This window comes from Giraffa tippelskirchi, chromosome 11 (assembly GCF_054371585.1).
Source record: "Giraffa tippelskirchi isolate mGirTip1 chromosome 11, T2T-mGirTip1v1.2.pri, whole genome shotgun sequence".
Classification (NCBI taxonomy): domain Eukaryota; kingdom Metazoa; phylum Chordata; class Mammalia; order Artiodactyla; family Giraffidae; genus Giraffa; species Giraffa tippelskirchi.
This window is the reverse complement of record NC_137285.1, coordinates 87,585,204-87,657,292: the sequence shown is the minus strand read 5'-3', so window position 1 is coordinate 87,657,292 and position 72,089 is coordinate 87,585,204. Positions and strand designations below refer to the sequence as shown.

Here is a 72,089-nt window from a genome sequence, read left to right as displayed (position 1 = left end):
CCTCTACTGAGAAGTATATTCCATATTTCTTATTCTTGACTTTACTCTTCATGATTCAAATAACCAGCACAATACAGCAAATATGATGCTTTGTCTGCCAAAGCTGAATCAGAAAAAGCTATTGAGTTACTTGATTATTTCTGTTTGCTCTGGTGAAAGTCAGAACGCATGTACAAAATGCAACTGCCCTATGATCCACATGTATTTATTTCAGTCAACAACTCCAGCTGATCTCCCAGCCAATAACCAGAAACGATTTCCAGCTGTATAAAAGAGCCACATTAAAAATACAGTCAGTTCAGGTATCTAATAAGAAAGACTGCAAGGAAGAACTATCCTGGTGAGCCCTTGTTGCTTAGTTGCTAAGTCGTGTCCAATTCTTGTGTGACCCCATGACTTGTAGCCTGCCAGGCTCCTCTGTCCATGGGATTTCCCAGGCAAGAATACTGGAGTGGGTCGACTCCAGTGGGTCCTTTTCCAGGGAACTTTCCCAACTCAGGGATCAAACCAGTGTCTCCTGCATTGACAGGTGGATTCTTTACCACTGAGCCACCAGGGAAGCCCTTAGCAAATTCCTAATCCACAAGATGTGAACAAAATAAAATAAAATGTTGTTTTACATTGTTTTTGGAGAAATATTCTATGCAACAGCAGAAAACAGAAGAGAAATCATGAAAATTATACTTCCTCCATATCTTGACTACTGCAAATAATGCCACTATGATCATTGGGGGTGGATCTATCTTTTTGAATTAGCTTTTTTGTTTTCTTCAGATATAACTCAGATATATACAACCAGCAATTTATGGTTCCTATGGTAGTTTAATTTTTAATTTTTTGAGGAATCCTCATTGTTTTACAGATACAGATGACAAACCAGTGGCAAACAGTGGGAAGAGGAATGAGAAAAGCGGCAAGACCGGTGAAAGGGATTAAGAGGTACAAATAACTAAACAGCAAGTAAGACATGAGAATGCAATGTACTACAGGGAATAGAACCAACATTTTATAATAACTTTATATGGAATATAACCTATAAAATTACTGAGTCACTATGTTGTGGACCTGAAAATAATATAATACTTTGTCAACTACTCAATTAAAATTTTAACAAGTAATACTTCTATTATGCTTGTTATAAAAATTAAATGAACTTACATGTGTAAACATATTTGGAAAAATGTTTGAGTGAGTATTGTACAGAATAAGTACAAGTGGAAAAAATGCTAGCTATTATTAATAACCCTGTCAATTTCAGCTTCCTAACAGAATGGAAAGAAGTAAATCTTAAGGATGAAATTTGAAATAAATAAAAACACTAAACTAATTAATGAAAGTATTTCTATGAGGTAGAGTGACTTATCCATCCGTCACAGTGCAACAGGCCCTTGCATATCTCAGGGATATACAGAATGTTTTAATTTTCACTTTTTTTTAAGGAAGGAAAATATATCTAATAATAGTGAATGTATGATAGTACATACAGTCTGGTTATATTCCTTCTTATACTAAGATACTCATCAGTTCAGTTCAGTCACTCAGTCATGTCAGACTCTTTGTGAACTGATGGACAGCAGCACACCAGGCTCGCTGTCCATCACCAACACCCAGAGTTTGCTCAAACTCATGTCCATCGAGTCAGTGATGCCATTCAACAAACTCATCCTCTGTCATCCCCTTCTTCTCCCGCCTTCAATCTTTCCCAGAATCAAGGTATTTTCCAATGAGTCAGTTCATCATGTCAGGTGGCCAAAGTATTGGAGCTTCAGCATCAGTCTTGCCAATGAATATTCAAGACTGATTTCCTTTAGGATGGACTGGTTTGATCTCCTTGCAGTCCAAGGGACTCTCAAGAGTCTTCTCCAACACCACAGTTTAAAAGCATCAGTTCTTTGGTGCTCAGCTTTCCTTATGGTCCAAGTCTCACATCCATACGTGACTAGTGGAAAAACTATAGCTTTGACTAGTTGAACTTTGTTGGCAAAGTAATGTCTCTGCTTTTTAATATGCTGTCTAGGTTGGTCATAGCCTTTCTTCCAAGGAGCAAGTGTCTTTTAATATCATGGCTACAGTGATTTTCGAGCCCAAGAAAAGAGAGTCTGTCACTGTTTCTATTGTTTCCGCATTTATTGGCCATGAAGTGATGGGACCGGATGCCACAATCTTAGTTTTCTGAATGTTGAGTTTTAAGCCAGCTTTTTCACTCTCCTCTTTCATTTTCATCAAGAAGTTCTTTATTTCCTCTTTGCTTTCTGTCATAAAGGTGGTGTCATCTGCATATCCGAGGTAACTGATATTTCTCTTGACAATCTTGATTCCAGCTTATGCTTCATCCAGCATGGCATTTTGTAAGATGTGCTCTGCATATAAGTTAAATAAGCAGGGTGACAATATACAGCCTTGACGTACTTCTCTCCCAGTTTGGAACCAGTCCAAATTGGGGATGTACTCATAGCATATTTAAATATAAATGTACTCATAGCGTATTTAAAGTATTTTTTATATAGAGGAAGGAGCTAACAAAGGCAAGAATTCACAAAAGTCATATATGTCTCCAAATAAGCATATATAAACCTTGATTTATATTCTCCTTTTAGAGTTTCTAATTGATGTTACTCTAAAATTCTTGGCTTTAAACTTGCAATTAAAAGAAAAAAAATACTCATCTGCTTATTTAAGTCATTATTCTGCTCCCCATTAAGCTAATATTTTGTCACAGCAATTTATATATGCAAGTTAAACTGAAATTCCTATTGTTTTAAAGTCAAGTGCTGGTGACGTCAGAAAATATAACAATGGAACTTGAGAAGCATTTAGGGTATATGATTGCCAAAGAGATGCTAGAATTCTTAGAATCTCATCCAAAATCTTCTCAATTTTGTGTTTAGTGTCAGCTCCACCAAAAATAGTTTCATCTCTAAGATTTCAAAGTAGAATGATCTTGAAGAACTGTTAGAATTTTAAATATTTCATTGGCTCAGATTCATCTGGATATGAGGTGTTTGGGGATTTTGAAAATATTTTTGAATCTGTCCTGTGGAAAACAATAAGATAAGCTACAGCTTGGGAGAAAATATTTACAAAATACCTATCTGATAAATGACTGTTATCAAAATACAAAAGTAACTCTTAAAACTTAATAAGAACCCAATTTTTAAAATGAGCAAAAGATTTTAACACGTACCTCATCTAAGACAATATACAAATGGCAAATACACATATGAAAAGATGCTCAATATCATGTCATCACAGAACTGCAAATTAAAACAACAGTGAGATACCACTACCCACCTATTAGAAAATCTGGAATGCTGACATCACCAAGTTCTGACAAGGATTTAGAGCAACAAGAACCCTCATTCAGTGCTGGTGGGGATACAGAATGGTGCAGCCATTTCAGAAGACAGTTTGACAGATTTTTACAGAACAAAACATGCTTTATTCACACAAAGGAGTTGAAAATTTATGTCCACTCAAAAATCTGTACATGGATGTTCATAGAAGCTTTACTTATAATTGCCAAAATTTGAAAGCAATCTTCAGTAGACTAGGGTTCAATTCCTGGATTGGAAAAACCCCAGAAAGGAATGGCTACCGACTCAAGTATTCTTGAGTGGAGAATTCCATGGACAGAGGAGCCTGGAAGGCTACAGTTCATGGGTCATGAAGAGTCAGACATGACTGAGTGACTATCACTTTCACAGGTGAGTTGAGGCTATATATGAGTGAGAGCAGGGGGTATATGGGCTACCTCTGCATGTTTCCCTCAATTTTGCTGTGAACCTTAAACAGCTCTAAAAAATAAAGTCTTTATTTTAAAAATTATTTTAAGATGGTAAAATACATATAGACCATTGTTTGTATGTTCAGTCTCCAATTTACACAAAAACATATTCTTCTGTGATTTTCTTGGCATTGTACTTTAATGCCTTTGGATTTTAAGTGAGATCCATGATTTCCTGTAGCAGAACAAAGTATGGCCAATCATTTTTCTTTTCTTCTTAGTTGATCTTAAATTAGCTCTAAAAAGAAAGATGGTTAAGAGATCTGAAACCAAGCAGCATGTTCATGCATTAAGCATGGGTAATGATGAAAGATAGCTCAAAAATTGTATACCTAAATCAAATTATTCTAGTGATTTGATATAATATTGACCAAAGTAAGTTATTCGACAAGTCTGAAAGAGTATCCTGATTCGATTGCTGTTGTTTAGTCGTGTCTGGCTCTTTTGCAGCCACGGACTGAGCCTGCCAGGCTCTTACGTCCATGGAATTTCCCAAGCAGGAATGCTAGAGTGGATTGCCATTTCCTTCTCCAGGGTATATTCCTGACCCAGGGATCGAACCCATGTCTCCTGCAGTGGCAAACATATTCTTTACCACTGAACCACCAGCGAAGCCCCATCCTGATTTAGGACTCTCCAAATATTAACTACAATCTTTTTAAATTGACTCTCTTTGATTGTGTTATATTAAATTTTATTAGAATATGGTTGCTTCACACTGCTGTGTCAGTTTCTACTGTATAGTAAAGTGAATCAGCTACACGTGTACATATATCCCCTCTTTTCTGGATTTCTTTCCCATTTAGGTCACCATAGAGCATTGAGTAGAGTCCCCTCAGCTATACAGCAGGTTCTCATCTATTTTATACACAGTATCAATATACCCTGTTGATTGATACTGTGTACAAAAGATTATTATTACTTTTTAAATCTTCATATGTCGGGCACTAGTACTACCTCTGTGAGAAAATACTCAATAGTTCTTAACAATGTGGGGCTTATAAACTAGTTTGAGATGGAGGAACCTGAATATGACATGGCGCTGTGTGCATGAAAGTTCACTAGGCTGACGAAAGAATCAGGTTCTGATTCCAACTCTATAACTTAATAATTGAAGAATTGTTACCAAATATTTTATCTCTCTGAGCTTTAATTTCTTCTCCTGCTAAATTAAAATAACTAGATGTGCCCCATCTGCTGCAACACGTGTTTATGAGGAAAAAGGGTGGGGGATAATACACATGAAGTATTTAAATGGTAATGTAAGAGCAGGTTTGTCATTGTAGCAATAATAGCAGCAGTGTTGACAGCAAGAAAAAAGGTATAAATTTTGGACTGACAGCATGTTACAGAAAATTTGGATTTAGAAAGAAACCTTCACAAGTATGTCTCTACATTCAAAAGCAACATTAAGCCTGCACTACAAACAGAAAGTATAATGGCCCCAATAATGTGAAGTTAAATAGAAAATGACTAATCCTTAAAGAGTTTTTACAGTGTAGAAGAAAATCTGTGCATAAACAAATATAGGGTCCCATAAGACTTCAGTGTAGACCATGACTTTTAAGATTATGAGATTTCATAATTTATTAACATCTTAAATAGAGGGCTCATACTGGTTTTATTTTTAAAGCATATTTAAAAGTGTACTCTCTTTTCATATGAAAAACAAAATTTTGATATTTCAAAGGGAGGACCAATATTTTCTTTAGCAAAGTATCTTTGCTGTGATAAACTATTTCCAATTTAGCAACTTAATGTATACTCCATCACTGATTTTATTCATTCTCTTTTACAATAGAATTTTAAAATGTAATGCATCAGAAAGCACAGCTCATAAACTGAAGTTTTACAAACCAAAAGGAGCTTAAAATACAGTGAGATTATATTTTTAAAAAGTGTGGTTAGCTTATTTGATAAAGTCAGTATAGGTATATTTTAGGAGAGTTCCATGAAAGAGGCTACTCACAAACTGAATCCTGAATTATGAAAAATAATAGAGGATGAAGCAAAGGTGAAAAATTTAAATTGTGTAGTATAGTCATTAAGAGTTTGCCTCTGTGCCAGGAATCATTAAATACTGCCTCTGCTCTGTAACTTTGAGCAAGTAATTAGATATATTAAACATACCTTTCTTGGTCTATGAAATGGAATTTTAAAATATGGATTTCTTAGAGAATTGTAATAACATAAGAAAATTATCTTAAAAAGCTTAGCATATCTGCTATATACTAAGTACTAAATAAATATTGTTAATAGCTCTTATTATTTTTTTATTACTATTATCTTTATACAGTGGAAGTGACAAATAGATTCAAGGGACTAGATCTAATAGAATGCCTGAAGAACTACGGTAGGAGGTTCATGACATTGTACAGGAGGTGGTGATCAAAACCATCTTCAAGAAAAGAAAATGCAAACATCACTCTTGAATATTCACTGGGAGGACTGATGCTGAAGCTGAAGTTCCAATACACTGGCCACTTGATGCGAAGAGCTGACTCACTGGAAAAGACCCTGATGCTTGGAGAGACTAAAAGTAAGAGGAGAAAGGCACAACAGAGGATGAGATTATTGGATGGCATCACGGACTCAATGGACAATCGTTTGTGCAAGCTCTGGGAGATGGTGAAGAATAGACGTGTTGCAGTCCATGGGATCTCAGAGAGTCAGACATGACTTAGTGACTGAACAACAAATATTATATGAGTTTCATTTATATTATCCTATTTCATTATATTTTAGTATTAGTAGTAGTATTAAATGTATTACTTTTATTATTTTATACAATTAAACTGAAAAGTTCAGCAAGGTGTGTTAAAAGTCAAGTGAATGACATGTTTCAGAACAAACAGCATAATTTATGTTATGTGAAGGTCCTGGGTCTTTGGGAGAACTAAACTCTATTTTGTTCTTAGAAAATCATTTTTTATTATTACTGTGTTTGTGTTTGTCACTAAGGCATGTCCAAATATTTGCAATCCCATGGACTGTAGCCCAGCAGACTCTTCTGTTCAAGGAATTCTCCAGGCAAGAAGACTGGAATGGGTTGTCATTCCTTTCTCCAGGGGATCTTTCCGATCCAGGGATTGAACCTGGGTCTCCTATATTGCAGGCAGATTCTTTACTGACTGAGCCACCAGGGATATTACTGTATAAAACCAAATGGATGAGGCAAGAATTTGAAGCACATATACTTGATTGGAGTCTGTTCTAATAGTCCAGGTGACATGGCATGATGGTATACTACAGTCAACTACAGTGAACATGGCTATGAGAAGGAAGGTAATAATAAGGATTGTAGAATTTTGTTGTTTTCTCTCAAACCTCAACATGAATCAGCCATAGGTATACATATATCCCCTCTCTTGTGAAGCTCCCTCCCATCTCCCTCCCCATCCCAACCCTCTAGATTGATACAGAGCCCCTTTTTGAGTTTCCTGAGCCATACAGCAAATTCCTGTTGGCTATCTATTTTACATTTGGTGATGTAAGTCTCCATGTTACTCTCTCCATACATCTCACCTTCTCTTTCCCTCTCACCATGTCCATAAGTCTATTCTCTCTGTCTGTTTCTCCATTGCCACCTTGTAAATAAACTTCAGGGCCATGTTTCTAGATTTTGTTTATATATATTTGAATACAATATTTATATTTCTCTTTCTGACTTACTTCACTCTGTATAACAGGTTCTAGTTTCGTCCACTTCATTACAACTGACTCAAACTCAAAATGTTACTTTCTATGGCTGAGTAATATTCCATTGTGTATATGTACAACTTCCTTATCCATTCATCTGTCAAAGGATGTCTACGTTGCTTCCATGTTCTAGGTATTGTAAATAGTGCTGCAATGAACAATGGGATACATGTATCTTTTTCAATTTTGGTTTCCTCAGGATATTTGCCTAGGAGTGGGATTACTGGGTCATATGGTGGTTTTATTCCTAATTTTTTAAGGAATCTCCATACCATCTTCTGTAGTGGTTGTAGCAATTTACATTCCCACCAACAAGGCAAGACCATTCCCTTTTCTCCACACTCTCTCCAACACTTATTGTTTGTAGACTTTTTGATGATGGCCATTCTGACTAGTGTGAGGTGATATCTCATTGAAGTTTTGATTTACATTTCTCTAATAATGAGTGATGTTAAGCATCTTTTCATGTCTTTGTTAGCCATCTGTATGTCTTCTTTGGAGAAATGTCTTTTCCCACTTTTTGATTGGGTTGTTTGTTTTTCTGGTATTGAGTTGTATGAGCTGCTTATATATTTTGGAAATTAATCCTTTGTCAGTTGTTTCATTTACTATTATTTTCTCCCATTTTGAGGGTTGATTTTTTCACCTTGCTTATAATTTCCTTTGCTGTACAAAAGTTTTTAAGTTTAATCAGGTCCCACTTGCTTACTTTGGTTTTTATTTCCATTACTCTAGGAGCTGGGTCATAGAGGACCTTGCTTTGATTTATGTCATGGAGTGTTCTGCCTATGTTTTCCTCTAAGAGTTTTATAGTTTCTGTTCTTACATCTAGGTCTTTAATCCATTCTGAGTTTATCTTTGTGTATGGTATTAGGAAGTGTTCTAATGTCACTCTTTTACATGTAGCTGTCCAGTTTTCCCAGCACCATTTATTGAAGAGGTTGACTTTGCCCCATTGTATATTCTTGCATCCTTTGTCAAAAATAAGGAACTTGGACACGACTGAACGACTTCACTTTCACTTTTCTGTTTCATGCATTGGAGAAGGAAATGGCAATCCACTCTTGTGTTCTTGCCTGGGGAATCCCAGGGACGGGGGAGCCTGGTAGGCTGCTGTCTGTGGGGTCGCACAGAGTCAGACGTAACTGAAGCGACTTAGCAGCAGCAGCAGCAGCAGCATAGGTGTATGGGTTTATTTCTGGGCTGTCTGTCTCGTTCCATTGGTCTATATTTCTGATTTTGTGCCAGTACCATACTATCTTGATGACTGTAGCTTTGGAGTATAACCCAAAGTCAGGAAAGTTGATTCCTCCAGCTCAATTCTTCTTTCTCAAGACTGCTTAGGCTATTCAGGATCTTTTGTGTTTCTATATGAGTTGTGAAATTTTTTGTTATAGTTCTGTGAAAACTGCCATTGGTAAACAGATCACATTGAATCTGTAGATTGCATTTGGTAGTATAGTCATTTTCACAATATTAATTCTCCTACCCAGGAACATGGAATATCTCTCCATTTGTTCATGGCATCTTTGATTTCTTTCATTGGTGTCTTATAATTTTCTGTGTACAGTTCTTTGTCTCCTTGCATAAGTTTATTCCTAGATATTTAATTCTTTTTGTTGCAATGGTGAATGGGAGTGATTCTTTAATTTCTCTTTCTGATTTTCATTGTTAGTATATAGAAATACAAGTTATTTCTGTGTATTGAGTTTGTGTCCTGCAACTTTGCTACATTCACTGATTAGCTCTAGTAATTTTTGATACTATCTTTAGGGTTTTCTATGTACAGTATCATGCCATCTGCAAACAGTGAGAGCTTTACATCTTCTTTTCTGGTCTGGATTCCTTTTATTTCTTTTTCTTCTCTGATTGCTATAGCTAGGATTTCCAGAACTATGTTGAATAATAGTGGTGGGAGTGGACACACTTGTCTTATTCCTGATCTTAGGGGGAATGCTTTGAGTTTTTCACCATTGAGAATAATGTTTTCTGTAGGCTTATCACCTATGGCCTTTACCATGTTGAGGTAGGTTCCTTCTATGCTCATTTTTTGAAGAGTTTTAATAATGAATGGGTGCTGAATTTTATCGAAGGCTTTTTCTGCATCTATTGAGATTATCATATGATTTTTATCTTTCAATTTGTTAATATGGTGTATTACATTGATTGATTTGCATATATTGAAGGTTCCTTGCATCCCTGGAATAAACCCAACTTGATCACGGTGTTTGAGCTTTTGACATGTTGCTGAATTCTGTTTGCTAAAATTTTTTGAGGATTTTTGCATCTATGTTCATCAGTGATACTGGCCTATAGTTTTCTTTTATTGTGTTGTCTCTGTCTGGTTTTGGTACCAGGGTGATGGTGACCTTGTAGAATGAGTTTGGAAGTGTTCTTTTCTCTGCAATTTTTTGAAAGAGTTTTAGAAGGATAGGCATGAGCTCTTCTCTAAATGCTCAATAGAATTCTCCTGTGAAGCCATCTGGTCCAGGGCTTTTGTTTTTTGGGAGATTTTTGATCATAGCTTCAAATGTATTTTATTTATAAATAAATTTTAAATTTATATTTTTTATTTATTTATAAATATAAATATGTTTTATTTTAAAAAATAAATATATTTATTTTTACAGAGGATAGTTACTTTACAATATTGTGTTGATTTCTGCCATACATCAACCCGAATCAGTTATAGGTATATATATATGTCCCCCCCTTCAATCTACCTCCTACCTCCCACCCTATCCCACCCGTCCCACCCATCCCAATCCTCTTGATTGTCACAAAGCCCTGAGTTTGAACTCTCTGCATGTATGCATGCTAAGTCACTTCAGTCGTGTCCATGGACTGTAGCCAGCCAGGCTCCTCCATCTACAGGATTCTTCAGGCAAGAATACTAGGGTGAGTTTCCATGCCTTCCTTTAGGGCATCTTCCTGACCCAGGGCTCAAATCGGTGTCTCTTACAGCCCCTGCATTGACAGGTGGCTTTTTTTTTTTTTTTATCACTAGTACCACCTGGGAAGCCCTGAGCTCCCTATATCACACAGCAAATTCCCACTGGCTATCCATTTTACAAATGGTAACACACATGTCTCAATGCTATTTTCTCAATTTGTTCCACTATCTCCTTCCCCTACTGTGTCCACAAGTCTGTTCTCAACATCTGCATCTTCAATGCTGCCCTGCAAATAGGTTCATCAGTACCATCTTTCTAGATTCCATATATATGTGTTAATATACTATATCTGTTTTTCTCTTTCTGGCTTTTTCACTCCGTATTATAGGCTCTAGGTTCATTCACTTCATTGGAACTAACTCATATGTGTTCCTTTTTATGGCTGAATGACATACCACTGTATATATGTACCACAACTTCTTCATCCTTCATCAGTTGATGGGCATCTAGATTGCTTCCAATCCTAGCTATTGTAAATATTGCCGCAATAAACATTGGAGTACATGTGCCTTTTCCAATTACAATTTCCTCAGGGTATATGCCCAGAAGTGGGATGTTGGGTCATACAGTAGTTTTATACCTAGTGTTTTAGGGAATCTCCATACTGTTCTCCATAGTCACTGTGTCAATTTACATTTGCACCAGTTGTGTAAGAGGGTTCCTTTTTCTCCACACCCTCTCCAGCATTTATTGTTTGCAGATTTTTTTTTTCTTTATAATGGCCATTCTGAGTGATGTGAGTTGACACCTCATTGTGGTTTTGATTTGCATTTCTCTAATAATTAGCAATGTTGAGCATATTTTTATTTGTTTATTAGCCATTTGTTTGTCTTCTTTGGAGAAACATCTATTTAGGTCTTCTGTCCACTGAGTGGACAATGGGACATTCTGCTTTCTTATGATCAAGTAATGAGAAAAGTTATTAAATTTGTATTGAAGTAGGAATATTAATTGTCACTTAGACATAAGTGATCATGTAATAACATAAGCTACTGGTTTCAAGTTCTTCTCCCATTTTTTAATCAGGTTGTTTTTGTTGTTGTCATTGAGTTGTAGGAGTCCTATTCAAATTCCAAATAATAACCCCTTGTCAGATATATGATTTGTAAGTAATTTCTTCCATTGGCCATGGAATTTTCAAGCAGTATGAAATCTAGACGCTATCTATCATTTTCATCACTTTATAAATATCCAATGGCTGGCACATGTGTGCGTGCTTGTGCTCAGTGAAATCCAAAGCTTTGCAACCCCATGGACAGTAGCCCACCAGGCTCCTCTGTCCATGGAATTTTCTAGGCAAGATTACTGGAGTGTGTTGCCATTTCCTACTCCAAAAGTGGCTGGCATACATTATGTCATTTATTTGTATGCTTTCAATTGTATTGTCAGGCGAGTGTACACTCCTTGGTTCTGTCTCATCACAACAAAGATTTGGAGTGACGGACATTAGAGCACTCAGCGGGTCACAGCTCTTGGGTCTTGGACAGACGGTGTTACAGCTCTTAGATGAGTCAGTGTTACAGCTCAGTGTTACAGCTCTTTTAGTTAGATGATAGCAGGAAAATCCATCCTCAAAGCATGGGGGCATACCGACCGTCGACCCAAAGACGTGAAGAGAATGCCCCAGCACAGGGGGGAGGGGAGAGAGAAAGAGCGCATACAAGTGGGAGGAGGAGGGGGAGAGAGCAAGAGAAAGAGAGAGAGAGCTTTGGCTCCTATTTTTATGTTTTTTTCTCCCCCTGGGTCTGCACTATGCAAATTGGGCTTAGCCAGGAGTGCTGTTCTACCTGAAGTTCTCACTCTGGTCCTTGGACCTTCCTTTGACCTTCCTTTGTTCTATTTTCATGGGCTTTTCCCTTCCTTGTCTTTTAGCCACCGCCATTTTGGACTCCTGTTTCCTATTCTAACTACCTAACAATATTATCTCATATTTTAATTTATATAAGAAAGAAAACTGAAAGCAAACTATCCAATATTAACTGATTATCTCTGAGTGGTGAAAATAATTATTTTTAATTACAGCTTTTTTCTATATGTTTTTCTTATTTTATTTGTTGAAATATACATTTTTATAGCAGATAAAGTTATTAATGCTGCACACAAAATGTTCAATTTCTAGAAGAAATTTCATTATATATATATATATAAACAAAATTTGAGGTAACACTGAGACCTCACCTAGGTATTCTTTCTGGAAAATTTGTAAGATCTTCTGAGAAAAGATATATATATATATATATATATATATATATGCAAATAATATATATATTATTAATATATATATATAATATATATATATTAATATATATATGTAAATAAAATTTGAGGTAACACTGAGACCTCACTTAGGTATTCTTTCTGGAAAATTTGTAAGATCTTCTGAGAAAACATGCTAGACTCAGTCGTACATATATTTATAGTTACCTTCACAGCAGCCTTTAGTGGCAGATGCTATTATTACATTACCACTGGAAAAACTGAGGCTTAAAGATATTACATAACACACACACACACACACACAATTATTGGAGCTAGACTCAAATGCAAATATTCTTAATAGGAAAACTGCCTCCTACTACTACACTAAATTTTATTGTCTTAACCAAACTAAATTTGCTCTGAATTATCACTGGTGATCATTACTCTTTTTTTATTTTCGTTGAAACATCTCTGAGCCAACACTCAGATTAACTACTTTTCATCATGAAGCACAATGTTCCAGTTAAAACAAAATGACTGTTTCCTTCAAAGGCCATACATAAATTAGAATTAATCAAAATATAAATGATAGCTCAACTGCATGTACTTAAAAAATGATTCAATTACCACTTATTTAAAATAAAATAATTTACATTAAGCATACAAATTTTGATGACTTATCATGTTGAAATAAATATTAAATAAAAGTAAAAATAAGATATTCAATTATTTGCAATGAAAGCAAATAAATATCAACAATCAATATTTTGGTTAACACTTTAGTCCTGTTAAATAAAATAGAAAAGGAAACAGAATTATATATTGTTATCATTGTTTAAACAACAAAGCATACTAGTTATTTCTGAAAGGATATTCTTTACTCAGACACCAATTGCAGCATATTTTGACTATACAGATTTTTTTAATAAGGAATATTAAGTAACATAATGAGCAACTGCTCCAATTTTGACTTTGCAGAGGATAGATGTCATTTGCAGATATCATTAAGGCGTGCGTGATTTAGAGTTAGTTTTCTCCTAACTAGACTGCACTTGTTTTCCTACATAGTAAAATGCTTTGCACATTATATATAGCACAAGTCCTCATTCTACCTCATATTAATCAAAGCTTTAGCTTAAAATGCCAACAGTAATGGGGGATTTATTTATAAGGGATCTAGAATATAATAAAAGTTATTCGCGCCATTCATTTGCAGAGTTAACACAGCAAGGCTATCTTGGCAAGAAGCAAGCTCAAATCTCTTTGCAGGGAACTTCAGCGTCACAATAAGACGTTAAAGGAAGAAAATATGCAGCAGGCCCGAGAGGAGGAAGAAGGCCGGAAAGAAGCCACTGCACACTTTCAAATTACTTTGAATGAAATCCAGGCACAGCTGGAGCAACATGATATACACAACGCCAAGCTCCGCCAGGAGAACATGGAGCTGGCCGAAAAGCTGAAGAGGCTCACTGAGCAGTAAGCGCTGCGGGAGGAGGTAGGGGCGATCAGGTGTTTAGTCGACGTTAGCGGGGACTGTCGCCTGTCACGACGAATCAAAACCATTCACTGAAACACTCATTCTGGGGTGTTTTAGAACCTTTGTGTATGTGTAGTGGAATTCTTTCCTCGCAGGATTCTGAGGGATGGCCCAGAAGTCACTGGATTTGGGTCTGTGAAGCCGTTTCTTAGAGACAGTGTTAAGCACAACTTGTCTTCCATGTGATTCTGGAAGATTTATGACTTTGGCATAGATTCCCCCCCCCCATCTAGACTAAAAATGAGTAAATACCTGGCCCCCAAATATGCTGTATTTTAGACATCTGTAATAATCTATATGGTCTACACTACCATTGCATCCTAGAGAAGGAAATGGCAACCCACTCCAATTTTCTTGCCTGGAGAATCCCCATGGACAGTGGAGCTGGTGGGCCACAGTCCATGGGGTCACAAAGAGTCGGACACGACTGAGTGACTAGGCATTCGCACCAGTACCATCTGTAACTATATGGTAGTTTCTGCAGCTTTTATTTGTGTTGCGCTTGCTCTCATAACTAGGTTGTACATCTTATTATGGACCACAAGAACAGAAAATAATAATATCCTTCCTCCTCTCTTTGATTCATGACTTAGATTCCAAACTGGGATAGTCACTGCACTGTAATTGGAAATTAAAAAAAAAATTATAGTGCAGAAAATATCAAGTTCTTTCACATTTATTAACGTTATGTACCATTTGTGAAACTTTTTATTCTACTAAGTGTGTCTGGAATGGGTGAATTTAATTCAGATGACCATTATTTCCACTACTGTGGGCAGGAATCACTTAGAAGAAATTGAGTAGCCGTCATAGTCAACAAGAGTCCAAAATGCAGCACTTGTATGCAATCTCAAAAATGACTGAATGATCTCTGTTCGTTTCCAAGGCAAACCATTCAATATCACAGTAATCCAAGTCTATGCCCCGCCCAGTAACACTGAAGGAGCAGAAGTTGAATGGTCTATGAGACCTACAAGATCTTTTAGAACTAACACCCCCAAAAGATGTCCTTTTCATTATAGGAAACTGGAATACAAAAGTAGGAAGTGAAGAAACACCTGGAGTAGCAAGCAAATATGACCCTGCAGTACAGAATGAATTAGGGCAAAGGCTAATAGAGTTTTGCCAAGAGAATGCACTGGTCATAGAAAACACCCTCATCAAACAACACAATAGAAGACTCTGTACATGGACATTACAACATGGTCAACACCGAAATCAGATTGATTATATTCTTTGCAGCCAAAGATGGAGAAGCTCTATACAGTCAGCAAAAACAAGACAGGGAGCTGACTGTGTCTCAGATCATGAACTCCTTATTGCCAAATTCAGACTTAAATTGAAGAAAGTAGGGGAAACCACTGAAACGTTCAGGTATGACCTATATCAAATACCTTATGATTATACAGTGGAAGTGAGAAATAGATTTAAGGGACTAGATCTGATAGACAGAGTGCCTGATGAACTATAAAAGGAGGTTCATGACATTGTATGGGAGACAGGGATCAAGACCATCCCCAAGAAAAAGAAATGCGAAAAGGCAAAATGGCTGTCTGAGAAGGCCTTACAAATAGCTGTGAAAAGAAGCGAAAAGCAGAGGAGAAAAGGAAAGACATACCTATTTGAATGCAGAGTTCCAAAGAATAGCAAGGAGAGAAGAAAACCTTCCTCAGTGATCAGTGCAAAGAAATAGAGGAAAACAAACAAATGGGAAAGACTAGAGATCTCTTCAAGAAAATTAGACATACCAAGGGTACATTTCATGCAAAGATGGGCTCAATTGAGGACATAATCATATGGATCTAACAGAAGCAGAAGATATTAAGAAGAGGTGGCAAGAATACACAGAAGAAGGGTACAGAAAAGATCTTCACGACCCAGATAATCATGATGGTGTGATTACTCACCTAGAGCCAGACATCCTGGAATGTGAAGTCAAGTGGGCCTTAGGAAGCATCACTACGAACAAAGCTAGTGGAGGTGATGGAATTCCAGTTGAGCTATTTCAAATCCTGAAAGATGATGCTGTGAAAATGCTGCACTTAATAGGCCACCAAATTTGGAAAACTCAGTGGTGTCCACAGGACTGGAAAAGGTCAGTTTTCGTTCCAATCCCAAAGAAAGGCAATACCAAAGAATGCTCAAACTACCGCACAATTGCACTCATCTCACACACTGGTGAATGATGCTCAAAATTCTCCATGCCAGGCTTTATCAATACATGAATCGTGAACTTCCAGGTATTCAAGCTGGTTTTAGAAAAGGGAGAGGACCCAGAGATAAAATTGCCAACACCTGCTGGATCATCGAAAAAGCAAGGGAGTTACAGAAAAACATCTATTTCTGCTTTATTGACTATGCCAAAGCCTTTGACTGTGTGGATCACAATAAACTGTGGAAAATTCTGAAAGAGATGGGCATACCAGACCACCTGACTTGGCTCTTTGAGAAATCTGTATGCAGATCAGGAAGCAACAGTTAAAATTGGACATGGAACAACAGACTGGTTCCAAATAGGAAAAGGAGTATGTCAAGGCTCTATATTGTCACCCTGCTTATTTAACTTATATGCATGGTATATCATGAGAAACGCTGGGCTGGATGAAGCACAAGCTGGAATCAAGATTTCCAGGAGAAATATCAATAACATCAGATATGTAGATGACAACACCCTTACGACAGAAAGTGAAGAAGAACTAAAGATCCTCTTGATGAAAGTGAAAGAGGAGAGTGAAAAAGTTGGCTTAAAGCTCAACATTCAGAAAACGAAGATCATGGCACCTGGTCCCATCACTTCATGGCAAATAGATGGGGAAGCAGTGGAAACAGTGTCAGACTTTATTTTTTTGGACTCCAAAATCACTACAGATGGTGACTGCAGCCGTGAAATAAAAAGACGCTTACTCCTTGGAAGGAAGGTTATGACCAACCTAGATAGCATATTTAAAAGCAGAGACATTACTTTGCCAACAAATGTCCACCTATTCAAGGCTATGGTTTTTTCAGTGGTCTTGTATGGATGTGAGAGTTGGACTATAATGAAAGCTGAGCGCCGAAGAATTTATCCTTTTGAATTCTGTGTTGGAGAAGACTCTTGAGAGTCCCTTGGACTGCAAGGAGATCCAACCAGTCCATCCTAAAGGAAATCAGTCCTGAATAGTCTTTGGAAGGACTGATGCTGAAGCTGAAACTCCAATACTTTGGCCACCTGATGTGAAGCCCCGACTCATTTGAAAAGACCCTAATGTTGGGAAAGATTGAAGGCACTAGGAGAATTCGACGACAGAGGATGAGATCATTGGATGGCATCACCGACTCAATGGATTTGAGTTTGGGTAAACTCCAGGAGTTGGTGATGGACAGAGAGGCCTGGCATACTGCGGTCCACGGGGTCGCAAAGAGTCAGACATGACTGAGTGACTGAACTGAACTGAACTGAAGTGTGTGTGAATATGTATGTTAACAAGTGCATATGTGTGCATGCACATGCACTCTGGGTTCATATATAAATATATTTCTCACTAGGTTTTGAATTTTTAAAATTTGGAAATGATGGCTACTATTTGAATTGGATGATTTGCACTTAGTATTAAAGTTATAGGGTCAAAGATGAGGAGTAGGGGCCAGCCAACTTTATGATCTACTTTTTTCTGAAGTGAAGAACACTTACTAAGAATTAAAAAAGTAAAATCCCTCAGGCCCCCAAATAGCTTATTAGAGATTATCTGGTAATAATAAAACAATGTTTTGCCTTTTTTGCCAATACTCCTTTTGTATATATTAGTTTTGTCTACTTCCCAAGTTGATGACTATCTAAAACAAGGCAAATATCCAATTTTTTTCTATATCTGCTCTCTATATATCTTCATAATGTAATGACTGAATGGGTCAAACTGAGGTCATATATGAAACAAGGTTTTATATTCTCTGGTTAAGGAATTTCTTAGAATATTTCCTCTATACAAGATCGTGTTCACACTTTAGATGTAAGATCATTTTCCTCACAAAATAAAATGTTAGAAATACACCCAGCAGAGAAAATAACATCAAAAACATAAGTCAACTTGTACCTTCAGAGACAACAAAAAAGAATAATGTTAATAGTTATGTTTATTGACCAGAAAACATGCACTATTCTTATCCTCACAATAACCCTGTAGTAATGGGATTATTAGTCTTGTTTGAAAGATAAGGATTACCCAGTTTAGGAAGTTTAAATAGCTGGTACCGAACCAAGCACTTATTGTTAGTTGGTAACCTGTGTGTGTGCATGCCCACTAAGTCAGTTCAGTTGTATCTAACTCTGTGCGGCCCTCTGGACTGTAGCCCACCAGGATTCTCAGTCCATGAGATTCTCCAGGCAAGAATACTGGAGGGGGTTGCCATGCCCTCCTCCAGGGGAATCTTCCCAACCCAGGGACTGATCTCACATCTCTTAGGTCTTATGCATTGTCAGGCAGGTTCTTTACAACTAGTGCCACCTGAGAAGCCCATTTGGTAATGTGTTTATTACTTAAACCTAGCTGACCCCCAAACCTGTGATGATGTACTAACAGGCTATTGATGCTTTTATATTTTTAAAGTTTATTATTTATTTAAGTTGACTATATTAGTTACAAATATCTATGCCTATTAAAGGAGAAGTCAGAGAATGAGATGGTTGGATGGCATCACCAACTCAATGGACATGAGTTTGAGCAAGCTCTGGGAGATGTTGAAGGACAGGGAAGCCTAGTGTGCTGCAGTCCATAGGGTCACAAAGAGTCGGATATGACTGAGCAGCTGAACAACAACAACTTGACTATTACAAAGTAAAGATATTCATAATGTCATATGAATAATTATATTTTTATCATTTTCTCTTTACATATTAATGGAGAACAATAAATTCTACTCTTCTTTACTGTTGTATTTAGTCAGGAAAAAAGATCAAATAATTTAATTTAAGACTTGGATAGATCAAGATGGTGAAGTAGGAAGACTCTGAACTCAACTCTTTCTAAAAGCACACCAAAATTACAACTACTCATAGAGCAATGAAAATAATCAGTGGAAATAATCTAAAGGTGGACAGAAAAGGTTTTCCACATTTGAAGACATAAAGGAGACACAGTCAGTGGGTCGGAGGGACAAAGAGGCAGCCTAGACAAGACCCATACACCTGAGCACAAACAGGAGGAATATCACAACCACAGAGTTTCTCCTTATTAATAGTGAGGGGTGTTAGCCACACATCTGGGCTGAATTTCTCAGCCAAGAAATTCAGCAATAGAAAGACCAGTCTCCAGAAAGCTGAGGTTTGAAAGACAATGGGGCTTCACTCAGGAGAGCCAGAGCATTATTGGAAAGGAGAACACTTCTAAAGAGCATGCTCAGAAATTCACGCTCTGAGTCCCAATAAAGAGCAAAAGTTTGAAAGGTACTTGGGTCAGATCCACTTACTGATTTTGGTGAGCCTCCCATAGAGGCAGAGTTGCTTCTGGGGACTGAGAGGATGGTATCAGTCGTCTGGTATCTTGTTTTACCATGCTGAAACCAGCACTGAGAAGCCTATTAGTCATTCCTCCAGCCTATTAGAGGCCTGCAGCAGCCAGGCCTGAGGATGCACAGCCAGTAGTGTAGGGAGACTGCCCCACCCACCAGAGAGTCCAAGGAAGCCACATGAGACAGGGCATCTCAGTCAACTAGGCCTGAAGCCAACCTTCCCTATCAGTGCTTCTACTGTATTTGGCCTCAACAAAAAGATGGGCCCAGCAGCCCACATAGGAGAAACACCTAGATTATTTAGCTGTGGTAGCCAGAGGAATCATGCTAATAGGTGCATTGGAAATCTTTACATAAGGCCATTTCTCCCATATCAAGAGATGTAACAAACCTACCTAATACTTATAAATAAATACAGAGAATTAGACAAAATGAGACAGAGAAAGACGCTCCAAATGAAGGAGCAAGACAAAAATCTCAGAAAAAGACCTAAACACAGTTAGAGAAAAAACAATCTACCAGATAAAAAGTTTAAGATAATGATTATAAAGATACCCAATGATTTCAGAAAGAAATAAAACAGTGAGAACTTCAACAAAGAGCATAAAACATGAAAAAGAATCAATAAAAGGTGAAGAATACAATAACTGAAGTTTAAATTAACTAGAGGAAATCAATACTAGCTTAAATGTTGCAGAAGAACAGATCATTGATCTGAAAGACAAAGTAGTAGAAATTAACCAAGCTAAAAAGGGAAAAAAAATTAAATGAGTATAGTTTAAGGACATTTGAAACAATATCACATGTACTAATATTTGTATTGTAGGGATCCCAGAAGAAGAAGAAAAGAAATAGGCATGTAACTCATTTGAAGAAATAATAGCTGAAAACTTCCCTAAATCTGGGAAAGAAAACAGATAAGATATCCAAATATATTAAGCACAGAGAGTACCAAACAGGATAACCCCCAAAAGGATCATACCAAGATCAATTGCAATTAAATGGGAAAAATTAAAGATAAACAAAATACTAAAAACAGCAAGGGAAAAACAACTAGTCATGTACAATGGAAAACCTATAAGGCTACATCATCTGACTTTTATCATAAACTCTGCAGGTCAGAAAGGAATGGTATGATATCTTTAAAGTAAAGAAAGGGAAATAATTACAACCAAGAATGCTGTATCCACCAAGGATTTCATTTATATTTGAAGGAATAATAAAGGATACTACAGACAGAAAAACATAAAAGAGATTAGCACCACTAAACCAGCTTAACAAGAAATGTTGTGAGGATTTTTATAAGCAGAAAATAAAAGATAACAAGACATATGAAAAATATGAAAGGGAAAATTTTCATTGGTAAAGGCAAACATGGAGTAAAAGTAGTAGATCAACTACTTATAAATGTAGTAGCAAGGTTGAAAGACAAAAGTAGTAAAACCATCTATAGACATAGTCAATGTTTCAGTTCAGTTCAGTTCAGTCACTCAGCCATGTCCGGCTCTTTGCGACCCCATGAATTGCAGCACGCCAGGCCTCCCTGTCCATCACCAACTCCTGGAGTCTACCCAAACCCACGTCCATCGAGTCAGTGATGCCATCCAACCATCTCATCCTCTGTCGTCCCTTTCTCCTCCTGCCACCAATCCTACCCAGCATTAGGGTCTTTTCCAATGAGTTAACTCTTCGCATGAGATGGCCAAAGTATTTGAGTTTCAGCTTCAGCTTCAGCATCAGTCCTTTCAATGAACACCCAGGATTGATCTCCTTTAGGATGGATTGATTGGACCTCCTTGCAGTCCAAGGGACTCTCAAGAGTCTTCTCCAACACCACAGTTCAAAAGCATCAATTCTGCGGTGCTCAGCTTTCTTCACCATCCAACTCTCACATCCATACATGACCACTGGAAAAAACATAGCCTTGACTAGACGGACTTGTGTTGGTAGAGTAATGTCTCTGCTTTTAAATATGCTATCTAGGTTGGCCATAACCTTCCTTCCAAGGAGTAAGTGTCTTTTAATTTCATGGCTGCAATCACCATCAGCAGTGATTTTGGAGCCTCCAAAAATAAAGTCTGACACTGTTTCCGCTGTTTCCCCATCTATTTCCCATGAAGTGATGGGACCAGATGCCATGATCTTAGTTTTCTGAACGTTGAGCTTTAAGCCAACTTTTTCACTCTCCTCTTTCACTTTCATCAAGAGGCTCTTTAGTTCTTCTTCACTTTCTGCCATAAGGGTGGTGTCATCTGCATATCTGACATTATTGATATTTCTCCCAGCAATGTTGATTTCAGCTTGTGCTTCATCCAGCCCAGCATTTCTCATGATGTACTCTGCATATCAGTTAAATAAGCAGGGTGACAATATACAGCCTTGACCTATTCCTTTTCCTATTTGGAACCAGTCTGTTGTTCCATGTCCAGTTCTAACTATTGCTTCCTGACCTGCATACAGGTTTCTCAAGAGAGAGGTCAGATGGTTTGGTTTTCCCATCTCTTTCAGAATTTTCCACAGTTTATCGTGATCCATACAGTCAAAGGCTATGGCATAGTCAGTAAAGCAGAAATAGATGTTTTTCTGGAACTCTCTTGCTTTTTCGATGGTCCAGCAGATATTGGCAATTTGATCTCTGGTTCCTCTGCCTTTTCTAAAACCAGCTTGAACATCTGGATGTTCACAGTTTACGTATTGCTGAAGCCTGGCTTGGAGAATTTTGAGCATTACTTTACTAGCTTGTGAGATGAGTGCAATGGTGTGGTAGTTTGAGCATTCTTTGGCATTGCCTTTCTTTGGGATTGGAGCGAAAACTGACCTTTTCCAGTCCTGTGGCCACTGCTGAAGTTTCCAAATGAGACACTAACACATAAAAAACATGAAATATCGCATCAAAAGCATGAAATGTTTGGAGAAAAGTAAACGTGTAGGGCAGTTTAAAACTGATTTTAATCTTAATCTTAAAATTAAGCTTAATCTTTAGCTTGAGTTTAAGAGCTCGTCAATTTAAAACATGTACCAAAAATTTAAAGGTTTTAATAATAAACATTTGGTAACCACAAACCAAAAGCATATAATAGATACACAAAAATAGAGAGAAATTAATCCAAATATAGCACTTAAAAATTGTCATCAGATCACATGGCAGGAGACCAAGGGAAGAATAGAGAAACAAAGAAGAATGACAAAACAACCAGAAAAAAATCAACATGTGATCAATAAGTACATCTATCTATAATTATGTTAAATGTAAATGAATTATATGCCCTGTTTAACACACAGAGTTGCTGAATGGATGAAAAACCAAGACTTATGTGTGTGCTGCCAACAAGAGACTCACATCGGATCTGGAGACACATACAAGCTGAAAGTGAGGGAAATGAAAAAGGCATTCTATGCAAATGAAAGAAAACAAACTAAAAGGCTAGGATAGCAATACTTATATTAGAGAAAATAGACTTTAAAACAAGAACTGTAACAAGAGAAGATTTCCCAGGTGGCTTAGCTGGTAAAGAATCTGCTTGCAATGTGGTAGACTTGGGTTTGATCCCTGTGTTGGGAAGATCCCCTGGAAAAGGGGAAAGATACCCATTTCAGTATTCTGGCCTGGAGAATTCCGTGGACTGTACAGTCCATGGGATTTCAAAGAGTCAGACACAATTGAGCAACTTTCACTCAGGTAACAAGTCACAAAAAGATGTTACAAAATGACAATGGGATCAATCCAAGAAGAAGATATAATATTTGCAAATATATGTGCACCCAAAATAAGACCACCTAAATACATAAAGCAAATATTAACAGATATAAAGGGAGAAATTGACAGTAATAAAATAATATTAAGGAACTTTAACACCCCACTTCCATTAATGGAAAAATCACACAGAGAGTAAAATCAATAAAGATTGGCTTTAACTGACGAATTACATCAGTTGACTTAAGAAATATATAGACAACATTCCATTAAAAAACAGCAATATACATATTCTTTATAAACATACGTGGAATTTTCTGGCAGATGGATCACATGCTAGGCCATAAAACAAGTGTTAGTAAATTAAATAAGAAAAAAGGATATTAAGCATCTTTTCCAATGATAATGTCTTAAGACCAAAAATTAACTGTAAGGGAAAAAACTGGGAAAAACTTAAACTTGTGGAGTTTAAATGATATGCTACTATGGCACTAAACATCTGATGGGTTGTTAAAAATCAAGGAGGAGATTAGCAAACACCCAGAGACAAACAAAAATTAAAAGATAACATTTTTAAACTAGTGGGAAACATCAAATCCAGTTCAACTGGAGAGATTACAGAAATTCAGACCTACCTTAGAAACAATGAAAATCTCAAATAAACAATCTAACCTATACCTAAAGGAATTAATTTTTAAAAAAATCCAAGTTATTAAAAGAAATGAAATAACACATATTGGAGTATGTATAAATGAAACAAAGACTAAAAACAAATAAAAATAAAAAGATCAATGAAACTGACAGCTGGTTCTTTGAAAAGATAAGCAAAATTAATAAACTTAGTTAGACTCAGATATACAGATGACACAACCCTCATGGCAGAAAGTGAAAAAGAGTTAAAGAGGCTCTTGATGAAGGAGAAAGAAGAGAGAGAAAAAGCTGGCAGTTTAAGCAAACTCCTGGTGATGGTGAAGGACAGAGAAGCCTGGCTTGCTGCAGTCCTCTGAGCAACAGAACAACAACAACAGTTACACTCCTTGAAAGAAAAAGAGACAGAACCTAAAAGATAAATTAGAAATGAAAGAAGAGAAGTTATACCCAACACCTCAGAAATGTAAAAAATTAGAAGACATTACTATGAACATTTATATAGCAATAAATTGGAAAACTTAGAAGAAATGGACAAAATCTTAGAAGTATACAACCTCCTAAAACTGAATTAGGAAGAAATAGAAAATATAAACAGACTGATTATTACCAAAATTGAATCAAAAGTTTTAAAACTCCCAACAAATTTCATGACCAAATGGATTCACAGGTGAATTCTACCGCACGTTCTATCAAACTTCAAAAGAATAGAGTCCTTATATGATAAGCCCACAGGTAACATCATTCCTAATGATGAAAAGTTGAAAGAATTTTCTCTGAGATCAGGAAAAAGAAAAGGATTCCCATTTTAACACTTTTATTCAACTTTATTCTAACACAACAATCAACTGAGACAAAAAAAAGGGAGTCCAACTTGTAAAGGAGGAAGTAAAATTGTCGCTGTTTGCTAATGAAATGATACCATATGTAGAAAATTCTTATGATTCTACCAAAAAACTTTTAAACTAATGAATCCAGTAAATTGACAGGATACAAAATTAATATACAGTGAAGAAAATTAAGTTGTATAGACTTCTAGCTATAAATAATCATGAGGATGTATTATATAGCATAAGGAATATGATCAATAGTATAATGTCAGGGGACGTCCAACTTTAAGGAATCCAATATGTTGCATTTTCTTCCTTTGTGTGCCATTTCTCAAGGACTCTGTTCCTTATCAGCTCCTGGAATACAGGAACGAGTAGAGCTGCACGCAGTTCTCAGGACTGAGATCATGAGAAAGGACACCTGATTGGATTCCCTTCAGTGACTCCCTTCAGTGACTCTCTTCAGCGACCTTGCATGTATTAGACTATCCACTTTGTTGCAACTGGTGGAATTTCATTCCTTACAATGGCTGAGTAATCATTTTACTGAAGATATATAAGCATGCATTTCTGCTAATAAAATACTCTTGCTCCACTTGAGACTTGGGTCCCCCACGTCCTTCTTTCTGTCTTCATTCCCTTCGGAGCGTGGAAACCTACCGAGCTCAATTTCTTTCCCGGGCTTTCAAGACCTCCTTGAGAGGACACCCTATGCCTTCGTGAGTGATACAAGTCCTGTGCAAGGGATTTATTGGTTTTTCACGTAACCCGAGAGATACTGCTCTCTCTCTCTTTTTCTCTCTTTCTTTTCGTCGACTCCGGTCCCCAGGTCCCGGTCTGTAAAAGACCGCAACAGTATAATAACTATATATGAGGATAGATAGTACCTAGATTACTGTGATAATAGTTTTTTAATGTATTTAAATGTCCAATCAATCTCCTGCACACCTGAAACTAACAAATACATTAACTCTATTTCAATTTTAAGAGAAAACTTAAAGAGATGTGAGATACATTCAATACTAGCTTTTTTGATATGGATTTTAGTTTGTGATGCCCCTATTTTTCTATTTGTCATTACTAGAATGTGCTCCTCTCAACTTCGGTAATGACATTGCATTAATTAGAATTTATATTGGTTAATATTGTCACTGGCCTTCCCCAGTGGCTCAGATGATAAAGAATCTGTCCACAATGCAGGAGACACAGATTCAATCCCTGGGTTTGGAAAATCCCCTGGAGGAGGGAATGGCAACCCATTTCAGTGTTTTTGCCTGGAGAAACCCATGGACAGAGGAGTCTGGTGGGCTACAGTCCATAGGGTCGTAAAGAGTTGAACACGACTGAAGTGACTGAGCACACATGTTTTCTGGTAATATAGACTTGGAAACTTAATCTATTTCTGAAAGGAAAACTGAGATCAGAGAGACTTGTTCTTCATGTAACTATTGTATTCTTTTTTTAGATTTAGAACCAAGTTCTTCACTGAAAGACTATAGAAATGCATATTGTATCTATAAAAATTTTATAGAAAATGAAATACCAATTTAAGTAAGAATGTTAGAAAATCTATAGCTACTAGGAATTTTGACTTGCTTCTCCTTATCTAACTTCCAGTTTTTACTCCTACTACAGGTTTTATTTTATTTAATCATGTTTGCAGACACATAGCTTTCTAGTTCCCTGGAAAAGGAAATGGTAACACATTCCGGTATTCCTGTGCTTAAGAATTGGTGCATTTGAACTGTGGTCTTGGAGAAGACTCTTGAGAGTCCCTTGGACTGCAAGGAGATCAAACCAGTCTGTCCTAAAGGAAATCAGTCCTAAATATTCATTGGAAGGACTGATGCTGAAGCTGAAACTACAATACTATGGCCACCTGATGGGAAGAACTGACTCCTCGGAAAAGATCCTGATGCTGGGGAAGATTGAAGGCAGGAGGAGAAAGGGATGACAGAGGATGAGATGGCTGGATGGCATCACTTACAAGAAAGACATGAGTTTGAGCAGGCTCTGAGTGTTGGTGACTGTCAGGGAAGCCTAGTATGCTGCAGTCCATGGGATTTCAAAGAGTCAGACACGACTGAGCAACTGAACTGGACTTATTCTTGCCTGGGAAATCTGTTTTCTTGTGCTTTGAAATTCTGAGTTTTAATCTACTAGACCTGGTTCCTGTTTACTAGATTATATTAGAATGAAAGGGTCTCCATTACTTTCAAATACCCTTATGTTTCTCTGTGAAATTAGGACTAGCTCTCTTGTCTCTCCAGCTATGTTCTATTGTAGGCACTGAAGCATTCATGCGCAGCAGCTATTCTCACATTTTAGTGTCTACAAATCACACTAAAATCACACATTTCTTATCTACAGAGATTCTGGCTTAAGAAGTCTGATATGAGCCATAAAAATGCACTTTGAAAATCGACTGTGTCTTTTGCTACCAATGGCCTTGGGATACTCTCTGAGAAACATTGCTTTATCTCTTACCCCAGATGCCACAATTTTGACTTTTGCAGCCAGTCTTGGGATCTAGTTCTAAATTCAGTGCTGATCTTGCCTGTTGCATTCTGGGCCCCACCTCATTACAAATCCCATAATTCAATACCTGAGCCCTCTGTGCCTCTTAGCTGAGAATAGATGGATTAGGATAAGATGAATGCTTCTCTACTGTGTTCTGTTTTCTAAAATTCAGTGAAAAAGAAGATAATCTTCCAATAAGACACTTTACCACCCACTCCTCTCATGATAGCTTTTTGTTTAACATTTTCTGAGAAAAAGACGTGGAACAGAAGAGGAACTACATCTTCCTATCCTCTCTGGTATATCTCCCAGATTCCCTTGTTTATAATGCTTTAGGGGATGAAGAAGAGATTTCCTTAACCTTACTTGAGACCCTTCTATTTCAGCAGTATAGGTCAATTTCACACATAAATAAAACTGTTTACTTCCTTCTATTTCAGTAAGTAGGCACTTGCTGTGTCTTCCTGATTGAAGCTGACAGCAATTACTTTTTAAATGACCAAAAACTGTTTCTGAACAATTTAAAATACACCTCATGTAACTTTTGAGCAATTATGATGACTGTGAGCTTTCTCAGGCATACTGAAATTATATTCACACATATTATATTTCTAAAGTGCCTAAATAAGTGTGTCTGTCTTAAATACATCAGTATCACTAGAAATCAGTTAAAAGACTTTAAAAAGAAGAAAGAACCCAGGGAAGGAACTAATATTTATGTCTAGAGACACACCTTTAGTAGCTTTCCATTAAGATAGTTCCCTCATTTTGTTGCAGGAAGGGGGACCCCTTCCAGGGCCTGAAACTGGGCTCTTGTCTAACACTCGGAAATGAATTGTCCGAGGAGACACTTGTGCTGACAAAGCAAGATATTTTATTGGGAAAGGGAACCTGGGTAGAGAGCAGTAGGGTAAGGGAACCCAGGAGAAAGGCTCTGCCACATGGTTTGCAGTCTCGGGTTTTACGGTGATGGGACTAGTTTCCGGGTGATCTTTGGCCAATCATTCTAATTCAGAGTCTTTCCTGGTGGCACACCCATCACTCAGCCAAGATGGATGCTAGCGAGAGGGATTGTGGGAAGTGGATGGACACGCAGTGTCTCCTTTCGACCTGTCCTGAACTCTTCTGGTTGGTGGTGGTTTATTAGTTCCGTATTCCTTCCCAGGATCTCCTGTCATAAAACAACTCATGCGAATGGTTACTAAAGGGCCTGGCCAGGGTGGGCGGTTTCAGTCAATGTGCTTCCCTTAACAATTTTAGAGGTCATTTCTTCAAAATGAAATAGAGTTGGAAGTGAAATACTGCTGTTAATAAAAAATACTGCGTTTGTTAATAAAAATACTTGCTAAAAAAATGGGATAATTTAGATCAGTGAGAAACTCAGTTCTTTGTTGCTTCATTACACTTACTTCAGGGAGTGAAGATTATTCAAAGAGTGATCAGGAGTCAAGAACTTGGTTACTTTTTTTTTTTATAAGAACATGAAATTGAATTCCCAAGATATTATCTTAAGAAAGAGGTGATGAATTTGAGATAGAAAAATGTGAAAAGGATAAATAATCACAAGGCCACAAAATAACATGGGAAAAAATGAAATTCAGTAAGTGGAGCAGAAATGGCCAAAGGATTTTTACAAACAAGGCTTTAAGTTTCTCCTGTAAGATATTGTTTTATAACTATTGTCTTAAAAGTTCCAGTAAATCAGTAAAACATGAGCTTGTTTTTAGTCTTTAGTTGTGGCAGAGCACTAATCAATCATAGGATGAGAGCCTAGTAAAATCAAGCATTCAGTAGGTGTTAGTAATTTGAGAGAGAAGTAACTAGGAAACCTATAATCTTTCAGTATTCTGAGAGATACTGAGGTAGACAGCATGTGGGGTTTCCCATAAGTGATATGTGAATTTAAATGATTTTCACTTCAATAAAACTGAATGCGTAAATTCTAGTGATAAAAACTGGGGGTTTCTAGGCAACTGCTGATTATTTGCATTTAGCAATACCAGTTCCTGTTTTACAGGTTTTCTTTGCAGCTCAACAATATATAGTATATGAACTTATGCTGTATTCTGTAAGGTTATACACAAATATACTTATAAAGCCATCAAAATAGCTCATCATAGCAGAAAAGGCTTGTGATTACAGAAATTAGCAAACACATTTTATCACAAAACATTCTAATCAATTAAATTTAGACAAGTTTTTTATTTTTTGTGTGATGTTAATAGTTTTCTACATCAACTTAGAAAAAATGTATATAATAAGAGTACAAGTGCATAGAAAAGTTTACAAACATTTAGCATGAGTTCAAGCGGCTGCTGCTGTTGCTAAGAGGCTTCAGTCGTGTCCAACTCTGTACACCCCATAGACGGCAGCCCACCAGGCTCCCCCTTCCCTGGGATTCTCCAGGCAAGAACACTGGAGTGGGGTGCCATTTCATTCTCCAATGAATGACGGTGAAAAGTGAAAGTGAAGTCGCTCAGTCGTGTCCGACTCTTAGCGACCCCATGGACTGCAGCCTACCATGCTCCTCAGTCCACGGGATTCTCCAGGCAAGAGTACTGGAGTGGGTTGCCATTGCCTTGAAGTTCATTAATCATTGTTTTATCTTTAGAGTCCAAAGTAATCTTAGGAAATCTCTAAAGACACTGTGACAGGAAACCAAAATAAATTAATTATCACTGACTCAAAACAAGACACCAATCTGTTGCCATTGCCACATAGATTGAACATATGTCACATTAAAGATACAGGTCATGCAGTATGACTTGAAGTCCAATTCTCATTACAGGTCAGTCAGCTTTAAAAATCCCTATTAAAGGTTTTCAAATGGGTCAGAGTCAACTCCTAGCATATTGCTTTGTTAATGCAGACTTTTATGTTGTTGTCTATTGATGGTACAACAATAATAAATTACAATAAATTTTCAAAAGACAAGAATATAAGAGAAGAGTTTATGTCAAAGAAGATAAATTTTTAAATAAATACTTTGAGTTTTCAGTACTTTAATATGAGACTAAAAGTAGAAGCAATATTTATATGAAAGTATCTAATGAGAATGATTAACTTATGTGAAGCTTATATATTTATTACAACTAGGAATAATAATTTTAAAACTTAGGTTCAAAATACTCTAAAACATATAAATTATTTCAGAACAGACTGAGCTAAACACCAAATTTAATTTAGTTTACTTTTATACTTATATATATCAGGGGCTTCCCTGATAGTTCAGTTAGAAAAGAACCCGCCTGCAATGCAGAAGTCCCTGGTTCAATTCCTGAGTCTGGAAGATCCGCTAGAGAAAGGATAGGCTACCCACTCCAGTATTGTTGGGTTTTCCTTGTGGTTCAGCTAGCAAAGAATCTGCCTGCAATGTGGGAGATCTGGGTTCGATCCCTGGGTTAGGAAGATCCCCTGGAGAAGGGAAAGGCTACTCACTCCAGTATTCAGACCTGGAGAATTCTTCGGTTGCAAAGAGACAGACATGACTGAGCAACTTTCACTTTACATTTATACATTTGAATATTTTTTAAAAAGATTTTTGATGTGGACCATTTTTAAAGTCTTTATTTAATTTGTTACAATGTTGCTTTTGTGTTGTGTTTTGTTTCTGGTGTAGAAGCATGTGGGCTTTTATCTGCCTGACCAGGGATCAAACCCTCATCCCCTGCTTTGGGAGGTGTAGTCTTAACCACTGGACTTTCAGTAAGTCCCTGCATTTGAACATTTTGTTACTTTTTGGTATGCCATGAACCTCACAATAGTTTTATTGCTTTATTCCTTAAGATTGCAATGAATTTTCTCCATTATCTATATATACAAATAGATAGTTTTATGAACGGATATAGAGATAAATCCATTTTTCTACCATAAAGTATGTTTTAAACACTATGATTTTAAGGATAAATTAATGTTTATGAAAGGTACAACCCACAAGTAGCAGATGAGGTTAAATATCAAATTCTTCTGCTGATCTCTCTAGTAAGGAAGCTCAAACTCTAAAGATATAGAGAGGAGAGTCACAATACTTAAAACAAGACAGTCCAACATAAGAGAAACTATTGAGAAGCTCTTCTCAATCAACAGTCTATTCTTTCTTAAAAGTGCTTCTTTTCCCTGCACTCAATGAGAAACAGGCAAGTGCAATGACTAAGAGTTTAGCATCTAATTTCAGCAATCCTGTCTTTGAATCCTTATTCTGGTCAGTGAATTAAGCAAGATATTGAATTCTGTGCTTAAGATAGTGTAACTTTGTGTGTGTGTATATGCTCAGTTGTGTCTGACTTTTTAAGAACCCCATGGACAAGAGCCTGTGGGGCTTCTCTGTCCATGGAATTTTCCAGGCAAGAATACTGGAGCAGGTTGCCATGTCCTTCTCCAGGAGATTCCCCAACCCAGGGGTCAAACCCATGTCTCTTGCATCTCCTGCATTAGCAGGCAAGTTCTTTAACAGTTGAGCTACCAGTTAAGTCCCAACAGGTTAATTACAAGCACGTGTGTTAGTCAGTCTCATGTCCGACTCTTTGTGACCCCATAGATTAACCCCTCCAGGCTCCACTTGCCTGGAATTCTCCAGGCAAGAATACTGGAGTGGATAGTCATTCCCTTCTCCAGGGGCTCTTCCCAACCCAGGGAACCCAGGTCTCCTGCATTGCAGGCAGATTCTTTAGCATCTGAGTCACCAGGGAAACCCATGACTTAACTTTAGCATCCAAGTATTTTGAAGTAGACTTTTTGATTAGGCATTGTTCATGTTTTATTAATTTTTGTATTTTCTGCACTCATTGGGCAAAAAGAGGGAAAAGAGGAAACAAGAAGAGGTAGAGAGTAGGAGAGAATAGCCAAGCCAAGTTCATTTTGATTATACAAATTTGCACTGAGTGCTGAAGAGTTTGCTAAAAATTGAGCTAGGATATGATTCTGGGTGTATTAATAAATGTATGGTTATTAGGACACTGAAGATCCAGATCCTTAATTTATGATTCACATATTGACCCATAGTGTTAATTGACAGATAAAAGGGGTCTTCAGCTCTGATTAGAACACACATTATAACTCAGAGCCTGAAGCTAGGGAAAAAACCCCACAGAATTAGCTTTAGAAGTAAAACTGACCTGAGAGTTTTAGATTTTCCAAGAAAACAGTGTTTGAATCATTGAAGAGTTTCCAAAAAAAAAAAAAAACACAGAAAAAACAAATTTGCTGTTGAGTAGTTTTTAAAAAGAGGACAAGTGCAATCCAGTGTAAACCAGTTTGGATTTTTCATTCAAAATTCATTTCAAGGATTTTATGGGAATTATGACAAACAGAAGCACTTCATAGTTATGGAAATATGCAAAATGGACTATATGGCATATAATTTCAGGATGGAATATTGTCAAATTCAGTCCAAAGGGATATATCTTCTATAAGGAGAAAGAGTGTGATTTATTCAAAAAAATTAGTACTTTTCAAAAAAGTTGAAGCAACTAAAATTTAACATGGAAGTTTATGGATCTCTCAAATATTAATAAAATCATGTTTATTTCCTTTCTTCATTTTTTATTCATTCACTTATTCATTCTCTAGAGAACATGAATTAAGGATCCATTATAGACAAGGTACTATTTCATGTCCAAGAGAAATAGATTAAGAAGTAGAAAGAGGTCTTCAAAGAACACAGTTTACTCGAGAGAAAATTACTTATAATGAATTGTTATATGAACATAAAACAGTATTAAAGCAAAGGACGAATGGAATAATTGACTCTTTCAAGCATAAAGAAAAAAAGTTAGTAAAGATCATATAGGAGGATTCTTAAGCTACTTCAGTGAAAAGAAGGAATTTTAAAACTAGAGCAGATGAAATCATTTTTGCCCTAGGAAATAGTATACTCTTTTAAAAGGAGCTAAGCAGTCATGTAATTAGCATAATGCTTATTCATTAATTTTTAAAAAAATCTCCAGTGGAAGTAAAATAATTGCATCAATTTTCTAAAGAAAGATAAGCTTTATTTTGGCTTTCTTCTGAAATTAAGTAGCAACTGATCACCTTGATCCTGCCTGATATTTTTTCCGGTGGTTCTATTTCAGATTTTCCCTTACTCCTAAGGTACAGTGCTTATTCCTAGGGTTAGGAAATTACTTTTAGGGTGTCTCCAGATCAAAGTTTTTGGCCTTAGGGATTTAAACCCACATTGTGACAGCTAAAAATCCACACGGTAACAGCTGGTCCACATTGATATAGAATTAAAGTATAGCCTTGCTTTTCAGATATCTGCAGTTTCTGAACCTCTCTTTAGTATTTTCTGCCCCCAGCTGCTGTGTTCTACTGGGTAACTTCGCATATGTACAGCTGGGTTGTACTTTGCATGTGTACAGCTCAGAATTAAAAAAAAAGAAAAAATGAGTGGTGTTTGTATATAGATTTTGGTAACAGTGTTGGAGTCCATCCCCAGAAGATCAAGTTGTCTGTTAATTAACAGAGAAAGGTTTAGGTGTTGGATTCCATTCCCCATCCCAGTTGCATAGCTTTCTGCCTGTACCCACAGGCTATAGGTTTTGATGACTTTCTCTCTGGAGTCTATGCTTTTGCAATGGAAAGGAAAGAAGTGAGTCAGGACAGATTTCAGTAATGGCTGCTGTTCCCCTCCCCCAGGAAGCAAGGGTGGAGGGTTGGGGTGGTGGGAGGTCTTTCTCTAGATTTTTCTGATCCACTGTGTAAAATTCCAGTGAGTTTCCTGAAGACAATGTAAGGGGTTGAGAACCCCATCTGTCTGTCCCATCAAGCCCACATCAGCTCACACTTGATCATTAGAAAGTCATTAAAAATTTCTAATTTAACCATCCTACTGGATTGTTTGGCTTCAGATAATATCTGCCTCAGGTAACCAAATGTTCAGGAATTTTCACTCCCCAAAGTTATCCTTTTTCCAGACTTTTGTTGTTTGTCTTGCAACTTTAGTTCTCTGATGAATAAATAAGTTTATAAATGAAGTACTATTTATTATTTAATGATTGCTTACTTTTAAATGTTCACTTTAATTTTAAAATACTTTTAAAGCACAAGTTCATTCTAACAAGGGATTTTCAAGATATTACATATTCTACAATAAAATCAATTTATAAACTTACAGTTGACTCTTAATTTACATAGTGTGTATTCCCTAAAGTAATCAAACATTTTTGAGCATTTCTTCAGTCCATAAAGTCTAACTAATTCTATTTTTGCAACTAGTTTGTTTTCAATATGCCAAATAATTTCTGTAATTAAGTTTTTAAGAACTGAGTTATGGCTTTCAATTTGTTCTTTGAATTTACCATTAGCCAAAAAGATAGCAAGCACTCTAGAAAAAATTTAATATACTGACTGAAAAATACTCTTCAGGAAAAAGGTGAATTTAAATAAATCTAAATAATTTTAAATGTTTATAGTTATTCAACTTATACAGCTTTACAAGTTCCAAGCAGAGTGTCATGCTACATTGAATGATTTTCTAACAAAGAAAATACTTATCTGAGTCATGATAGCACTCAAGGAACAAATAATGTAAATAAATATATAAGTGGAAAATTGTCTTTAGATAAATTATAATCTCCTTGAAGTTCTCTTTCATTTTTTTCTAAATCTCAGAATAGTGGCACAGAATGGGTTATGAATAATTTATTAGCTGGCAATCAAAGTCGATTGTTGTAAATACTCATGTTAGTAAACATTAAAAGTGAGATAAATCAAATAGTCAGGGGAAGGTTAAATACCTTTTGAAACACAAAATATATTTATCAACTCGACATTTTGAATGTTATCTAATTTCTCCTCTAACAAAACAAAAAACTATCAAATTTGTTTTAAAATAAAGACTGAAAAACTGGCATTTAAGATTCTACTTTTTCTTTCCAGTTACCTGAGCCCAATTATATAAACTCAGTTTTGGAAGAAACTGGTATATATTTGTTAATGGAAATGAATACATGCACATGCACAGTTCAGTTCAGTCTCTCAGTCGTGTCCGACTTTTTGTGGCCTCATGAACCATCGCATGCCAGGCCACCCTGTTCATCACCAACTCCCAGAGTCAACCCAAAACCATGTCCACTGAGTCGGTGATGCCATCCAACCATCCCATCCTCTGTTCCTTCTTCTCCTGCCCTCAATCTTTCCCAGAATCAGGGTTTTTTCCAATGAGTCAGCTCTTCGTATCAGGTGGCCAAACTATTGGAGTTTCAGCTTCAACATCAGGCCTTCCAATGAACACCCACGACTGATCTCCTTTAGGATGGCCTGGTTGGATCTCCTTGCAGTCCAAGGGACTCTCAAGAGTCTTCACCAACACCACAGTTCAAAAGCATCAATTCTTCGGCACTCAGCTTTCTTTATAGTCCAACTCTCACATCCATACATGACCACTGGAAAAACCATAGCCTTGACTAGACGGACTTTTGTTGGCAATGTAATGTCTCTGCTTTTTAATATGCTGTCTAGGTTGGTCATAACTTTCCTTCCAAGGAGTAACGTGTATGCAGAAACACTGATACATAGTTACAAATGTGTTCTAGTATGGTCTTAAGTATTTTCTATGTATCTACTCATTTAATTCATACTATAAATTTGTACATTAGGTATATTCTTCTATTCCTATTTTTCATATGAAGGAACTGAGGAATAGTAGGGTAATTTACTCTAGATCTCACAACTAAAATATATATATATTTTTTTAATAAATTTATTTATTTTAGTTGGGGTAATTACTTTACAATATTGTAGTGGTTTTTGCCATACATTGACATGAATCAGCCATGGGTTTACATGTGTTCCCAAGTCTCTTTAATATCTGGTTTGATAAAAGAAAACTGGATTATCATATCGGCTTCTGCATTAAAATATATTTTTTAAAGCTTGGTTCTCCCTTATCTGGCACTAGATTTTTCAATTTCAGTTAATTGCAGGCAATTCAGTGTTCAATGCAGCACTAAAATAGCCAAGATATTACAACAACCTAAATGTTCATCAACAGCTGGATGGATAAAGAAGATGTGGTATATTTATATAAAGGAATATAATTCAGCAATGAAAGAATGAAACAATGCCATTTGCAGCAACATGGATTGATCAGGAGATTATCATATTAAATAAGTAAGCCAGAAAAAGACAAATACCATATGATATCACTTATATGTAGAACCTAAAATAAAAGATCATGGTGGAGAGGTCTGACAGAATGTGGTCCACTGGAGAAGGGCATGGCAAACCACTTCAGTATTCTTGCCTTGAGAAACCCATGAACAGTATGAAAAGGCAAAAAGATAGGACAGTTAAAGATGAACTCCCCAGGTCAGGAACCTGGAATGTTAGGTCCATGAATCAAGCCAAATTGGAAGTGGTCAAACAGGAGATGGCAAGAGTGAACATCGACATTCTAGGAATCAGTGAACTAAGATGGACTGAAATGGGTGAATTTAACTCAGATGACCATTATATCTACTACTGTGGGCAGGAATCCCTTAGAAGAAATGGAGTAGCCATCATGGTCAACAAAAGAATCCGAAACGCAGTACTTGGATGCAATCTCAAAAACGAAAGAATGATCTCTGTTCGTTTCCAAGGCAAACCATTCAATATAACAGTAATCCAAGTCTATGCCCCGACCAGTAACGCTGAAGAAGCTGAAGTTGAACGGTACTATGAAGACCTACAACACCTTTTAGAACTAACACCCAAAAAAGATGTCGTTTTCATTATAGGGGACTAGAATGCAAAAGTAGGAAGTCAGGAAACACCTGGCGTAACAGACAAATTTGGCCTTGGAGTACAGAATGAAGCAGGGCAAAGGCTAATAGAGTTTTGCCAAGAGAACGCACTGGTCATAGCAAACACCCTCTTCCAACAACACAAGAGAAGACTCTACACATGGACATCACCAGATGGTCAACACCAAAATAAGATTGATTATATTCTTTGCAGCCAAAGATGGAGAAGTTCTATAAAGTCAGCAAAAACAAGATGGGGAGCTGACTGTGGCTAAGATCATGAACTCCTTATTGCCAAATTCAGACTTAAATTGAAGAATGTAGGGAAAACCAGTAGACCATTCAGGTATGACCTAAGTCAAATCCCTTAGGAGTATACAGTAGAAGTGACAAATAGATTTAAGGCACTAGATCTGATAGACAGAGTGCCTGTTGAATTATGGACAGAGGTTCGTGACACTATACAGGAGACAGGGATCAAGAAAATCACCATGGAAAAGAAATGCAAAAAAGCAAAATGGCTGTCTGAGAAGGCCTTACAAATAGCTAGGAAGAGAAGAGAAGCGAAAAGCAAAGGAGAAAAGGAAAGATATTCCCATCTGAATGCAGAGTTCCAAAAAATACCAAGGAGAGATAAGAAAGCCTTCCTCAGCGATCAATGCAAAGAAATAGAGGAAAATAACAGAATGGGAAAGACTAGAGATCTCTTCAAGAAAATTAGAGATACCAAGGGAACATTTCATGCAAAGATGGGCTCAATAAAGGACAGAAATGGTATGGACCTAACAGAAGCAGAAGATATTAACAACAGGTGGCAAGAATACACAGAAGAACTGTAAAAAAAAGATCTTCAAGACCCAAATAATCACCATGGTATGATCACTCTCCTAGAGCCAGACATCCTGAAATGTGAAGTCAAGTGGGCCTTCGAAAGCATCACTATGAACAAAGCTAGTGGAGGTGATGGAATTCCAGTTGAGCTATTTCAAATCCTGAAAGATGATGCTGTGAAAGTGCTGCACTCAATATGCCAGCAAATGTGGAAAACTGAGCAGTGGCCACAGGACTGGAAAAGGTCAGTTTTCATTCCAATCCCAAAGAAAGGCAATGCCAAAGAATGCTCAAACTACTGCACAATTGCACTCATCTCACACGCTAGTAAAGCAATGCTCAAAATTCTCCAAGCCAGGCCTCAACAATACGTGAACCATGAACTTCCAGATGTTCAAGCTGGTTTTAGAAAAGGCAGAGGAACCAGAGATCAAATTGCCAACATCCACGGGATCATCGAAAAAGCAAGAGAGTTCCAGAAAAACATCTATTTCTGCTTTATTGACTATGCCAAAGCCTTTGACTGTGTGGGTCACAATAAACTGTGGAAAATTCTGAAAGAGATGAGAATATCAGACCATCTGACCTGTCTCTTGAGAAACCTGTATGCAGGTCAGGAAGCAACAGTTAGAACTGGACATGGAACAACAGACTGGTTCCAAATAGGAAAAGGAGTACATCAAGGCTGTATATTGTCACCCTGCTTATTTAACTTCTACACAGAGTACATCATGAGAAACGCTGGGCTGGAAGAAACACAAGCTGGAATCAAGATTGCCGGGAGAAATATCAATAACCTCAGATATGCAGATGACACCACCCTTATGGCAGAAAGTTAAGAAGAACTGAAGAGCCTCTTGATGAAAGTGAAAGAGGAGAGTGAAAAAGTTGGCTTAAAACTCAACGTTCAGAAAACTAAGATCATGGCATCTGGTCCCATCACTTCATGGGAAATAGATGGGGAAACAGTGGAAACAGTGTCAGACTTTATTTTTTTTTTGGCTCCAACATCACTGCTGATGGTGATTGCAGCCATGAAATCAAAAGACGCTTACTCCTTGGAAGGAAGGTTATGGCCAACCTAGATAGCATATTAAAAAGCAGAGACATTACTTTGCCGACAAAGGCCCGTCTAGTCAAAGCCATGGTTTTTCCAGTGGTCATGTATTGGTGTGAGAGCTGGACCATAAGGAAGGCTGGGGGTTGAAGTGTTGATGGTTTTGAAATGTGTTGTTGGAAAAGACTCTTGATACTAAGAATTGACTCATTAGCAAGACCCTGATACTGGGAAAAATTGAAGGCAGGAGAAGAGAACGAAAGAGGATGAGATGGTTGGGTGGCATCACTGACTCAATGGACATGAGTTTAAGCAAGCTCCAGGAGTTGATGAAGGACAGGGAAGCCTGGCATGCTGTAGCCAATGGTGTCGCAAAGAGTTGGACACGACTGACTGAACAACAACAAGCCACACATTGATCGTTTGAAATGCGACTCAAGGCACTGAGGAACTGAAGTTTAAAATTCACTTAAGTTTTATTTTAAATTTGTCCATTAAAACTAATTGTCAATTCAGTTACTTGAAAACTTTGAAGTACATTTGGAACAACTCAAGTGTGTACATCTACTCTTTCAACTATAAACTTTATTACTTATAAATGCAAATTAAGCTTTTATTATGAAATTCAGCATTTGAGTTGAGTGGTACTATAAATGTAAAATACACAACTACTTTGGAAGACTTTGTACCAAAAGAAAAAAAAAAAAGTCATGAAAAAAATCTCATTGATTTTTTCTATTGATTATATTTTGAAATAGTAATGTTTTTGATAAATCAGAATAAATAAAATATTTCATAAAAATAATTTCAGCTGTTGGTTTTTAATTTTGTTTTCATTGTTAATTCCAGAATATTTAAAATTACATATGTGGCTCATTGAATTTCTGTTGGACAGTACTCTATAGATCCTCTAACCATGCTCTCAGTGCACAAGAAATATTGATAAGAACTGTGAAATATGCATAGAATGTTCAGGGCATGCATGAATAGAGATTAACTCAGTAATGGCAAAACATTTCTTCAATTCACATTGAGAAAGAGTTGCGGACAACTAAAGAGAAAAGGATTATGTGATGATGCGTTATTCTTTCATTCAGCAAATATTTTGAGAAGTTTATATTATATAAGATACTGGGTGGGCTTCCCAGGTGGCACTAGTGGAAAAGAACCTGGCTACCAATGCAGGAGACTTAAGAGATTTGAGTTGATCCCTGGGTCAGGAAGATTTCCTGGAGGAGGCCATGGCAAGTCACTTCAGTATTCTTGCCTAGAGAATCCCCATGGACAGAGGGGTCTGGCAGGCTATAGCCTACAGGGTCTCAAAGACATGGACAAGATAGAGCCGACTTAGCAGACATGCACACAGGATAGTGGGTACCCAAGTATAAATTTGGCAAGGTGTCCTTTTAAAACACATTCAGTATCTGCTCTTTCTTGTACTACAGTTAAAACACAGACCTCAGTCACCACTACCTCTTCTCTATTGGATTAAGGTAATTGTTTTTTAATTTAGATCCATGCTCATCTCTACAATATTTCTCCCACCACCACCACTACCAACACACACACACACACACACACACACACACACACATTTAGGGTTTATTTTCAACACTGACTCTCCAGTGATCCATTTAAAAAACAATACAAAATCATTTCACCGTGAAGTAAATATTTCAAAATATCACTTTTTTTAAACTGGAGGAATGTCAGATATCATGGTACAAATACTTAAATTATAGCATTCAGTAAGCTAAATGGTAATGTCAGCATTTCATCAAGATAATAACATTAAAAACATAATTATAGTGCTTCTGTTGTTAACTAATGCAAATGCATATTTGTTTTGCAAGATCCTTTGAGGATCAGGTTATTGTATTACAAATTTCTACAAGTTAATTAAAGTCTTATTTTGATGGTACATTTGAGATGAAATAATTGAGTCAAAAAGTGAATGAAAGGAAATAAACATTAATTTTGAAGTGCAAACTGGTGAAAGTGACTAACTGACTAAAAGGTAAAAATGTTTGTGAAGTTTTGTTTAAAACATTAAGCATCAATGATCAAACATGAAATACTCAGATATAAACATAAATATTATCCAAATTTAAATTTATTAGGAATATTTTCAACATTTTATTTTTATAAAGTTTTCTTTAAGGTCTATAGATGTTTTCATGAACAAGAAGCATACTATTTTCAAGGTACAGAAGACAAGCTGAAGTTTATGTCTAACTTTAAAGAAACAAAGAACTAATAAATGGGCTATAATGTTATGGCAGTGATAGGAAATAGAAACCTATGAAGAAGAAGTTTAGTTAATGTAAAACTTACAGAGGAAGTCATAGAATGAATTGATTTTACCATTATATTAATGTGTCTAATTTCACACATATGTATATCAAATGTGTTCATGTGCGTGTGTGTGTATGTATATATACAGTTCATTTAGGTTCAGTCGCTCAGTCATGTCCGACTGTGTGACTCCAAGGACTGCAACACACCAGGATTCCCTGTCTACCACAAACTCCCAGAGTTTACTCAAACTTGTGTCCATTGAGTCAGTGATGCCATCCAACCATCTCATCCTCTGTCGTTCCCTTCTCCTCCTGCCTTCAATCTTTCCAAGAATCAGGGTCTTTTCAAATGAGTCAGTTATTTTCACCAGGTGGCGAAAGTATTGGAGTTTCAGCTTCAACAATAGCCCTTCCAATGAATATTCAGGACTGATTTCCTATAGGATGGACTGGTTGGATATCCTTGCAGTCCAAGGAACTCTCAAGAGTCTTTTCTAAAACCAGAATTCAAAGGCATCGATTCTTCAGTGCTCAGGTTTCTTTACAGTCCAACACGACTATAAAGCCATCCATACATGACTACTGGAAAAATCATAGCCTTGACTAGATGGACCTTTGTTGACTAAGTAATGTCTCTGCTTTTTAATATGCTGCCTAGGTTGGTCATAACTTTCCTTCCAAGGAGAAAGTGTCTTTGAATTTCCTGGCTGCAATCACCATCTGAAGTGATTTTGGAGCACCCTCAAATAAAGTCTGCCACTGTTTCCACTGTTTCCCCATTTATTTGCCAAAAATGATGGGACCAGATGCCATGATCTTCATTTTCTGAATGTTGAGCTTTAAGCCAACTTTTTTACTCTCCTCTTTCACTTTCATCAAAAGGCTCTTTCATTCTTCTTCACTTTCTGCCATAAGGGTGGTGTCATCTGCATATCTGAGGTTACTGATATTTCTTCTGGCAATCTTGATTCCAGCTTGTGCTTCATCCAGCCCAGCGTTTCTCATGATGTACTCTGCATATAAGTTAAATAAGCAGGGTGACAATATACAGCCTTGACGTACTCCTTTTCCTATTTGGAACCAGTCTGTTGTTCCATGTCCAGTTCTAACTGTTGCTTCCTGACCTGCATACAGATTTCTCAAGAGGTAGGCCAGGTGGTCTGGCATTCCCATCTCTTTCAGAATTTTCCCCAGTATTTTATGATCCACACAGTCAAAGTCTTTGGCAAAATCAATGAAGCAGAAATACATGTTTCTCTGGAACTCTTTTGCTTTTTTCATGATCCAACGGATGTTGGCAATTTGACTTCTGGTCCCTCTGCCCTTTCTAAAACCAGCTGGAACATTTGGAAGTTCACGGTTCATATACTGTTGAAGCCTGGCTTGGAGAATTTTGAGTATTATTTACTAGCGTGTGAGATGAGTGTCATTGTGCGGTAGTTTGAGCATTCTTTGGCATTGCCTTTCTTTGGGGTTGGAATGAAAACTGACCTTTTCCAATCCTGTGGCCACTGCTGAGTTTTCCACATTTGCTGGCATATCGAGTGCAGCACTTTCACAGCATCACCTTTGAGGATTTGAAATAGCTCAACTGGAATTCCATCACCTCCACTAGCTTTGTTTGTAGTGAGGCTTCCCACTTGACTTCACATTCTAGGATGTCTGGGTCTAGGTGAGTGATCACACCGTCATGATTATCTGGGTCGTGAAAATCTTTATGTCTAGTTTTTCCGTCTATTCTTGCCACCTCTTCTTAATATGTTTTGTTTCTGTTAGGTGCATACCATTTCTCTCCTTTATTGAGCCCTTCTTTGCATAAAATCTTCCCTTGGTATTTCTAATTTTTTTTTTTTTGAAGAGATCTCTTTTCTTTCCCATTCTATTGTTTTCCTCTATTTCTTTGCATTGATCACTGAGGAAGGCTTTCTTGTCTCTCCTTGCTATTCTTTGGAACTCTTCATTCAAATGGGAATATCTTTCGTTTTCTCCTTTGCTGTTTGCTTCTCTTCATTTCACAGCTATTTGTAAGGCCTCCTCAAACAGCCATTTTGCTTTTTTGCATTTCTTTTTCTTGGGGATCGTCTTGCTCCCTGTCTCCTGTACAATGTCACAAACCCCCGTCCATAGTTCATCAGGCTTTCTGTCTATCAGATCTAGTCCCTTAAATCTATTTCTCACTGTCACTGTATAATCATAAGGGATTCAATTTAGGTCATACCTGAATGGTCTAGTGGTTTTCCCTGCTTTCTTTAATTTAAGTCTGAATTGGCAATAAGGAGTTCATGATCTGAGCCACTGTCAACTCCCAATCTTGTTTTTGCTGACTGTATAGAGCTTCTCCATCTTTGACTGCAAAGAATATTATCAATCTGATACCAGTAGTGACCATCTGATGAGGTCCATGTGTAGAGTCTTCTCTTGTGTTGTTGGAAGAGGCTGTTTGTTATGACCAGTGCATTCTCTTGGCAAAACTCTTATTAACCTTTGCCCTGAGTAATTCTGTACACCAATACCCAATTTGCCTGTTACTCCAGGTGTCTCGTGATTTCCTACTTTTGCTTTTCAGCCCCCTATGATGAAAAGAGCATCTTCTTTGGGTGTTAGTTCTAGAAGGTCTTGCAGGTCTTCATAGAACTGTTCAACTTCAGCTTCTTCAGCATTACTGTCCGGGGTATAGACTTGAATTATCGTGATATTGAATGGTTTGCCTTGGAAACCAACAGAGATCATTCTGTCGTTTTTGAGATTTCATCCAACCACTACATTTTGGACTCTTTTGTTGACTATGATGGCTACTCCATTTCTTTTAAGGCATTCCTGCCCACAGTAGTAGATATAATGGTCATCTGACTTAAATTCATCCATTCCAGTCCATTTTAGTTCACTAATTGCTAAAATGTCGACGTTCACTCTTGCCATCTCATTTTACCACTTCCAGTTTGCCTTGATTCATGGACCTAAGATTCCAGGTTCCTATGAAATATTGCTTTTTACAGCATAGGATCTTGCTTCCATCACAAGTCACATCTATAACTGGGTGTTGTTTTTGCTTTGGCTCCATCTCTTCATTCTTTCTGGAGTTATTTCTCCACTGATCTCCATTAGCATATTGGACACCTACTGACCTGGGGAGTTCATCTTTCAGTGTCCTATCTTTTTGCCTTTTCATACTGTTCATGCGTGTCTCAAGGCAAGAATACTGAGGTGGTTTTCCATTCTCTTCTCAGTGGGCCACCTTTTTTCAGGTATATAGATATATATCGTTATAGATAGCTACAGATAGATAAATAATCACCACTCAAAAAAAGTTATATTAGCTTCTCAGAATCTTCTTTTTGTATCTCTTCTAGTCACTTTCCCCATCTCATAAGGTTATCATTACTTTGACTTATAACAACATAGATTAGTTTTGCTTATTTTTATATTGGATAAAAGTTGGATTAGCACCTACTTTTTTGAAAGATGCACACTTCTTTCTTTCAACATTTAATTATGAATTTCAACATAATGTTGCTATATAGCGTTCTATCCTTTAAATACATTACAGTGTATTTATCTATTCAAACACTAGTGGATGTTTGGACAATTTCCAGTTTGGTGGCGTCTGTAAATAGGGGTACTATAAACACTCTAATTCATATTTATGTGCATATAATACATATATATATATTTACACAGATATGTGTGTGTGTGTGTGTGTGTGTGTGTGTGTGTATACACACATTTATAATGTTTTTGGGCTTCCCTTTAGGCTCAGGATTCTGGTAAAGAATCCGCCTGCCATGTGGGAGTATTAGGTTTGATTCCTGGGTCAAGAAGAATCCCTGGAGAAGGGAAAGGCTACCCACTCCAGTATTCTGGCCTGGAGAATTCCATGGACTGTATAGTCCATGGTGTCGCAAACAGTTGGACATGACTGAGTGATTTCACAATAATGCTACTAGGCGTATTACCAGGATTTTATATTTGATAAGACAACTATCATGAGTACCATTGATTGTAGTTGGTGGGATAGTAGAATCTATGTAAGAATTAATTATTGAGAATCATTTAGAATGGTATCAGCAACTGTTTAATAAATGCTTATTAGTAGTAATAGAAGTAGTATGTCAAATTAACAGAACAAATATCTTTTTGGAATGTAGCAAAGATGTTAAATATTTGAACTCTAGAAATAAATAGACCTCAATCAGACTCTTTACTGTGTCACTTCCAAGATGAGTGATGTTGAAGTAAAATATTTAATAATTGTCATTTTCTTTACCTCACTGGAAAATTTACAAACCATAGTTTGTTGTGAGTGATGAAAAAGAAATTAAATGTAAAGACTTAGCACAGCAAAATTTGTAATGGATATTCAATAACTATTAGTATTTATTAGTACAATATGTAATTAATAGAGCAGCTAAGATTATTATCATTTACTAACACTGTCTTTTTAATGTAATGAGTTTAAACAGAGGCTATGCTTAATATTTTAGCTCTATCTCTGAACCCAGGGATGTGTTGCCCAAGAAACCAACTATCTCTTAGCAACTCAACGTCTCAGTTCCCTTCTAACTTGGAACTTTTTCAGAGGCAATGCTGCATCCTTTTGAACTTCTGGATCAGACCATAATAACCAGGTACCAGAGAGTTAATATAAAGTGACTAGAGTCAATAACAATCTTATTTGTTTGACTTTAAAATGCATGAAAGACAAGATTGCTTATCATGCTAAAATTAATATCGAGTGAGTCTGAAAGTAGAGACTCAAAACACTCAGCATTACTGAGAAGCATATCCCAGGGCTTATAAGCTAATTAAAATTCTGCTTAAACTTATATTTCAAATGACTATATTTAAAGTAAATTCACTTGAAACAAAGAGGCATAATTCTTTGTTTAACTAAAGCTCACTGTTGCATTTTCTCAAGGAAACATCCATAATGTGATGTTCTTTAGAACAAATCCCTAGGTTTTATTAAGGTACTAAAAATACCAATGTATGTGACAGTGGATTTTCTAAGAGAAAGGGATTTTTTTTTCTTCTTTACACTAATAAAAAACAAGGCATACATATTTCTTGAAGGAATTTGTATGGAAAAAATAAACACAACTCCTAGAGTATATCTTATTTATATTGCTGCCAAATCTTTCTATCAGCTTTCTCTCTGACAGAATGCAGCTATTCCTAGATAAGGTTGGTTTTTAACTAAACAGTCTCTGTCTTTGCAAGTGAAAAATGAGCCTATAGGAATATACTCATATCAACACATCAGAATTTTCTTTCTAAAATCTGCTACTAAAGATTGATTGTTTGCACTAATCATGTATACAAGGGTTAAGTAAGAGCTATTACAATATATTAGGCACAGATATTCTATGCTAATAATGGTTTTCAAAAGCACACATGACATTCAAAAATGTCATATTCAAACTAGAAGTTCATGCGTGGATTTCCAAGTCTCTGTCTAATAGTTTTATTTTAATTAATTTAACCCTACTTAAAGATAACTACAGAATGAAGGTACATGTCCACGTTTTAGGAGGTATGCAATGTATGTCATGATCTTTTCTTAATGAATCCCTTGAGAATGGACCTAGTCTAAGAAATATCGTGCCTGTTTTTTATTATAGTTTGTCCAATGTTAATGAGAAATTCTATAGGGAATATTTCCCTCTTACAATAATAATAACCTATGACAAATATATTTCTTTGTTAAACAATAAAACCTAAAAGTTTTCTAATAATCCAATTCATTACTAAATAAAAAGCATCACAAAAAGTATTTCTTAAGGCTTACCACTAACTTTAAAAGATTTGGAAGTTGAGTAAATATAACATGGAAGATCCCTTATGCATATGTGAGGTTCTCTATACTACATTATTCTTCCTTCCTGGTCTTGTGTCCTACTTAAATACTGCTTAGAGTAGATTTGAGAAGTGACCATAACTAAGGCCCAAATTTCCTATTTCTATGGCTCAGAGACTTAGAAAAAATAACATTTGACCCTTCCATCTTAATTCACAAGTGAATCCCAAGGAACCTAAACATCACCTCATCAAACTTCAGTAAATGAAAAGTTCAAAATATTTCTTTTTCTCCCTCCCTCCCTCCCACTCATGGAATATTTTCAGCTTTAAGCTTTATTTGTTTACTCATTTGTTCATTCATTCATTCATTTTCCCCGCCAACTCAGCAGGTCATCAGGAAACTCCTCTGTCCAACACAGACAATACTGAAAAGGAGACCTGCAAGGAGAAGAACCTGATGATTATGACCTTCCTCATCTAAACTGAACTGTCACATGCGAAGAAGAATTAAGACTAATGTACAATTTAGAGCTAGAGTTAGCAAATATAGTCTCTTGTTTAAAAAACAGTGACAAAAGAGGCTCTTTCAAAGGAGAGAATACTTGAGGTTTTCGTGGCCTCATAATGTATATACTAAATAATTTCTCTCTGATAATGTGTTGCTTCACATGGGCAATAACTTAATCTGTAAAAGCCATACATAATCTAATACTATAATTTGAAGCTTCCTCACAGATGTCGTGGAGAAGGAAATGGCCACCCACTCCAGTATTCTTGCCTGGAGAATTCCAAGGACAGAGCATCCCGGTGGGCTGCTATCCATGGGGTCGCACAGAGTCTGACACGACTGAAGCGGCTTACCAGCAGCAGCAGCAGCAGGACAGATATCAGTTCAGTTCAATTCAGTCACTCACTTATGTCTGACTCTTTGCGACTCCATGGACTGCAGCACGCCAGGCTTTCCTGTCCATCACCAACTCTCTGAGTTTACTCAAACTCATGTCCATTGAGTCGGTGATGCTGTCCAACCATCTCATCCTCTGTCATCCCCTTCTTCTCCTGCCTTCAATCTTTCCCAGCATCAGGGTCTTTTCCAATGAGTCAGTTCTTCACATTAGATGGCCAAGGTATTGGAGTTTCAGCTTCAGCATCAGTTCTTCCAATGAATATTCAGGACTGATTTCCTTTAGGATTGACTGGTTTGATCTTCTTGCAGCCCAAGTAACTCTCAAGAATTTTCTCCAACACCACAGTTCAAAAGCATCTGTTCTTTGGTGCTCAGCTTTCTTTATAGTCCAACTCTCAGATCTATACATGACTACTGGAAAAACCATAGCTTTGGATGGACCTTTGTTGGCAAAGTGATGTCTTTGCTTTTAAGCATGCTGTCTAGGTTGGTCATAGCTTTTTTTCCCCAAAGATATAGCTTTACATTTTTTCCCAAATGACAATTTCCTGCTTATTATTTGTATAGAGTAGAAAACAAAATCATTGTTTATCACCTGCAGCTGAAGGAAAATATTATGTATATTAACACTTAAAAGAATGCACATTTAATTAAATATGTTAAATGCACAAATTAATAGGCAATAACATTTTATATCACAAGAATCTATGCTCATATACTCCTCAGAAAAAAATAATTGTCATCTAATATATCTATTTAATGTTTATATTGACAATATTGGCCTTATATAGGGAATGCATCTTATGAATATTAAATATATCTGTTGTATATATTATGAATGAAATTTTTATCTATTCATCAAATGGTGCTCCAGGAGTCTTCTCTTCTAAATAAGAACTGGTGAGTATAGAAAGCAGATTAACTTCTCATCTGTGCTATTCTGAGTCAAATTGCAAGGTATTTTCCTCTTTGTGAGTAACTAGTGTTCTCTGATATCCTGGAAAGGACATACATTTGTTTATTTTTATTGCAGATGTAGAATGCTCTATCTCCAGACCTGAAATGTATAGGCTTAAAAAAATGATGTATTTATAATTAAAGGAATATTTTAAGGTTAAAACGTATGATTCATCACCTCACAGCAGTTCATTTTGGCCTCATCTGGAAGGTTTTTAGATGAAGACCAACTAATTGCGTTAAACAATCTCCACTCCTCTCCACTACCACACTGGTGTGCTGGCAGTTTCCTTTCATTACACCCTGAATGTTGGCATGTCTGTCATGAGACATTAAAGTTTCATGGATTCTCAAGAATTCCTTCAGAATCCTTTCTTTCTTCATATAATGTCTGTTCTATTTGTCTCTGAGTTTCTCTACTAGTAAGATGATGCCCCACTCCTGCTAAGTCGCTTCAGTCGTGTCCAACTCTCTACGACCCCATAGATGGCAGCCCACCAGGCTCCTCTGTCCCTGAGATTCTCCAGGCAAGAATACTGGAGTGGGTTGCCATTTCCTTCTTCAATGCATGCATACATGCTAAGTCACTTCAGTCGTGTCCGACTTTGTGTGACCCCATGGACAGCAGCACACCAGGCCCCTCTATCCACAGAATTCTCCAGGCAAGAATACTGGAGTGGGTTGCCATTTCCTTCTCCAACAGATGCCCTAGATCCCACAATAAAAAAAAAAGATATATATATTTATCTGGAACTGAAAACATTGCCAAAGAAAGATGACCTTCCAGAATTTTATGGACTTTAATATCAGAATTATTAAAATTAATACCAAAATATCAAGTTTTTCCTAGTATCCATACACATAAGGAAAAAACTTAAGGAAAAAAAACCTTCCAAATACCATCCATGTGTATTTAATTTGCAATAAAATAGGACATTTAAAGATAATTAGGTAAAAAATGCTCACATATAATAACTAAACCCACATAATATGAGGAAAGTTTAATGAAATAGGATATGTAGAAGGAATACATAACAAGGTATGTTTAAAAAATATTCTATAATTGTTTTAAACTTGTGGAAGGAAGATGTCAAAAACATTTCACATACAAATTATTTGTAGTTCTTGCTTGATCGGGAATATTTTAGGTGTGCTAATCAATAAGTAAAAGTAAAGTGTGTGAACTGTCTGCTTATACATACCATAGTGTTTGAATGAGTTTTGATAAAATGAAGGGGGTACATAATCACAATGCCCCCCGGCTTGTTTTTTTGTTTTTGTTTTTTTAAATATACAACTTTAGAATGAAAAGAACAACTTTCAAATTATTTTATTTGTTAACTAGCTATAACTCAAGAAGGGTAGAAAGCAGTCAGGTACTACAGTTTATGATGGAGTTCTGAAAATTAAAATTATAATCCATTTGCCCTATGATTATAGAGTCAGAATTTTAAAGAGCCACTTGGAGGGCCATCTGTTACAAATATCTTTCCTTCAGACATAGAAAGGATATCAAAGAAAACAAATGAGATAATCTGTTAATGTGTTTTGCCTTAAACATGTGTTAAGTACATAAAATATACTTGGTAGTTAAAGAACTATGAATTAACTATTATGAAAACCTGAGTATCCTGATTTCTTATTAAGTTCTTTTATTCATGCTATCATGCACTGATCATTAAAAAATTAAAATAAAAACCACTTGGGAGCCAGGCAAGTTTGTCCACCATGATCTCTATGGTGCTCTGGACCCATGGACCCATCCTTGCCAGTGGAGAAGACATTTGAGGAGTTTTCATGAGAGAGCTGTGCACAGAGATACTCCTGACAATAACCTAGATATTACATTTGATTTCACACTGGAAAACTCTTAAGAGGACAGAGACAATTGCTAAAAAAACAACTAAACAGACATTTCTCCAAAGAAGACATACAGATGGTTAACAAACACATGAAAAGATGCTCAACATCACTCATTATTAGAGAAATGCAAATAAAAACCACAATGAGGTACCATTTCATGCCCATCAGAATGGCTGCTATCAAAAAGTCTACAAGCAATAAATGCTGGAGAGGGTGTGGAGAAAAGGGAACCCTCTTACACTGTTGGTGGGATTGCAAACTAGTACAGCCACTATGGAGAACAGTGTGGAGATTCCTTAAAAAACTGGGAATAGAACTGCCATCTGACCCAGCAATCCCACTGCTGGGCATACACACCGAGGAAATCAGAATTGAAAGAGACACGTGTACTCCAATGTTCATTGCAGCACTGTTTATAATAGCCAGGACATGGAAGCAACCTAGATGTCCATCAGCAGACGAATGGATAAGGAAGCTGTGATACATATACACAATGGAATATTACTCAGCCATTAAAAAGAATACATTTGAATCAGTTCTATTGAGATGGATGAAACTGGAGCCCATTATACAGAGTGAAGTAAGCCAGAAAGAAAAACACCAACACAGTATACTAATGTATATATATGGAATTTGAAAGATGGTAATGATAACCCTATATGCGAGACAGAATAAGAGACACAGATGCATACAACAGTCTTATGGACTCTGAGGGAGAAGGTGAGGGTGGGACATTCTGAGAGAATAGCATCGAAACATGTATATTATCATACGTGAAACAGAACCCCAGTCCAGGTTTGATGCATGAGACAAATGCTCAGGGCTGGGGCAATGGGATGACCCAAAGGGATGGGATGGGGAGGGAGGTGGGAGGTGGGGTTCAGGATTGGGAACACATGTAAACCCATGGCTGATTCATGTCAATGTATGGCAAAAACCACTACAATATTGTAAAGTAATTAGGCCCCAACTAAAATAAATAAATTTATTAAAAAAACAAAAACAAAAAAACTACTCCTTTATTGACTATGCCAAAGCCTTTGACTGAGTGGAACACAACAAACTGGAAAATTCTTAAACAGATGGGAATGCCAGGTCACCTTACCTGCCTCCTGAGAAATCTTTATTCAGGTCAAGAAGAACAGTTAGAACTGGGCGTGGAACAACAAACTGATTCCAAGTTGGAAAAGAAGTATGTCAGGGCTGTATATTGTCCCTCTCCTTATTTAACTTATATACAGAGTACATAATGTGAAATGCTGGGTTGAATGAAACACAAGCTAGAATCAAGATTGATGGGAGAAATATCAATAACTTCAAATATGCAGATGACACCACCCTTATGGCTGAATGTGAAGAGAACAAAAGAGCCTCTTGATGAAAGTGAAAGAGGAGAGTGAAAAAGCTGGTTTAAAAGCCAATGTTTAAAAAACAAAGATCATGGCATCTGGGCCCATCACTTCATGGCAAATAGATGGGAAAACAAAATGGAAACAGTGATAGACTTTCTTTTGGGGGGCTCCAAAATCACTGTGGACAGTGAGTGCACCCATGGAATAAAAAGATGCCTGCTCCTTGGAAGAAAAGTTATGACAAACCTAGACACATATTACAAATCAGAGACATCACTCTGTCAGCAAAGGTCTGTAAAATCAAAGCTATGGTTTTTTCAGTAGTCATGTACAGATATGAGAGCTGGACCATAAATAAGGCTGCTGAATGCTGAACAGCTGATGGTTTTGAACTCCAATGCTGGAGAAGACTCTTGAGACTCCCTTGGACAACAAGATCAAACCAGTCAATCCTAAAGGAAATAAATTCTAAATATTGATTGGAAGGACTGGTGCTGAAGCTGAAGTTTCAATATTTTGGACTTCTGATGCGAAGAACCGACTCATTGAAAAAGACCCTGATGCTGAGAAAGATTGAGGAGAAGGGGCAAAAGAGGATGAGATAGTTGGATGGTGTCATCAACTCAATGGACATGAGTTTGAGCAAACTCAGGCAGATATTGAAGGTTAGAAAATCCTGGTGTGCTGCGTTTCATGGGGTCACAAAGATTCAGAAACGACTGAAGAACTGAACAACAACAACACCTAAAGGGGCATAAAGCAGAAGCTGTGCTTATGATCCTGGATTTATCCCAAAGAAAGAATGGATGGCTGCCCAACTCTGTTATGAACAAGGTTGGAGAAGTTTTACAAGTACCTTCGATGAGAGTATATTACGTAGTAACTTTTTATACAATATATATTGCCAAGCCAGTTGGAAAGTGTATTCAAGTCTGCACTACTATGCCTTGCATGCACTGAAAGTCTGACAGCATACTGGAGGCCATTAAGAAAAAACTTGAAATAATGGCTGGAGAGACTACACCTGACAAACTTTTCACTCTTATAGAAGTGGAATGTTTAGAGGCCTGTGTAAACCCACCAATAGTTCAAATAAATGACAACTACTAGGAGTATCTTACACTTAAGGATTTTGAAGAAACTATTAAGGAACTCAAGGGCTGGCAGAATCCCGAAACCTGGGCCAAGGAGTGAATGCATCTCATGTGAAACAGCCAGAGGTCTTACCTCTTTGACTGAACAACCAAAGGACCTGGGTTTGTCGTACAACTAGGCCTTTAATTTATATTTAACTGTATAATTATTTCAACTGGAGAAATAAAGGAAAAAAAGGAAAAAACACTTGGCAGAATATATAATTTGTAGAAAATTGAGGCACATATATTAAGGTTCTTATTTTAGCATGCATAAAAAATATAATATTTAAAAATATTTTCATATTCAATCTTTCATTTGATCTATATCACCCCAACCACTGAATTTGCATAGAAAATTATTTTCTATGTATTTTAAATCTGATTTAAGTCTTAAGCCATTATCTCAAAATCTAAGCTTTATTCAAAAGAATTTCCAAATTTCCCAAATCCACATTTTAATATGAAGAACCAGACCTAAGATTCTTAAACTTATAACTTTACAATTTTTAGCAAAGTCATATAATTTTGCAAAACTATAAACAGGGAGAGCCTTTTCTTTGCAGCAAAGTGGAGGACATGAGGAAGTGAGGCCAGAAAGGAAGTACAAGAGAGAAAGTACAACCAGAATTAGATTTGAAGATTCTGACTTGTGCCTTGATATAAAAATATTTAAATAGTAGATTGAGGTTCAGTAAACACATTGAACAGAGATATTTACCCTTCACATAATGACCTTGTTAAAAAAAAAAAAAGGAAAGATCCTACAAGAAATCCCTAGATTGCTTGTAGCATCAGAAGTGTATAGTGATCCTCAGGAAGAACATTCAGAAATTCTTTCATATTGTGTATAAACTCACTGTACTGAAAAATAAGGGGAAAGAGTGAAGCATTTATCCTGTGGCTCCTATATGAGCGCTACTAATAACTATATTGTTGGACGGTGAAGAAAGCTGAGCACCACAGAATTGATGCTTTTGAACTGTGGTGTTGGAGAAGACTCTTGAGAGTCTCTTGGACTGCAAGGAGGTCCAATCAATCCATCCTACAGGAGATCAGTCCAGGGTGTTCATTGGAAGGACTGATGTTGAAGCTGAAACTCCAACACTGGCCACCTGATGCGAAGAGCTCACTCATTGGAAAAGACCCTGATGCTGGGTAGGATTGAGAGCAGGAGGAGAAAGGGATGACAGAGGATGAGATGGTTGGATGGCATCACTGACTCGATGGACATGGGTTTGGGTGGACTTCGGGAGTTGGTGATGGACAGGGAGGCCTGGCATGCTGCGATTCATGGGGTCGCAAAGAGTCGGACACGACTGAGCGACTGAACTGAACTGAATTGAACTGAACTGAATAACTATAAAATAGTAGATCCTAAGTTTCTTTTGTAGAAACATTTCATCCTTTGTTCTTTTATTTCTGCTGTTTGTATCATCCTTTACTTTTCATGACAGATAACAATCACATATTGACAATTGCGGACTTTTCTCAGTTTGCTTCCTGCCAACAGTTTTTAGGGTTGAAAGAAGCTCTTCACTTTGTACTCGGTATCCAAGATGACAGTATTTCCAATATAATTCTCTTGAAATATTTTGGGTGTCTTCCAAATCATTTGAGGTTTTAACCCAGTTAACACAAAGATAAATATGTTTTCCATTCCCATTCCTATAAAATGTAAATTGTATTAATAATGAGTAAAAAAATCTCAGTTTATAAATTCCAAGATATCAAAGAAAGATGTGATTGACTGAAGAAAGGAAATATATCACTCAAAGATGGATAAAATGATGTTTAGGTCCTTCTTTCTCACTTTGGGAAAAGCATAGTATGCTTTCACTTGTACAAGGAGATGCTTGCTTCAGGTGACATGAAAACACGGTTTTCTATTTTCCTTCTTTGGAACTTAAATATGGTTACAGAAATTATGTATGGATTTCAGATTTACAGCGGTGGATGGTGATGATATTGTAATATTCCTAAGCTAAACTGAAACTATGTTTCAGAATTTCGTGGTAATGCTCAGGTTGTGTTGGCCGCAAATAAAATACATCTCATATCTCAATTACCTTCAAAATAAACTCTAACTGATAAACCAAAAAGCCTCATCTCTCATCAATACCTTCCAGCTGTGTATATTCAGACTCACCCAAACTACCTACTTCCCCTTTTTTGAGAGCCACCATGTTTGTTAAGGCACCTTGTCTTTACACATGTTTTCCCTCTGCCTGAAATCATCTTGATCAGCCTTTTCATAGCTAATGCTTTGTAATATTTTAAGAATAATGTCATGAAACTTAAGTATGTGAGTTACATTCTTCTCCTTGTTTCCATATTGTTTCATATACCCTAACAAGGTATATATTTCTTGCATCTCACTTCTTTGTCTTTTCTATATTCTGATTGCTAAATGAAGGAGTAGATGGAATAATTTATATGGAACTGGTTATAAATATGAAACACTAATTAAAAGGACAGCCTTGGCAACTTAGACACCATAACTTTTATGGTCAGAGACTGCTGCCTTCCTAAAAGAAAAAAGAAAAAAACTCTGCTGCCTTTCTAAACAAATACATTTTTCTGTGGATTCTCCTCAATGCTTAGAATTTTGAAGGCATTCAGAAAATATAAAAAAGCAGAAAACAGTTTTAATATCAACAACAAAAATGGACAGCTAGACAATAAACTTCTGAAGCACTACAAAATGAAAGTAAGTAAAGTGTTGTTTAGGTCTTGAAATGTAACAATTTTATTACCTGAAATGTCTGGGAAAGCTGCTGATATCTGAGTTTTGGCATAATAGAAGGGTAGAGAAAGACATTAAAGACAAGGAGTAACCATGAAATGTTTTGCTGAAAATACTTAATAATCATAACATGCAATTCTCTTACTAATGTCTAGTATTAAACATTGTGGTTTAAAGTTTGCTGCTAAGAACGAGTCTATGCCTAACACATAATATGGATCTTTCCCATATAGAGCTACACATTTAAGGAGTTATGGATATAACTCCACATGCAACTTTGCTCATTAAAATGTTTTATTTTCTCAGATATGTACCACCACCTCCACAAAAATTGAAACAAATACAGCCTAATGAGGCAGTTGTTCATGGAGGATTCAGAGACCTATAGTCTAATTTTCCATACCCATTAGTAGCCAGGTGAGTTATAAAAATAATAACTAAAAAAGTAATCACCTAAAATTACATTTAGTATAAAGGATAGAATAAGTAGGAGTTTCATTTATTCTTCTTATGGCGTTCCTGTACTGCCATTTTATATTCATGTGAAGACTCCATTTACAAATTTATAGAAATGATAGTATTGGGGGATATTAGAAAGTCCTCAGATATTTGGGGAAATACTTTATCACATGCTTACTGATAGATGATATTTTAAAATTAATTTATTTATTTTAATTGGAGGCTAATTACTTTACAATATTTTAGTGGTTTTTATAAAATTATGCACAAATTACCACTTCAGTATTCTTGCCTTGAGAACTCCATGAACAGTATGAAAAGGCAAAAAGATATGACACTGATAGATGAACTCCTCAGGTCACTAGGTGCCCAACATGCTACTGGAGAAAAGTGGAGAAATAACTCCAGAAAGAATGGAGATGAAATGGAGTAGCCCTCACAGTCAACAAAAGAGTCCAAAATGCAGTACTTGGATGCAATCTCAAAAACGACAGAATGATCTCTATTCGTTTCTAAGGCAAGCCATTCAATATCACGGTAATCCAAGTCTATGCAACAACAAGTAATATTGAAAAAGCTGACATTGAACGGTTCTATGAAGACCTAAAAGACCTTCTAGAACTAACACCCCAAAAAATATGTACTTTTCATCATAGGGGACTGAAATGCAAAAGTAGGAAGTCAAGAGATACTGGAGTAACAGGCAAGTTTGGCCTTGGAGTGCTAAATGAAGCAAGGCAAAGGCTAGCAGAGTTTTGCCAACAGAGTGCACTGGTCAAAGCAAATGCCGTCTTCCAACAACACAAGAGAAGACTCTACACATGGATATCACCAGATGGTTAATACTGAAAACAGACTGATTATATTCTTTAGCCAAAGATGGAGAACCTCTGTACAGTCAGCAAAAACAAGACTAGGAGCTGACTGTGTCTCAGATCATGAACTCCTTTTTGTCAAATTCAGACTTAAACTGAAGAAAGTAGGGAAAACCACTAGACCATTCAGGCATGACCTAATCAAATCCCTTATGATTATACAGTAGAACTGACAAACAGATTCAAGAGATTAGATCTGACAGACAGAGAGCTTGAAGAACTATGGACAGAAGAGTCTTGAAGAACAATTAAAGACATTGTACAGAGGCAGAAATCAAGACCATCCCCAAGAAAAACAAATGCAAAAAGGCAAAATGGATGTCTGAGGAAACCTTACAAATAGCTGAGAAAAGAAGAGAAGCTAAAGGCAAAGGAGAAAAGGAAAAATATACTTATTTGAATGCAGAGTTCCAAAGACTAGCAAGGAGAGATAAGAAAGCCTTCCATGTGATCAATGAAAAGAAACAGAGGAAAACAATAGAATGGGAAAGACTAGAGATCTTATCAAGAAAATTAGAGATACCAAGGGAATATTTCATGCAATAATGGGCACAATATAGGACAGAAATGCTATGGAACTAACAGAAGCAGGAGATATTAAGAAGAGGTGGCAAGAATACACAGAAGAATTATACAAAAAAAGATCTTCATGACCAAGATAATCACGATGGTGTGATCACTCACCTAGAGCAAGACATCCTGGAATGCAAAGTCAAGTGGGACTTAGGAAGCATCCCTATGAACAAAGCTAGTAGAGGTGATGGAATTCCAATTTAGCTCTTTCAAATCTTAAAAGATGGTGCTATTAAAGTGCTGCATTCAATATGCCAGCAAATTTGGAAAACTCAGCAGTGGCCACAAGACTAAAATAGGTCAATTTTCTATCCAGACTAAAGAAAGGCAATGCCAAAGAATGTTGAAACTAACACACAATTGCACTCATTTCACACACTAGCAAAATAATGCTCAAAATTCTGCAACCAGGCGTCAACAGTACATAAACTATGAAATTCCCAATGTTTAAACTGGATTTAGAAAAGGCAGACAAAGCAGAGATCAAATTGCCAACATCCGTTGGATCATGGAAAAAGCAAGAGAGTTCCAGAGAAACATCTACTTCTGCTTTATTGACTACAGCAAAGCCTTTGACTGTGTGGATCAAAAAACAGAAACAAAAAAAAAAACAAAAAAAAAACTGAAAAATTCTTAATGAGAATACCAGGTCACCTTACCTGCCTCCTGAGAAATCTGTATGCAGGTCAGGAAGCATCAGTTCGAACTGGACATAGAAAAATAAACTGTTTCCAAATTAGGAAAGGACTATGTCATGGCTGTATATTGTCACCCTACTTATTTAACTTATATGCAGAGTACAAGAGACCTTCGTGTGAAATGCCAGGCTGTATGAAGCACAAGAAAGAATCAAGACTGCTGGGAGAAATATCAATAACCTCAGATACGAAGATGACAACACCCTTACGGCACAAAGCGAAGAAGAACTAAAGAACCTCTTGACGAAAGTGAAAGAGGAGAATGAAAAAGCTGGCTTGAAACTCCACATTCAAAAAACTAAGATCATGGAATCCAGTCCCATCACTTCATGGCAAATAGATGGGGAAATACTGGAAACAGTGACAGACTTCATTTTCTTGGGTTCCAAAATCACTGCAGATGGTGACTGCAGCCAGGAAAGTCAAAGACACTTTCTCCTTGGAAGACAAGCTATGACCAACCTAGTTCAGTTCAGTTCAGTCGCTCAGTCGTGTCCGACTCTTTGCAACCCCATGAATTTCAGCACGCCAGGCATCCCTGTCCATAACCAACTCCCGGAGTCCACCCAAACCCATGTCCATTGAGTCAGTGATGCCATCCAACCATCTCATTCTCTGTCGTCCCCTTCTCCTCCCTCCCCCAATCCCACCCAGCATCAGGGTATTTTCCAATGAGTCAACTCTTCGCATGAGGTGGCCTAAGTATTGGAGTTTCAGTTTCACCATCAGTCCTTCCAATGAACACCCAGGATTGATTTCTTTTAGGATGGATTGATTGGATCTCCTTGCAGTCCAAGGGACTCTCAAGAGTCTTCTCCAAAACTACAGTTCAAAAGCATCAATTCTGCGACGCTCAGCTTTCTTCACCGTCCAACTCTCACATCCATACATGACTACTGGAAAAACCATAGCCCAGACTAGATTTTGGAGTCCAAAAAAATAAAGTCTGACACTGTTTCCACTGTATCCCCATCTATTTCCCATGACGTGATGGGACCAGATGCCATGATCTTAGTTTTCTGAACGTTGAGCTTTAAGCCAACCTTTTCACTCTCCTCTTTCACTTTCAGCAAGAGGCTCTTTAGTTCTTCTTCACTTTCTGCCATAAGGGTGGTGTCATCTGCATATCTGAGGTTATTGATATTTCTCCCAGCAACCTTGATTCCAGCTTGTGTTTCTTCCAGCCCAGCGTTTCTCATGATGTACTCTGCATATAAGTTAAATAAGCAGGGTGACAATATACAGCCTTGACGTACTCCTTTTCCTATTTGGAACCAGTCTGTTGTTCCATGTCAAGTTCTAACTGTTGCTTCCTGACCTGCATACAGGTTTCTCAAGAGACAGGTCAGATGGTCTGGTATTCCCATCTCTTTCAGAATTTTCCACAGTTTATTGTGATCCACACAGTCAAAGGCTTTGGCATCGTCAATAAAGCAGAAATAGATGTTTTTCTGGAACTCTCTTGCTTTTTCGATGATCCAGTGGATATTGGCAATTTGATCTCTGGTTCCTCTGCCTTTTCAAAAACCAGCTTGAACATCTGGAAGTTCACGGTTCACATATTGCTGAAGCCTGGCTTGGAGAATTTTGAGCATTAATTTACTAGTGTGTGAGATGAGTGCAACTGTGCGGTAGTTTGAGCATTCTTTGGCATTGTCTTTCTTTGGGATTGGAATGAAAATTGACCTTTTCCAGTCCTGTGGCCACTGCTGAGTTTTGCAAATTTGCTAGCATATCGAGTGCAGCACTTTGACAGCATCATCTTTCAGGATTTGAAATAGCTCTACTGGAATTCCATCACCTCCACTAGCTTTGTTCGTAGTGATGCTTTCTAAGGCCCACTTGACTTCACATTCCAGGATGTCTGGCTCTAGGTGAGTGATCACACCATCGTGATTATCTGGGTCGTGAAGATCTTTTTTGTACAGTTCTTCTGTGTATTCTTGCCACCTCTTCTTAATATCTTCTGCTTCTGTTAGGTCCGTACCATTTCTGTCCTTTATCGAGCCCATCTTTGTGTCAAATGTTCCCTTGATATCTCTAATTTTCTTGAAGAGATCTCTAGTTTTTCCCAATCTGTTGTTTTCCTCTATTTCTTTGCATTGATCGCTGAGGAAGGCTTTCTTATCTCTCCTTGCTATTCTTTGGAACTCTGAGTTCAGATGGGAATATCTTTCCTTTTCTCCTTTGCTTTTTGCTTCTCTTCTCTTCCTAGCTATCTGTAAGTCCTCCTCAGACAGCCATTTTGCTTTTTTGCATTTCTTTTCCATGGGGATGGTCTTGATCCCTGTCTCCTGTACAATGTCACGAACCTCTGTCCATAGTTCATCAGGCACTCTGTCTATCAAATCTACTCCCTTAAATCTATTTTTTACTTCTACTGTATACACATAAGGGATTTGATCTAGGTCATACCTGAATGGACTAGTGGTTTTCCCTACTTTCTTCAATTTAAGTCTGAATTTGGCAATAAGCAGTACATGATCTGAGCCACAGTCTGCTCCCCGTCTTGTTTTTGCTGACTGTATAGAGCTTCTCCATCTTTGGCTGCAAAGAATATAATCAATCTGATTTCGGTGTTGATCATCTGGTGATATCCACATGTAGAGTCTTCTCTTGTGTTGTTGGAAGAGGGTGTTTGCTATGACCAGTGCGTTCTCTTGGCAAAACTCTATTAGCCTTTGCCCTGCTTCATACTGTACTCCAAGGCCAAATTTGCCTGTTACGCCAGGTGTTTCTTGACTTCTTACTTTTGCATTCCAGTCCCCTCTAATGAAAAGGACATATTTTTTGGGTGTTAGTTCTAGAAGTTCTTGTAGGTCTTCATAGAACAGTTCAACTTCAGCTTCTTCGGCATTACTGGTCGGGGCCTAGACTTGGATTACTGTTGTATTGAATGGTTTGCCTTGGAAACGAAGAGAGATCATTCTATCATTTATGAGATTGCATCCAAGTACTGCATTTCAGACTCTTTTGTTGACCATGATGGCTACTCCATTTCTTCTAAGGGATTCTTGCCCACAGTAGTAGATATAATGGTCATCTGAGTTAAATTCACCCATTCCAGTCCATCTTAGTTCGCTGATTCCTAGAATGTCGACGTTCACTCTTGCCATCTCCTGTTTGATCACTTCCAATTTGCCTTGATTCATGGACCTAACATTCCAGGTTCCTATGCAATATTGCTCTTTACAGCATCGGACTTTGCATCTATCACCAATCACCTCCACAGTTGGGTATCGTTTTTGTTTTGGCTCCATCCCATCATTCTTTCTGGAGTTATTTCTCCACTGATCTCCATTAGCATATTGGGCACGTACTGACCCGGGGAGTTCATCTTTCAGTGTCCTATCTTTTTGCCTTTTTATACTGTTCATGGGGTTCTCAAGGCAAGAATACTGAAGTGGTTTGCCATGCCTTTCTCCAGTGGACCACATTCTGTCAGATCTTTCCACCATGACCCATCCGTCTTGGGTGGCCTCACAAGGCATGGCTTAGTTTCATTGAGATAGACAAGGCTGTGGTCTGTGTGATCAGATTAGCTAGTTTTCTGTAATTTTAGTTTCAGTGTGTCTGCCCTCTGATGCCCTTTCGCAACACTTACCATCTTATTTGGTTTTCTCTTACCTTGGACCAACCTAGACAGCATATTAAAAAGCGAAGACATTACTTTTCTGACAAAGGTCCATCTAGTCAAATCTATGGCTTTTCCAGTAGTCACGTATGGATATGAGAGTTGGACTATAGAGAAAGCTGAGTGCCAAAGAATTGATGCTTTTGAACTGTGGTGTTGGAGAAGACTCTTAAGAGCCCCTTGGACTGCAAGGAGATCCAACCAGTCCATCCTAAATGAAATCAGTTCTGAATATTCATTGGAAGGACTTATACTGAAGCTGAAACTCCAAATCTTTGGCCACCTGAGGCGAAGAACTGACTATTGAAAAAGACCCTGGTGCTGGGAAAGATCAAAAGCTTAAGGAGAAGGGGATGACAGAGGATGAGATGGTTGGATGGCATCACTGACTCGATGGACATGAGTTTGAGCAAGCTCTGGGAGTTGGTAATGGACAGGGAAACCTGGTGTGCTGCAGTACATGGGGTTGCAAAGATTTGGACACAACTGAGCAACGGAACTGAACTGAGCTGCATATTTCTTAATTTAATACAGGAAAGTAAATGGTAATATCTGTACCATAGCTGATGAAGTGGTAGTATAGCCAAATATTCTGGATCTTTGCTATTAAAACAAAAACAAAAACAGATAAAGCTACCATCCATCTGATAAAGTTGTTGTGAGAAGTAAAAATCATGAATTGCTAGACAACTCCACATAATAATATATTTTAGGTACTATGGTCCACTTTTTTGTCTAAATATTCACCATCAGATTATTGTGGAAAGTAAGCTTGAATGGCAATTGAGATGAGTGAAAACTGAGAAACTTTCAAATGATAGGATAGCGAGGCAGGAGTAGAGAGTTGCAATGAAGTTTCAATAAATAAATCCTAGAACCAAAGTATGAGGCCATCAGAATTGGCTTGGGACTGCCAGGACCCAAATCATTTTAGATAATTTCACAGCGTTATATTCCAATGAGTTTATTAATCTCTTCAAAGTGCAAGTGAATGTCACTGAGACATGTCTGACTTTATGAGACCCCATGGAAACACTCCATGGAATTCTCCAGGCCAAAATACTGGAATGGGTAGCTATTCCCCTCTCCAGGTAATCTTCCCAACCCAGGGATCGAATCCAGGCCTCCCACATTTTAGGTGAATTCTTTAAGAGCTGAGCCACCAGGGAAGCAATCTCTTATACGTTCAATTTTATCTTCTTATAAGATGGAATAATAATAGCATATATTTAATTAACTGATATGTCCCAAATCCCCCATCATAAATCACATTTCACTGGGTTGCTTTCATAATGATGGAAAAATTCTTATCAAATATCAGGGCCATTTTCTTATTGTTCAGTCACCAAGTCGTGTCTGACTCTTTGCCACTCCATGGATTGCAGCATGCCAGGCTTCCCAGTCCCTCACCATCTCCCGGAGCTTGCCCAAATTCATGTCCATTGAATAGGTGATGCCATCCAACAATCTCTGGAGGAGGAAATGGCAACCCACTAGAGTACTCTTGCCTGGAAAACTTCATGGACTGAGGAGCCTGGTGGGCTACAGTCCACGGGGGCGCAAAGAGTCAGACACGACTGAGCGACTTCACTCACTCACTCACTCCAACAATCTCATCCACTGTCACCTTCTTCTCCTTCACCCTTCAATCTTTTCCATCATCAGGATCTTTTCCAATGAGTCAGCTGTTGGCATCAGTTGGCCAAAATATTGGAGCTTCAGCTTTATTATCAGTCCTTCCAAAGAGTATTCAGGGTTGATTTTCTTTAAGATTAACTGTTTTGACTTCTTTGCTTTTCAAGGGACTCTCAAGAGTCCTCAGTGCCACAGCTAAAAATAAATTAACAGATAAATTGCTTGCTTCGAAAATATATGCTGAAACTATCTCATAAGTTTCAGGCAGAAATAGTGATTGGTAAGTTTGTTATATCTATATCTTCTAACACAGTGATTGGCACATGCATTGGAGTCTATAAATATTGAATGATTTGATTAAAAAATAAAGAAATGATTTACACATGGTCAAATGGAAATTTTGTTGCTAGGCAAGTATTTGAACCCATGAAGTCCACCTTCCTTGGGTTAGTAATTCTCCCTTCTCTAATCTCCCTACCACTTTCTTCCATTCCTCCACTACAGTCATTTTTCCCTTCTCTTCTCTTTTCTCTTCTCTTCTTTTCTCCTCTTCTCTTCTCTTCCAAACACAGCATGTTGAGTGGATAACTACTGACATGTAATTGTTACTATAGATTTTGAGTATCTGTGAAAAAGAAAATCGACGGCATGCAACCAATATGTATCTCACTAACTTTAAGTTTGTTCTAGAACATAAAGTGGTATTAAAGAACTTCATTTTTTTAAAAAAAAAAAAGATCAGATTCACTATGTTTAAAATATAAGGGAACAATAAATGTTTTCCAGTAGATTTAATGAAACAGGATAACAAATTTTGAAGTTCTATTTAGCAAAAATATACCACTTCAGCAAAACTCTGTACCTATTTATGACCTTTATTTATTTAAGGAACTGTCTCCCCAACCTTCTGTGTTGCTTGCTAGATTCCGAAAAATCAAAATTTAAAAACTTAACATCTTCAAGAAGCACTCAAGCTGTTTTTAGGAGTTAGCACATTTGTCTGTAGAATGTGGGGAAACTGCCACTACACCTACCTACACTTTTCTGAATTGATGACTCTTCTGAAAAAGAATCTCAGGAATGTGGTTATTCCCTACCTAGAGAGTGAAACTGAAAAGAATGTTGATTAGGCTGATTCAACTCTAAAGAAATTCTGGAAATAAACCTATATAAGTTTTACTATGCCCATCATAGCAGGAAGAAGCTATTCGATTTGCTTCAAAGATTTGAAATACTCTTTACAGCACATGCTTTGCAGATATGACCTTTGGGTACGAAGGATATAATCAATTCATTGACAGGCAAAGGCAAAATTTTAGTGATGTTATCTAATATGACATTTTACCTTTAACTTCAGATTTCTAGACTTCATGTCTTCATTTCATGAACAAAAGCAACAATGTAATACAATAATTCAGCTGACTAACAATCTGCTTTTCTAAATGGAAGGTTAATGTTGACCTGCCAAATATTTTCTGAATTGCATTTATTTATTTACTTTTCTAAAAATACATTTATTAGTCATCATTAACGACCATTTTCTCCATATTATGTTAAGTCCTAAGGTTACTAATATTACTAATGTTCAGTGGTAAATCGAATTATACTTCAGAACTATGTTCCTTCACCTCATCTTATAAGATGGATAGATACTCTCACTTTATTGATGTAGAAATTGACCTAGTGACTCTTGTTAACAAATAGGATACTGTAGATACTCAAAATTTGCTTGTGTGGAAGGACTCATGCTCTTGACATCTTAACAATAGTGTCCCTTCCAATCTGTAAACATGCTATATTTCTTCACGTACTTAAGTCTTCTTTAGCTTATCTCAGTAATATTTTGTAGTTTTTAGTGTACTTACATACAGTTTGTTACTTTATTTCTGAATATTTCATTTTTGATACTATTACAAATGGTATTTTTTGAAACTTATATTTGTAGAACAGTGTCTGGTATAAGTAGGAGCTCAGTAAAAATTTATTGGCCCATTACTAATTGGATTCTATACTCATTTGATATATCTCATTATTTTAATAAATTTAGTAGGCAAACAAGATTTTTTTTTTTTAAATTAGAGGAAGGTAGGCTTCTCATGGGAGTGATTACTGACATATTTGTTCTTTCTTCTGTTTTGCTTATTTTCTTAATTCATTATGACATTTGGATATATTCTCCTAGAACTATATGTCCTTCTGTTTGGCCACACTACTCTTATAAGATTATTTTTGGATCTTTAGGTAATTTAATTGCTCATTTTTAGCTGGTGTGATTACTGTTGAATACCTAGCAACACAGGATTACAGTCAGAAGCTATAAATATAGAACATAGACGTTTTGATTTTCCTTATTATGACATCTTTCTTTAATGCATTTATTTCTGGCTGTGCTGGGTATTTGTTGCTGTGCATTGGGTTTTCTCTAGTTTTGGGGAGCAGGGGCTACTTTTTATTGTGGTACAGAGGCTTATCATTGCAGTGGCTTCTCTTGTCATTGAGCATGGGCTCTAAGGTCTAAGCTTCAGTGTTACAATTCCTGAGCTCTACAGCACAAGCTCAATAGTTGTGGCACAGGGGATTAATTGCTCTCTGGTATGTGGGATTTTCATGGACCAGGGATAAAACCCTGTCTCCATAATTGGCAGGCAGGTTTTTTTACCACTGAGCCACCCGGAAAGCCCCCTTTATTATGATATCTTTAAGTAAAATGTGTATTTTATTTTATTATTATTATTTTTTAAATAAATTTATTTATTTTAGTTGGGGGCTAATTACTTTACAATATTGTAGTAGTTTTTGCCATACATTGACATGAATCAGCCATGGGTTTACATGTGTTCCCCATCCTGAACCCCCTCCCACTTCCCTCCCCATCTTAAAGTAGAATTGCAAAATGTAAATTCTACATGTGTAATCTGAACAAATACAATGAATGTATTTACTCATACATTTAAGAAACATTTAATAGTGCAAGAGCCACATAATATATAGACACTGAGGATAAAAAAGATGAATAAGATATAATGATTAGTTGTATTGTCTATAATTACATTGTTATATAAGCATATATGGATATATTCATAACAAGTAAGTGTATATATAACATATCAGCATATAAAAGATATTAACTATGGGTATAAATATTGTGAAAACATTTAACTTTAACATAGTCACTGTAATTTTCTCAAAGGATAAAAAAAACTTCAGTGACTTTTGGAGTTATACCAAGACCAAAAAAAGTTTGGTGGATAGAATGTCAGCAGCATAAAAGTTGAAATATTGTATCACATAATTTGAACAGTCAATTTAAAATGTTACATTTATTAGAATCCATCATCTAAGGTGGTGAAACTGTTCAGAGAGCCAGTCATTTGTATTCTATTACTTCAGATAAGACTTGGATTTGCAAATTCAGCTTCATGCCTTTCTTTTATGGTTAAAACTTATAACCAAATAAAATATGAATCAAAGAAAAAAATCCTCTTGTCTATGAATATATTGCCATTTAAATGGATGCTACACACATAGAGGCTCTCTATAAATAAAAATTAATTATTAAATTTACACATCAGATAAAAAAAGTTTAAGTTTCTTATAAAAAAAATACTTGGGGAATTAAAAATAATCATCATACATAAAAATTCACATTAAGTATTTGTGTTTCAAGTTCAAATTTTCAATAGCAAATGAAAATTTCTTGTCACTGGAAAAGAATACCTTACTCTGTATGTGGGGGAGGTATTCACAATATATTAATTATCAATTACTATACAGCTCAGGCACAATTAGTTTGTCAAATGTGTTTCATTTTTAGTAGATGTATAATAAAATATTATTTTACAGTAGTAATGATAATAATTAAATACAACTTTTGGTAAGGTATATAAAAAGTAATATCATCCCAGTTTTCTTTTGAGAGTCAAAACTGTAAACAAAATAAATTGATTATATTACCGAAGGTTTGATTACAGTTATGATGAATGGAGAATAACAACAATCCTACCAAAACCAAGTTTAAAAACCTAACATTTCCCTTTAAAAAACTTTGGTTAAAGAATTAGAAAGAAGCTGAAGCACAATTTGACAGAGAAAAAATTCTGGAAAAAGAAGTAGCAACTCAAAAAAAAAAAAAAACTGAGCTCAAATTGTACAGCCCATTTTGTTCTTAGGACATTTGTCAATTCTAAATAAAGAGCAAGAAGTTGAAGTCTGGGAAAGAGTCCTGGCTAGGAGCAGCTACCAAGAGGCAGGAAAATTAACAGAGATGCGATATTCCCCCTAGGCTATGAGGGAAAACTGATAGAGATAAAAGAATGCTCTAATTCCAGAGAGAAGAAAGGGTTGGCAATTGATTTCACTACACTGTCAGTTTTCACATCAAGGCATTCAGTTAATTCTGAACTTTTGCAATGTTGGAGGTTAAGACACTGGTAAGTCGTGTCAGTCGTGTCTGACTCTGTGCGACCCCAAAGACGGCAGCCCACCAGGCTCCCCCGTCCCTGGGATTCTCCAGGCAAGAACACTGGAGTGGGTCGCCATTTCCTTCTCCAGTGCATGAAAGGGAAAAGTGAAAGTGAAGTCGCTCAGTCGTGTCCGACTCTTAGCGACCCCATGGATTGTAGCCTACCAGGCTCCTCCGTCCAAGGGATTTTCCAGGTAAGAGTACTGGAGTGGGGTGCCATTGCCTTCTCCACTACCTATGGCTGATTCTTGTTGATGTATGACAGAAAACTACAAAATTTTTTGAAGCAGTTATCCTTCAGTTAAAAAGAATAAATAAAGTGGCAAAAAAATAAAGACAAGTCTCTTGGACTTTCCTGGAGATCTAGTGTTAAGACTCCATGCTTCCAATGCAGGGTGTGTGTGTTCAATCCCTGATCAGGGAACTAAGATCTCACATACTCAATCTGGTAGTCATCTTAGATTCTCAGAACACACAGGAGGCTATACATTAGCAGGAGTGACAGCTCCAGAGACAGAGGCCAGCTTTGTTCCTTACAAATGAACTTTGAAACCTGTCCAAAAGTCTACTTTTTTTGAAATATAAAGCTCAGAATTTATTATTTTGTTAACAGACAGGGGTTGAAATTCAAAAGACAATCAAATATAAACAGACTCAGTGATAAACTTGACACTGTATTTCTAAGAAAATTTTTAAAATAGATATAATTAGTATATTTTAAATATAGGATAAAATATATCATCTGAAAATCCTACCCTGACAAACGACTCTGATAGCAGAATGGACACAATGGAAAAAGGGATTAATGTTCTGAAAGAAACAGAAAGGCAGAGTAATAGTAAGTATTCATATTGAAGCACAAAGAGAAACTACAGACTAGAAAAATAACGTAAATGATGTATGAAACCAAGTCAAAAGTCCAGCATATACTTTGTGTTTAGTTTTTTAATTTAAATAAATGCTTAATTTAAAAAGTTTTCTAATTATAGAAAAGTAATACAAAGAGTACAAGCAGCTCCTGGATACTTCTCACCCAGTTTTCCCTATTGTTTTCCATTTTAATTTTTATTGGAGTACAGGTGGATTCGCAATGTCTCATTACTTTCAGGTATACAGCAAAGTGAATCAATTACACATATAGATATATTCACTCTTTTTAAAGATTCTTTTAAAATGTCTAGCATATTTTTAACCAGAGTAATAGAAAGAGAGAAGGGAATAGAGCAAAGCAATACCTCAAGAAATACAGGGCAAGAATTTCCTTAAATCAAATACTAACATCAAATCACAGGTGTAGTAAATTCTGTACTCCCAGCAAGACGAATACAAAGAAATCTACATCTCTGTACATCATGATAAACCAAGCAAATACCAATAATATAAAGATGCTTTAATAGCAGCTGTAAACAGGGACACATTACACTTGAAAGAGCAACAACAGTAGCACTGTTCATAGAAATACAGAAACCAGAAAACAAAACTACAGCCAGATTCAGACCAATTAAAATGCTGAATATTATAGCCAGCCAAAATATCATCATTAATGTAGTTAAAGATGATTTCAAACAAGCAAAAACTAAGGAACATATTATTACACCTACCCTTACATAAATAATAAAGAGTGTTGTTTGTGTATAAAGACTGTCATTCTAGATGGAAGCAGAAGAAGCAGGAAGAAAAGATTACACTTGAAAGAGTAAATGTGTGTGTGATATATATTGGATATTGGCTATAAAAATATTTATAGAAAGAGTATATATATATATATAATTAAAATATATATCCCCCCAAATGAGAGGATTTTAACATGATTGAGAATTGCCTAAAGTAATAATTCGTATAAGGTAAAATGATTCCAAAATTCATGTTTAATTTTATACTACAAATTCTTAGTAAATAATGTACATATAATAAGTTGATCATATAGTTTAAAAAGTGATTCAAAGAAACTGAGAAAGTTTATACTAAAACATTTAGTAAGATAGTACATATGAATATATAAAAATAGATAAATAAATATGGGACTTATGTTAAAAAATACTATATACTAAGTAAAAGACTAAGATTGTCAGATTAGAATTTTTAAAGAAGGTTATATAGTCCTTACCAGAGATATACGTTAAATATATGCAGAGAGAGAGAGACTAAATATTAGAGAATGGAAAAATAATGTAATTTCAGGAAAAGACTGACTGAAAGTCAGCTTACATCCCTATATTGTTGCAGCTGTTGCTTAGTCTCTAAGTTGTATCTGACTCTTTGTGATCACATGGACTGAAGCCTGTCCAGCTCCTCTGTCCATGCGATTTCCCAGGCAACAATACTGGAGTAGGTTTCCATTTCCTCCTCCAAGGCTTCTTCCTGACTCAAGGATCCAACTGCATCTCCTGCATTTGCGGTTGGTTCTGTACTGCTGAGCCATCAGGGAAGCACTACATCCGTATATTAGTATATATAAAAAAGCAAACTTTAAAGCATTGTGTTTCTGGAGGAAAAAAAAATTATGATGATAAAGGTGTATACACTTCAGGAAAATATAAACATTTGAAATCAGTTTACCAACAATAACATGACTTTAAATATATAATATTAAGAAAAACTTAAAGCAACTGGAGTAGAAATAGAAAAAGCTACATTCATCCAGATGATGGAGTTAAAGTGCAGCATTCAATATGCCAGCAAATATGGAAAACAGGACTGAAAAAGGTCAGTTTTCATTCCAATTCCAAAGAAGGGGAATGCCAAAGAACATTCCAATTACCCCACAACTGCACACATTTCACATGCTAGCAAAGTAACGCTCAAAATTTTCCAAGCCAGGCTTCAGCTGTACGTGAACTGAGAACTTCCAGATGTTCAAACTGGATTTAGAAAAGGCAGAGGAACCAAAGATCAAATTGTCAACATTCACTGGGTCACAGAAAAACCAAGAGAATTCCAGAAAAACATCTATCTACTTCACTGACTACACTAAAGTCTGCTTGTGTGAAAAGTGAAAGTCTCTCAGTAGTGTCCGACTCTTTGTGACCCCATGGACTATACAGACCATGGAATTCTCCAGGCCAGAATACTGGAGTGGGTAGCCTTTCCCTTTTCCAGGGATCTTCCCAACCCAGGGATTGAACCTAGGTCTCCGGCATTGCTGGTGGATTCTTTACCAGCTGAGCCACAAGGGAAGCCTTTATGGATCTCAACAAACTGGAAAATTCTTCTAGAGATGGGAATACCAGACCACCTTATCTGCTTCCTGAGATATCTGTATGCAGGTCAAGAAGAAACATTTAGAATCAGATATGGAACAATGGACTGGTTCCAATTGGGAAAGGTGTACATCAAGGCTGTATATTGTCACCCTGCTTATTTAACTTATATGCAGAGTACATCGTGCAAAATGCCAGGCTGGATGAAGCACAAGCTGGAATCAAGACTGCCAGGATAAATATCAATAACCTCAGATATGGAAATGACACCACCCTTATAGCAGAAAGGGAAGAGGAATTAAAGAGCCTCTTGATGAAAGTGAAAGAGGAGAGTGAAAAAGCTGGCTTAAAACTCAACATTCAAAAAGCAAAGATGATCGTATCTGTCCCATCACTTAAGGCACATAGATGGGGAAACAACAGGAACAGTGACAGACTTTCTTTTCTTGGGCTCCAAAATCACTGCAGATGGTGACTGCAGGCATGAAATTAAAAAGACACTTGCTCCTTGGAAGAAAAGCTAATGAAAACCTAGACAGT

The 72,089-nt window shown here is 36.8% G+C and overlaps 1 pseudogene; it reads left to right on the top strand.

Annotated features, from left to right (window-relative positions):
• Window positions 1-13,945: 13,945 nt before the first annotated feature.
• Window positions 13,946-53,415, top strand: LOC145525227 (NADH dehydrogenase [ubiquinone] flavoprotein 2, mitochondrial-like; annotated as a pseudogene).
• Window positions 53,416-72,089: the final 18,674 nt, after the last annotated feature.